The 72,089-nt window shown below is 44.1% G+C and overlaps 1 protein-coding gene and 1 long non-coding RNA gene across 2 annotated transcripts; one reads left to right on the forward strand and one right to left on the reverse strand.

Moving 5' to 3' along the window:
• The first annotated feature begins 9,141 nt into the window (after positions 1 to 9,141).
• LOC142590773 (uncharacterized) lies at positions 9,142 to 55,141 on the forward strand. Its single transcript, XM_075703193.1, has 3 exons — positions 9,142 to 9,340; positions 17,469 to 18,219; positions 53,922 to 55,141. The coding sequence occupies exons 1-3, from the start codon at positions 9,142 to 9,144 to the stop codon at positions 54,019 to 54,021; spliced, it is 1,050 nt and encodes a 349-aa protein (XP_075559308.1). The 3' UTR covers positions 54,022 to 55,141.
• On the reverse strand, positions 34,700 to 44,714 carry LOC142590568 (uncharacterized). Its single transcript, XR_012830186.1, has 3 exons — positions 44,545 to 44,714; positions 43,049 to 43,320; positions 34,700 to 34,868 (listed from the first exon to the last, which is right to left on the reverse strand). It is a non-coding gene; the product is annotated as an uncharacterized LOC142590568 (long non-coding RNA).
• Positions 55,142 to 72,089: the final 16,948 nt, after the last annotated feature.

Here is a 72,089-nt window from a genome sequence, read left to right on the forward strand (position 1 = left end):
ATTCAACATAGCATAGCCCTAAGAGCAAACTTAGTATAATGGTCGTGTTAAATAAACAGGGTAGTTTAGTGATATCACATGAATGTTTATTTATTATTGGCGTTAAAGGCACTTGTTGTGACAGATATTCATCCTCAACTTAAATTAAGAGCTAAATGTAAGGATCGGTGTGTCCATCCCTTGCATATTCAAATTATAGAATCAAACCCATTTTTAACAATACCGTTTTGAAATGTACATCGAGTATAACAATAAGCGACCATAGCACCATGAATTTTTGTGTGCTCTACAGTAAAATAAACTGCTTACTACTGTGTTGCCATGCCGTGTTATTGCTTATAACAAATCCGACTACTACTGGGTGTCTGCGTTGAAAGAAAAAGGAACGTCCATCCCTCGAAAAATAGAAACCGACCTGTGGCACCCATACGTGTGCCATGCTTGCCGCGTTACTTTGTTGCATTGCTAGCCTCTCGTACTTCTCTGCGTCTCTCTTCTGGCTTTTCCGAACATGAGTCGACTGCGCAGAAGTGTATTGGTGAGTGTGGTCACTGGCGCAGTCATCTTAACATTGCCAGTCAACCTTTCCTCGCTTTACCATTTCTCATAAATGAATCATTGCTTTCTGCATCAAAATATGTGGGGGTTTTACAAACCTTATTTTCAAGCAATTGCATATCACGTTATTAAGGGGTTCTGCGAATATTCGAAAACTTTAGAAGAATAAATGTGATACTATTGGTTGTATTCCATTTTTGCTGTTCGAATAGATTTGTCACTTTCCTGTTTGACCGTCGAATTGAATCGTCGCCATTAACCCTTTCAGGGTCAATTACGTAAATATACGGTGCCGCGAACAAGTCCAAAATGGTCGATGCCGTATATTTACGGAGCCGTCTGCACATTTAAAATGCGCGCCGATTTCCTAACTTTTTATTTCCTTACACGTGCTGCAGCTACGTGGAAACACAGGGAATTTTTTCTCAGGCCTCCCTCTCTCGGTTTTTGTTGCATGGTTTGTTTTAAAACTAATTTACTTTAGCGCATCTATATAATACCGCTCGTGCATTGGCGCGTGGGCAGGCGGCGGATTGGGTTTTGTTTTGTGGGTGGTTTTGGTTTCTTGCACTCCCAAAATTGATGGCTATCTCATTACTAATCGCTCAAAGGGCGACCGCCTGTTTCTCGCTCGTTTAGTGCTCACAGGGGTGCATAGGAAGGATGCCGCTGCGCATGCGTTTCATTTTCTTCTCTCTTTTTTTTTTGAGACTCGTGAAAACTAATTGCCTCTGGTTGGCGATAAGATCAAGGTTAATGGAAGTTTGTCGCACGTTTTGCCGTTTTGATGGGCACACAACTACACAGTTTTCTTAAGTGCGCTCACCTACGCAGTTCGACTACACTATGGACGTAAATATTAGTGTAAGAGCAGGAACATTTGAGTCTTGCAAAATATTCTCGTGTGCGCATTTTCAAAGCCTTGAACTATGTGTATAACAGTGCATCAAATCTTTAAATCTTATATGTTTATTTCCTTTCTTTTATTGTTGTTATTCAAGAATAAACAGTACATATATACCAGCGCAATATTTTTTCTTACTTTACGGCCACCCTAGAAAAATTACCGTAAATGTTTTTCGAAATAGCTCCCTCAAAAGAATTGAAATCTGCAATAAAAAAAAAATGATCCTGGGCGGTCGCAAATGGTGAAAGAAATCGACCCTTAAAGGGTTAAAAAAATGAATATTTTTCTTATTGGTTTTGAATAGTTCACATCATCGATTGTACATGAAAAACAAACAAAAGTTGCAGCAAGAATGCAATAACTTTCATTCCATCCATGGTGGACATAACATACTAGACAATGAAGCATCACTCAGGCGGGCACACTTTCCTGTCTGGGTACAATTCTTCGCAATAAAATGTTGTTGATACATGGTATTCGGCAGTTGGTATTGTTTGCTACTATTCATAAATGCACTGTCGGAATCAGTGTAACCGAAGCTTTGCGTGGCATGGGCTTTGATAGACAATATTTAGCGGTGATGTTGATGGCAAATGTTTAATTTCTTCAACATTTACTCCTACACTAGAGTAGTGAATTGATGACAAACGTTACCTTGCATGCACCGCTGCTGTTTGTCTGCGTGGTATACAGAACACAGAGGGGTAGGTGCTTGCTTGAGACGTTGTTTTGTGCCATTGTTTGTCACTTCTGAGAGGGTTGAAAAAATTGATTGCCTCACATGGCACATCATATCTTAAGAGAAGTGTTAAACTGTAATTGAATTTTGGGACTGTCTATGCCAAAACGACATTTGGATTACGAGGTATGCGGTAACGGCAGACTCCGGATTAATTTTGACAGCCGTGGTGCTCTTTAATGTTTCCCTAAATCTGAGTGCATGAGCATTTATTGTTTCTCCCCCATTGAAATGTAGCTGCAATGGTTGGGATCAAGCCCACAACCTCGAGCAATGCCATAGGCACAAAACTACCACGGCGGGTAAAGGAATGTTGATTTGACATGCAACTGCTTCTGTAGTGCAGTCTAGACCTTACGGTGCGCTTTGAGGGTTGATTTCTTTCGCCATATGCGACCACCCAGGGTAGATTTTTTTATTGCAGATTCCCATTCTTCTGCGAGACTTACTTCGAAAAAAATTTACCGGAATTTTTCTATGGTGACCGTAAAGTGAGAGAAAATATTTTGCCCTGGTGTAGATGTACTCTTCATTCATGATTAACAACAATAAAAAAGGAAATAAACTAATAAGAAATAAAAATTTGATGAATTGTTATACACATAGTTCAAGGCTATGAAAATGTGCACACGAGAATATTTCGCAAGGCTCAAATGCTCCTGCTCTTACACTAATATGTACGTCCACAGTGTAATCAAACGGCATAGATGCGCACACTCAAGAAAACTGTGCGGTTGTGTGCCCGTCAAAAAAGCAAAACGTGTGACAAACTTCTGCTAATCTTCAACTTATCACCAACCAGAGGCAATTAGTTTTCGCGAGTCTCAAAAAAAAAAAAAGAACAGAAACACATGCACAGCGGCATCCTTCTTATGTGCACCCCTGCAAGCGCTAAACGACCGAGAAACTAGCGGTCGCCCTTTGAGGAATTAGTAATGAGATAGCCATCAGTTTTGCGAGCGCAAGAAGCTGATACTGCCAGTGGAACAAAACCCTAGCCGCCACCCACCCGTGCGCGCGGCAATGTGCAATCAGTAGCATATAGATGTGTGGGAGCAAACTAGCTCTAAAACAAACCATGCAACGTAAGCCGAGAGAGGGAGGCGTGCAAAAAAATGCCCTGTACTGTATTCCCACATAGCGGCAGCACATGACAGAAAATAAAAAGTTGGGAAATTGGCGTGCGTTTTAAACATACAGATGGCGCCGTAAATATGCGGCATCGACCATTTCTGGACTTGTTTGCGGAGCCGTATATTTACGTCATTGACGGTTAAAGGGTTAATGTGGCTCTGCTTCTGCATGACCTGCATAAGTTGTCCGCGTGACAAATTTGCATGGCACTTCATCAGTAATAGCAGAAAGTACTGTACCATACCTCGAACCTAAATTTATCCTGTTTGCATGTAACCACTGTCGTTTCTATAGTATATTAGCATTTCCTTGCCTTCTCACATCTCCTTTTGTCATACAGAGGTAAGCAGTGCAATTTCTGAAATGCTTTTGTGGGTGGTCACGGACAGTTACAGCTGTCAAATAGCTGATGTGACTATGACGCCCAGGCAGCTTCAGAGGGCATTGTTCGCATGCGAGGAGGTGCAAAGATCCAAACGGGTCACTGTTCTCTGCCACAGTCCTGTCATGTATATACACACTCTGAACCACTCCCTGACGTGGTCTGCCAGACAGAAGCAGCAGTGGGAATGTCCAAGAAATAGGGAAGGAAAGCTTCCCTTTAAAGCACTTTCTACCCTGCCACCAACGCAGAATGCAAATATTTCTGAAATGTTACACATATATAATTGGCCAACACCGCTGTCTACATATATATTATATGATAATACATGGCCAGATATGCCCCGACGAGCTTTTGAGTTTGTTAACAAATTGCTTAGTTATTGTTAATGCTCCCTTTGTGCTTTTAACAAGCATGCTTGATACTGTGCAGTGTAATGACAGAAGCATTATGATGTTCTGAATGCCAAAGCTTGAAAATTGTTTTCTAATTATAGTGAAAAGCTTGTCCTTTATAAATTGAAAACTATTTGAAAATATTCTATTGCTATCTGGCAATATTTGATTCATTTTCGATTCATACTCAATTTGGTTTCCAAGGCTGCTGTTGAGAAAATGAAGAAATGTCACCAGCTGTTTGTGCAGTTGTGGCTTTGACGTTTCCCTTGTAAGCCCAAGGACGTGGGATTGAATCCCGACCGTGGTGTCTGTATTTCGATGGGGGCAAATTGCAAAACTGCCTGTGTCCCATACATTGGGTGCACGTTAAAGAACCCCAGGTGGTCCAAAATAATTCATTGGCTACCTAATAATATGTGCGCTACGAGGCCCTCCGAACAGATTAGTTTTGTCACGTACAGATGCTACTGAAGTTTAATTACTCGATCCTGAATATTGAATAATTTTATCTGTGCTGTAGTGGACAAGTAATTCAGCTATCAATATTTTTAAATGAATATAGAATATATTGCCGCTCACACCGTCTATGAAGAGCTTTCTAAGTGAGCTATACCTCCCACTAGAAGACTGAAACACTAAATAAAACTTGTCGCTGGGATATTTGGTGCATGATAACGGGAGTGAAATAGATCCACAAGAACCACTGAACGAAAACGAGAAATAAAAGGGCATCATGACTGAAATACTGCTGGAGTTGAAAGTGCACAGCAGTGTCCGCACAGGAGGATCTCTGCTTAAATGCAATTTGTGCCCTAAAACATTTTTGCCAATGCCCAAGCTGAAGGATCACCTGTGCGTTCACACGGCGTTCACACGTTACCATATCGCTGCAAGAAGTCCATTGTGCAGACCGCTCACTTGAGTAGAAATATAAGAATGCAGCACTGTGATACTGCTGGAGTAGGTCACTGGCCATGACGGTGTACTATGTGTGTTAAATGCAGTCCAGTTATCTAATCTATGTAGTATGGTGTGGTTCTTATGGAAGTATGTCACCATATCCTCTATTGTATTGAACTCTTGATTAACTTCAACGCATAATTCAGCATAGTCTAGCATGTTGTAGGGACAGTGCAGTGTATTACTTTAAACGTCTTAATGTAGCATTCCTTTATGTAAAGGCACAACAAAGCTAATCCATGACCTTCAGAAGACGTGTATGCAGCAAATTGCTCAGTCATGTTAAGTTCTGATAAGTATCACTGAAACATATCAGTGCTCTCCTAATGAACTGCTGCCAGTTTAAATATTCTTCTGAATTTGTTAATGTTTAGAGTGCACTAGGAAAGCTAATTGCATGTTGTCTTTCTAAGCTCTTGGTGGCTTCATTTGTGGGAAACCCCTGTTTGTTTAGGTACATGATTAGGTGAATGCCTTGTGTTTAACATAACAGGATTTTTAACCCTTTCACTACCATTTCTTTTTTTTTCCAGAGGCCACGAACCTGCTACGTCGGGGTTTTTTGTCTTGGACATTGGAAAATAAACATAAGTTTATTTTAGGTTATGTAGAAGGACAGAAATGACACAGACAAATGCTCACCAGTTATTGTGCTCCCATTCCTAATGTCAGTGACACGACGAGAAAGAAAGACGAAAAAGTTTCTGTACGTCACTTTCACTGAAAGAGTTGAGTGGTGAACATGAACAGCGTAGGTGCACTCGAACAAGCCCTTTAGTCATTGTCTTCTTGGCATCTTTTAATGCATTAGCATTCTTGCAGCACTTCAGGCCTTTTTCGGAGGCCAGCCATTTGTCTATGTATGTTTGTATACAAATGTTTTCCCTCCTACCTGGGCCACTGGGCAGTTTGTCGACCAATGGATAGTGAATTGGCCTGATGCGCTGAGGGAGTAGGGTTCGAAACCATTCATGAAAAATTCTTTTGCTGCGCTATAGTATGTGTATGGTTGTATGTTATAGGTATTCAAAGTAATGAAAATTTTGTCTTCACCATGACAACTTGTTGAAAACTTTGCTATTTTATTTGCGTAAAGTGGAAGCCCGTGCAATCTCTACACTCCACGCCATCTTGCCTAAATAAATTTTATAGTTAGAAACTTTTATTTGTCAAATTATGTTCGGATTTTATAAAACTGGTCATTGGGCAGTCATGTATGTTAACATTGAAGAAATGGACAGGTCGACCAGCTGTGTTTATTTGATTTTTCTGAGATCCCCCTCAATATGTCGGACAAGCAAAATGCTCATTATTAGCTGTAGCATCTGTGTGTTCTGATTTTGGCTTTCATAATTGCATTTTGGTTTTCATTATGCAGGATCAAGGCATTCATCCTCTCCAACAGCTACCTAAGTTGCAGCAGAGCTGCGTCCAATACTGTTACTTCTGTCAATTTAAAACTGGAAAACTGTTCTGTCTGTAAATGTGCATCAGGGTGCAAACAGGCAAGAAGCCATTTTAGTGCCCCTCATGCCCTCAGACTTTTGTGAGAAGCAGCTACCTCAAGAGAGACTTCTGCATCCACACCGCCAAGCCACGATATCACTGCCCCATCTGCTCCAAGTCCTTTGTACAGATTGACAACTTGAGGACATATGAAAACGCAGCACTATGGTGCTGCAGAATAGGCAGCGATTACTTTGGTGTGCCTTTTGTATAAATGTAGTCTTAATGTAGAATCTGCATGGTACAGTGTACGTCATCCTTGTGTCGAGCATGCGAATGGCGGCTGCTGGGGCTCTTCAGAGGCAGCCAGCAAGGACTGATGGTAGTTAGACAACTTGAGGACATATGAAAACGCAGCACTATGGTGCTGCAGAATAGGCAGCGATTACTTTGGTGTGCCTTTTGTATAAATGTAGTCTTAATGTAGAATCTGCATGGTACAGTGTACGTCATCCTTGTGTCGAGCATGCGAATGGCGGCCGCTGGGGCTCTTCAGAGGCAGCCAGCAAGGACTGATGGTAGTTACTGGGTTCGAGATTAGATGCATCTGGGAATGTATGGCCACAAACAATTACAGACAAGCCTTGCTCTTTCACTGCCTGCAGAAGCTGACGATTAGCTGAGCGTCAGTAAGAAGGCGCTTATCTTGAAACTGATGCTGGTCTCTGCTCGTGCTGGTTCGCTCCATGTGAAAGTGAAGCTGCTGTAGAGGCAAGTAACAGTTGCAAGACGAAGGTGCTGCGTAAGTGTCCACTCCCGCAGATGGATGGAGAGCAAGGTTTCTCTGTTTGGTCAAACGTGCCCAGACGCACCTAATCTCGGGCCCAGCAACTACCGTTAGACGTTTCTGGCTTGCTTTGAAGCGCCGTGGCGGCCAGTGTTCGCTCGCTCTACACAAGGGTGATGTGCATTGAACATGTGCCATATGCTGAGTCATGTTCTTTTGCATAGGGAAGGGGGCACAAGTTCTGCTGTGTTTGGGCATATGCTGAACTGCTAATTAATGTTTATTTGAGCGTGATCTAACTAGTTGCTAATGCATACATTCTACTGACACTGCTTGCATTACGCTAACAATATTTATGCACTTTGACTGCTTGGGAAAGTTCAACAAAGTTTAAAGCAATCGTCTATCAACTATGCCTTGAGAATACTCATGTTTACAATAAAAATATTCATGATAAATTCTGAATATATGACCAATCATCGAAACTTGGCCTCCTCTAAATTTACTCCTGCCCAAACGAACATTTTTCCGAGTTAAGAGCATTTTGCGAGGTTTTGGTGTTAACAGACAAGCATGGCGCATGGGTCACATGATGACAATTATTCAGCAAATCTTGAGAGAACCCCGTTCCTTGCTGGAAAACCAAGGTTGCAAGCATAAACGCCTTTATGTGGGATGCTCTGTCTGCAGCATCATCAATTAAATCTTGTGACTGGTAAAGCCTCAAACTCAGAACTTGTTAAGCCACCACGGGAAGTGTATCGTGCTGTGAAAGGTGAAGAATAAAAATAGCATAGGCTAGGCTACCGAGATACATGTGATGCAATCCTGCGTCTCCAGTATGCAGGGAAGAATGTCACTTAAGGACAATAAGCGATGCAAAATGGGTGTTTGTGCTGGCACTGAAGCTTGCTTCCTTGCATCACAGTAACTTGACTTTTTCATTCCTTCTATCTCCCCTAATAGCGAACCAATTCCATAAATTCTTGCAGCATAACAAAGTCCGTGTGACACTTGTGTATAACCGAAGTCTCCAATTGAGCCTGGTAAAGGACCCTTTGAAATATGTTTACATGCATGTTGTCACGACTAAAGGCTAGCAAGAGAACAGAAGAAAATAAATTGAAGGACACGAACAGCGATCGCGTTTCCTTTGAAACAAGACGAAGTTGCCGCATCAGCTGTTGTGGTCTCTGAATACAGAGCTGGTTATTGTTTCTCGCATCCTGGTCCTGCATCTTGTTTTTTTGATGTCGTGACACTGGTGGAGCTGCTGGACTTCAACACCTGATGCTCGGGACTCTTCTGCTGAACGGCACTTCCAGTCCGAACCCACACCAAGTTCCGGCCGTGGATACTCCTGTCCACCGCTACAGTCGCGGACAGTGAGGTCTTCGCCCTGAGTTAGTTCCCTTGGAACTCCACCAGCCATGGTGTCCTACATCTGAAGAAACGGCAATGACAGGCACTGCACAGGTAACTGTTGAGCACCCTCAGATTCCCGAGACCTTCAACCATGATGTTTTTGAAGGCTTTGAGGGTTGGCTTGAACAGTATGAGAGAGTTGCCAAGGCGAATCGTTGGACCTGGGAACAGAAACTCTTGTATGTGTACTTCGCCCTGGCAGACAGCGCTTGTACATGCTACGGGAACCGGGACGGCACACTGTCTTACTGGTACGAATTTTGGCAGCAACTTTTGGATACCTTTGTCAACGATCATCGCAATTTGGCTCAGCAACTCATCGAATCACGTATACAAAAACCGAATGAGAGCGTTGCCATGTTTGTGGAGGACATGACCCGCCTCTTTTGCTGAGCTCATCCCGTGATGTCTGAAACAAAGGAAATCCGACATTTGATGCGAGGCATGAAGGAGCAGCTGTTTGCCAGTCTTCGGAACTTGCCGACAACTGTTGTGGAGATCATCAAGGAGGCTACTATGATCGAGCGCGCACTTCAGCAACAGTGCCGCGAATACAATCGATCAAGCAACGTCTCGATCAGTGCCGCTGCACTGACTGCCAGCAGTGAGTGTTCCCTGCGTAAGCTCATCCGTGAGGTTATTTAGGAGGAGTGGGAGGTAGTACGGCAGGAAATCAGGCAAGCTTTTCTTTGCCTGAATCGCTACCAGACCAGCGGTCTATAAACTACACGTCGGCCGTCCGTCATCCAACTCCAGCGCCGCACAGCTCACGGTCCCTACCTCGTCCTTACTACGAGTCGTTAACCCCTCCATACCACCCGCCGCCATCGCCGACCACACAGCCTAATGCGCCCGTGGAAACGCCGTCCTACTACCCTGCGCTGACTACTCCAACTTGGTCGCAAAGGCCGCCCATCAGTCAACCACTTGTTCGCAACATGGACTTGTTGCGCTCCATCGACCTAAGTCCACCTTGCTTTCATTGCAGGGAAGCCGAGCATGTTTATCGTTATTGCTCGTATCGTGACCCTGGATACCAGACCTTTGCAACCACCTGCCCTCGTGCTCGTTGGGACAACTGACACAACACCAGCACATCCACTCCAGCACAGCCATTCGCTCCACCATATTGTCGACCCCGCTCTCCGTCACCTGCACCGAGAACTTCACCGCACCGTCGCAGTTGCACCGATGTATTCCGGGGCAGGTCCCCTAGTTTTCGTCAGGGAAGCTAAAAGCAGCAACCTTTGGGGGAAAGGTTGCCGCCCGTTGAGATGGTACAACACCCCCAACGCCATCAGTACGACTGAACCATAGGACGTCACTGACCCTAGTAGAAATCGTTAGCGGCAACCTCACCATTTACATAGACGGACACCCAGTGACAGCGTTAGTAGATACTGGCACGGACTTGTCTATAAAAGTCATAGGTCGCTGATCGCCTTTAGAAGGTCTAGACTTCATGGACGGGCACCCCACATAAGAACTGTAGGAGGCCAGCTGATGGACGCCCACAGGACCACTAGGATTAATATCGGTGCCTCGGCCTTCGTTGCTACTTTTGTCATTTTGCCGGAGTGCTGCAAAGACCTGATCTTGGGAATGTATTTTCTGCATGAAGACGTTGCCATTATATACATTCCAGACAGGTTGGTCACATTTAGGATGGGCCCAGGTTCGCTTGTACTCTGTACAGAGCAGCGATATAGACATCTACCCGTCGCCGGTGATGACATGACCATCCCACCGCGCTCTTGCTCCCTTTTGTTGGTGACATGCAACATCTAGAACAACTCCAACACTGTCGCCGAACAAATTCCGGCACTGCTGTTCAGCCATGGCATATCCGTTGCAAGAGGCAACATCAACATTAACTGTGGACACACAGAAGTTCTTGTAACAAACTTTAGTCATGAGTGCAGGCACCTTACAAGAGGTATGACACTCGCGCACGTTGAAAAGTTCAGTAAGGTCACAGACTGCTTCGCTGTAAGGCAAGGTGGTTCCACCAGCCTGTGTCCTGTACCTCCAGATCTATCCATCAATGTTGGCCCAAGCTTGCTGCCCGTGCAGAAACAAAGCCTCCTGGCATTTGTACATCAATCAGTTTCAGGACTGCTTCTCGTCGACATCAAGAGTTGGTGAAACACCGTTGACCAAACATCGAATTACCATTGATACAGCCAAGCCCATACGGCAGAACCTGTATCAGGTGGCCCCACAGGAATGCAAAGCCGTAGAAAGTCCGGAAAAGATAATCCTTCAAGACTACGTTATTCAGACATCAAAGAGTCCTTGGGCGGCGCCAGTGGTGTCAGTAAAGAAAAAATAAAAAAATGGTGGCAGCTTACGCTTTGCATTGATTACCGCAAGCTCAATCAGATCACCACGAAAGACGTTCACCCACTACCTTGTATAGACGATTCCCTCGATGGACTTCGACATGCACGTTACTTCTCGTCGATGGATTTAAGGCGCGGTCACTGGCAAATAGAAGTTGACGAGAGAGACTGAGAAAAAACTGCATTGGTGACACCTGACGGCCTCTATGAATTTAACGTGCTTCCCTTCGGCTTGTGCTCTGCGCCGGCAACATTTCAGCAGCTAACAGACACAGTACTCGCAGGCCTCCAGTGGCAAACTTGTTTACTATACTTGGACGATGTGATTGTATTTTCTGCAACTTGACGAGCACCTCAGGAGACTACATGGGGTTTTTCAAGCCATCTGATCTGCCAGTCTCACGCTGAAGCCGGGAAAATGCCGCTTTGGCTTTGAAGAGCTTCTTTTCCTCGGTCATGTTCAGCAATGAAGGTGTACGGTCTGATCCCAACAAAATAGATGCCGTTGCAATTTTTCTAGCGTCATCTGACAAAAAAAAGGCAATTAGGCGATTTTTAGGACTGTGCGCCTATTACCAATGCTTCATTCAAAACTTTTCACGAATTGCGTCACTATTGACACGCCTCACCAGGGAAGGTGTTGCATTCGTATGGGGTGAAGAACAGCAACAAGAGTTCAACGAGCTGCGCCAATGCCTCCAAAACCCCCAGTCCTCGGACACTTTGACGAAGACGCCCTGACAGCGGTTCACACAGACGCCAGCAATATCTGCTTAGGAGCAGTACTCGTGCAATAGCAAGACGGCGCTGAACGAGTAATAGCTTATGCAAGCAGAACCCTCTCCTGTACGGAAGCGAATTATTCCACCATGGAAAAAGAGTGCCTCGTGGTAGTGTAGGCAGTTTTGAAATTTCGCCCGTATTTGTATGGCCGCTCCTTTAATGTTGTCAGTGACCACCACTGCCTTTGTCGGCTGATGAGCTTAAATGATCCATCAGGACGATTGGCGCGCTGGAATCTTAAGCTTCAAGAATTTGACATGGTTATTGTCTATAAATCGGGAAAGCAGCATACGGATACCGATTGCCTTTCTCACGCCCTATACGAATCTGCCAATGCACAAGGTGATGATGATGCAACCTTTGTAGTTGTCAACACAGCTACAATCGCACGGCAACAAAGCGACGACCTGGAATGGCAACCCACTGTTAGTTCCTTAGAGGGTCGCACTTCCGTTGTCCCAAGGCTTTTTGCAAGAGGACTGCTATCATTTTGCTTGCGTAACGACATCCTGTATAAGGCGAACTTCTCTCTGAACTGAAGCACCTACTTAGTCGTTGTCCCAACACCCCTCAGCAGTGAAGTATTACAGGTATGCCATGATGAAGCAACATCCAGTCACTTGGGCTGCACACGAACGCTGTGTAGGGTGAGGCAAAGATACTATTGGCCAAGACTCACGGCAACCGTTCAACAATAGGTCCAGAGATGCCTTGAATGTCAGCGGCGAAACGTGCCAGCAGTCACACCAGCAGGCTTCCACATTCTGTTGAAGTACCCGAAATTCCATTTGCTCAACACGGAATGGATCTTCTGCTGTGGGTCACAAATGGATTATCGTAGCCACAGACTACCTCACTTGCTGCACCGAAACCAAGGCTCTGAAGCGGAGCACAGCAAGTGAAGCAGTCCGATTTTTTATGGAGAATGTTGTACTGACGCACGGCACTCCAACTGTAATATTAGCTGACAGGGGAACCCATTTACAGCGGAGCTATTGGACACAGTATTAAGACTCAGTGGAACAGCTCACCAGGGAACAATGGCGTACCATCTGCAAATGAACTGATTGACAGAACGCCTGAATAAGACGTTCATGGTTATGCTCTCCGTGTACGTGGATGTGGAGCACAAGAACTGGGATAAAATCTTGCGGTATGTCACCTTCGCATACAAGACGGCTCAGCAAGAGACAACACAAATGACACCATTCCGTCTCCTACATGGTCGCGAAGTCACAATCATGCTAGATGCGATGCAGCCACTTGAATGCAATGGCATCAAAATGGATGCTGAAGACTTCACTTAGCGTGCTGAATAAGCGCGACAACTTGCTCACTTACGTGTTCATAGGCAGCAGGATTATGACTCCAGATGCTATAATCTTCGTCACCGACCAGTCTCCTACGAGCCTGGAAAGAGAGTTTGGGTTTGGACTACCATTCGTGGCATAGCCTTTCGGAGAAACTGTTAAGGCGCTACTTCGGGCCGTATGAAGTTTTTCAGTGGCTCATTGATGTCAACTATGAGGCTGCTCCCAATAGTCCGCATTGCTCAAGGCATCTATGGCATCTGCTGGAAGTTGTACACATGGTCCGGACGAAGTCCAATTTGTCTGAGTGAATTCACTGCACTGCAAGCTTGTCCTGGTCCTATTGCCGTGACGGTAAAGCATGGGGACGATGCTTTCTAGGAAGAGAAGCCAATGTCGCAACTAAAGGCCAGCAAGAGATCAGAGGAAGACGAATTGAGGGACACGACCAGCAACCATGCTCCCTTTAAAAAAGAAGACGAAGTTTGCGTGTCGGCTCTTGTGGTCTCTGAATGCAGAGATGGTTATTGTTTCTTACATCCTGGTCATTTGTCCCATTTTTTTAATGTCACAATATTACAAAAACTAACTGCATATCCTTACTTGTTAATACCATCTGTAATAGGAAAGGCCTGTGTGCTGAGGTTTGGCCACTATGCCGGTGCGTTGCTTTGCAGATAAACAGTATTTCCAAGTTCTCAGGACTTAATGTAACTGCACTCATAGAAGAACTTATTTTATTGTCTCATTATCATGTTTTTCACTGTGGCAATCACTCCTTTACTGCACTCAATACATTTTGAATGAAAGGTGGAAGTAATCAGAAATCTTGTCAAAAGTTTACATTATTTTGTCAGTAGCAAATCTTATAAATAAAGGAGACCTTGAAACGCTCAATCATAGCTTCTGCATGACTACGGATTGGTCTTTTTTCCCCATCTTGAAACAGAAAGTAGTTTGTGTCAGCCTGCACTATGCCATCAGATGCAACCTAGTGAAGCTAGACTGACAGGAAAAATCGATTGAAATTGTGGGCCTCTGGTTCCATACTGTATGGCAACATTGTGCTGTGGCAGGATGAATACAAGTACCGCTTAAGATGTCCGTCAAAACGATGATTGTTGGCCATCGTCTTGTTGAAAAGGAGCCACCTTCGTCGTTCCTGTGCGAGGTCACGGTGTAGCCAACGACGTCACATGCACATGGTGGCCAGTAAAACATTGTACATTCTTTGGCGTGAGTCAAGAACATGTGAAAGATCTTTAAAATTCATTTTCAGGAAAAATAAGTGACTTGCAGTCAATCGTTTGGCATAGATAATCAGTGTAAATGAGAACATATCTTCAAAATTTTATTAAGGTCAGTGGGCATCAAAAAATCACCTGAGGTGCTCTTTAAAGATCCCCAGCTGGCCAATATTCATCCGCAGTCCCCTACTATGGCCTGCCTCATAATCGGATCATAGTTTTGGCACATAAAACCCAAGAACTATCATTTTTTTCATTTTTATTGCCTGCTTACTCTACTTGCTGTAGTCCTTCATCGAGCCTTCTTTCTTGTGGCTCTTCTTAAGCCGTGCCATTGTCATCTTGCACATTAGCATTCCTTTACAGTAATTGAGTGATCTGTACTCATTATGAATTGAGTGTTTGTTTTTGAGCACTATATAAATCAATGAGCTTAGTGAGCGTAATTGTCTGTTTTCCTGTTGCTTATGCTTATATATAAATAACCTTCTTTGCAATTGTTTGTTAAAAAGCCAATTATTTTCTCTCCTAATGCCACTACATTTTGCATTTCATTGTTTTGAGTGTACCAGAGAAGTTGAGTGATAACACTTGGAATTCCATTTATATTTGCCATTGAATGTACTTTTTATGAGGCATTCAACAGCAATTAAAATTTTTAGCAGAGTGCTGCGATCCACATTGTTACTTCATTCGTCCAACTAGGGTACCAGAAGTCCTGCTTTCACCGGTGGGCCATGTTTCTCTAGTTATGTTTTTGTAAGATCGTGTTTTGACAGCCATGCAATAAATACGCTGTGCACAATGCCATTGTACAAGTGGTTAGAGTATGGGCCAGTCCCGTTTTCTATCTCTCGAAAAGATTCTCCAGAATCGCCTTTGTGCCAGCCTCTGATTGGAGAGTTCTTAAACACTAAAATCTTATTTCATAGCATGTGTTCTTTTGTTCTAATCTCCAAGAATTAGGTGTGCTTTGCTTACTATGTTCATAAATATGCAATAATGCACCTATTTTTGTAAAATACACATCGGAATATATGATTGCTTTAAGCACAGTGGCTGGCCATTAAGGTATTGTATGGAGTACTAGATGGTTACTGTACACAATTTATTTTATGCTGTGCAATGCTAATTTTCTTATGTGTGGTAAAAGCAGTGGTTTACTATGGTACATCGTTAGTTGTGTTCTCTACAATAGACATGACCATAAGCTGCATTCATTGGCTGTGTTTCTTGTTCTTTATTGAAGTGCTTCTGGCATTGCTAGACAATGCTATTTATATTCTTCAGTGTGATTTATTCATCTAGTAATTTTTTTATTGATATTGATGTCTCATGCTAAAAGAAAGGAGTAATTCAAAACAACTCGAGCGATGAAATAAGTGTAAATACTGAAGCAGCAGCTGACCACACACTGCAGAGGTCATTCTGCATTGCTGTTTGTTATGGTTATTATGTATGTGGTAAATGCCTCAGATGGTGCAATACCAGCATAAGACCACGAAACACCTTTACTAATGAAGCGTGGTCGAAAAAGGGCATCTGGTCTCATTTCAGAACTTCATTGCTTACGTGTGTTTCTTGTTATCTTGGGAACCATGTGTCATTGCATTAATTAAATAAAAAGGTGGGGTGGGGGGGCAGTAGAGAGAGAAAATAATGCAGAGAAAGGCAGGGAGGTTAACCAGAGGTAGTTCCGGTTGGCTACCCTGCGCAGGGGGGAGGGTTAAGGGGAATAAGAAGAGAAACAGAGCAAAAGGGGGAGATAGAGAGAGAGAGACAAGCAGGAACAAAGCGCTTACACTACAAAGCGGAAGGAGGAAGGGCAGTATTACTTCTGTACTGTCAGTGCAACGGGGTGACCTCACATTCCTAGGTTTGTGTTGCTACAGACTTTTGATTGAGGATGAAGTGCTTGTCCAAGAGAAGGGTCATCTTGCCATTCCACTATTAATGCCAGATGATCATCATTTCTACTGTTTTGGTATTTGCATGTTCACTTGTGTTGCACGTGTTGCTGGTACATAGGCTGTGGTAAAGTGCACAAACGTTAATAAGAGGACACAATGGTTAACACAGGCTAATACTACGATGTAGAAATGGTTGTGCTCGAAGTGATTCAATTAAACAGAAAGCATCCTAAATAGCCGACAGTTACGTAATTATTTATCTGCACTGTTACACATCCAGTACTGTATCAATGTGATAAGCATTAAGGATAGCATTAAGTTTTGAAGATAGCTTGAAAACTTTGCTACTTCATTTGACTAAAGTGGCAGCACATACAAGGGCTGGACTCTAGCTCCTCTCAGTTGAATAATTTTTATAATGCGAAGCTTTCTTCGTGTGTATGTGAAAGTATGTGTGCATTTCACAAACCTGGTCAATAAAAAATCGCATATTCTCTTATTCTGCTGTCTGGACAATTGTGCACACCAAAGTAGTGCATGAAAAGAAATAGCAGTGATGAAAATAATGTTCAAAACATCTTGCATACAACATGAAATGCTTCTGGTTGGCTCTGTGCTGAAAATTTGAACATTAGGTAAAGTGTACATTGTTTCTAGTATAAAGTGTGTTAGTCAAATGAGTAAGGTGCTTGCTGTCATGACAGTATGTCATATAGCAGCTGCCTGCATTTTTAATTGTTTTTGACAATCTCTTACATCAGGCATATTTTTAGGGTAGCTATGTAGGTGCTTTCCAATTATGTTGTACATGAAATAGCTGATGTTCGTATACCTGACATGCCTGTCGAAAATTTACATGTGCGCATAGTCGTGTTGAACTCGCTGAATTCAAAATTCTGAAACGATTCTCTACCTTTACATTTTTTCATCATTGCGAAGATGCAGTATATGTGCTGAAACTCAATCTTAAATGGAGAAAATTTATTGTTGCCTGAAGGAAACATAAATATTCAGCAAATCAGAACAGTGCATTGTTAGACATCTTTTGAGATAGCCCTAAAAAGTACTGAACTAACAAAAGGCTCATCATTAGAACTAGCATCTGTGTGTTCTGATTTGGCATCTTGTAATTGCAATTTGTTTTTCATTGTGCAGGATCAAAGCATTCATCCCGCCCTACAACTACTGAGGATGACAAGTCTCAGCAAGCACACCTCCACCGTTGTGATAGCTGTGACTATGAAATTGGAAAAGTGTCCAATCTGAAAACGCACATCAGGGTCCACACAAAGGAGCGGCGATTTCATTGCCAATTGTGCTCTCTGAGATTCTCGCAGAAATCCTTTCTAATTAGTCATTTGCGCACTCACTCAGGCGAGAAGCCATTTCAGTGTGCTTCATGCTCACTGAGCTTCTCGAGAAAGGCCGATCTTAAAAGACACCTGCGTGTTCACACGGGCGAGCAGCCCTTTCAGTGTCATTTGTGCCCTCAGACCTTCTCACAGAGGTACAACCTGAATGCTCATTTACGTATCCACACAGGTGAGAAGCCATTTCATTGCCCTTCTTGCTCGCTGAGCTTCTCGCAAAAGACCACTCTTAACAAACACCTGCGTGTCCACTCTGGCAAGCGACCGTTTCAGTGTCATTTGTGCCCTCGGAGCTTCTCGCAGAAGAGCATTCTCAAGGATCACCTGCGTGTCCACACTGGCGAGCGGCCATGTCAGTGTCATTTGTGCCTTCGGAGCTTCTCACGGAGATCCAGTCTGAATGTTCATTTACTCATCCACGCGGGCGAGCGACCATACTGCTGCACCATCTGCTCCAAGTCCTTTGTTGTGGCCAGTCACTTGAAGAGACATATGAAAACAAAGCACCACGACAACCCTGAGTAAGTCAACAGCTATTTAGGTGTGCAGTATGTATTAGGCCGACTGTAATACATGAATCTACGTATCCACACAGTAGGCTGCAGGGGTTGTGGTTCATCGAGACGTATGGATATGTTCTAATATGTTAAGCTGCCAGCTTACTTCACAAAGTGTTTCAGCATAATCTTCCTTTTTGAACTAACCATATTCCTACAGTATTCCTTCATGTGCGGGCATAGCAGATTTATAAGCAATCGTCACTCAACCTTGCCCTCAAGACAAGGCTGTTTTGAATGAGATAGTCAGGATAAAGTCTGAACGTTAGGGCAGTCATCAGGAGTTGTTAGTCTCCTCCAAATATACTGCTGCCTAAATGAACATTCTTGTAAGTTAAATGGCTCGTCACCAGGTTTGGGCGCTGCCGACAGGCAAGGTGCATTGGTCCCGCAATGACAAATATTCAGCAAAGTATGAAACCATTCCACGGCACGAAAACCTGAAATATAAAATGAAAGACCGTGTGTCCTTTCTATGAAGGGGGCCTTGCTTTAAGCTGGGGAATGGGGGTCAGACACATAAATGCCTTTCCAATTACATTCAGTGTCCGATTTTTTTAACTTCTTAGGGACAGCGAAAACGTCCAAAAAGCTGGGCATTCCGAATCCATGACTTTTACTGCCCTTATTTGGTGCTTGGGTGACCGTACCGTGACAGGAAATGGTGGGTGTGCAGATGGGCATACATTTATCCTATGACACTGGCCCCTTGGTGTGCTCTTGGTGTGCTTCACCGCAATACATTGTGTATGTTTGATCGCATAATGGTGCTTTACTGTGGTGAAGCTGGCTTTCGGGAATGGGAATCATGCAACAAGACTTTTGCCATGCTTTGCACGCTACGAAGCCACCAGCAAGCATGGTCAAGTTGAAGTTAGTGCCATTGCTGATAGCGGTGGAGGCTTTCAATAAAAATATGGCAAAGAAGGAAAAAAAGCAAGCAAGCAAGCTGGGGGCTCATGATATACATGTGTTGTGGTTTCTCGTCTCTGGTATCAAAGAAAGCAGGAAAGAAACCTTACTTGCAGGCATTGGTAGAGGTAAAAAGGGTGTCCTTGTTAGTGAAGCTTGCCACCTGGCAACATTATAACCTCACATTTCAATTCCCGCTATCTCCTCTACTCATGAACCAGTTTTAAATTGTGAACCAGATATAGAAATTATTGCAGTGAAACACTCCCCAGACAGGTCTTTCAAGTTTCAGTGTCTAAGCAAAATTTCCAATAGAATTTTATTGGAGGCATGTTAAGAGGATAGGTGCTTAACAGGCCCCTGAAACGGTTCGGACAAATTTTGTAGATGCGTAGGGTACAGCTTAAGTAGAACATTCGCACCACAATTTAAGTGAAGCGTTATGTATTGATGGAGCTACAAGCGATTATAAGTTACCCTCCTCCCTAGCCATGCTTTTCCTCCTCAACTCATTCGCCGAGCGATCAGGGCTAAGCTCCGCCTTCACTGGTTGTGCGTCACAATGCGACGTCACATCGTCTACTTCCGGTTGTTTTGGAGCCCGCCCCCGCCCGTGCGAAACGTCTCCGCTAGTGGCTTGGCCATCAACTCCTAGCGAGAGCTATCGAAACAGCGTGCATGGCGAGCATTCTGTTATAGCGCCGAACATGTCTGGTATTCTGGTAATCACACGCTAGCAGAACGTTTTGGCAACGGTGAAGGCATAAACTCAAGCTGATGAAGGAATTTTAACGTAGACGTACGCGAGCTGCCTGATCGGTCCCCGCGGTCCAGCCACCCGCTGGCGCAGAGCTTAACCAGCCAAAGAAGAGCTAATATTGCTCTAACCAAGGGTAAAACATTTTAAATATTTACAAAAACAACATGTTAACGATTACACTCCTGCGAAAAATTTACACCAGCAGCAAAGAATAGATTTTGTTACTGCTACTGTGTGTGATTGAGCTCTATGCCACCAGGTAGCTGCACCGTGCAGGCCATTCACATTTGCGCTTCTATTCATCCCCTGAAACGACACACAAGGGGACATGGCCAGGCCCTGTCCCCTTGCACTTGCGTTTACCCTAATACCGGACTCGCGAAACGCTATTTTAGTAATCTTCTCGTGTAAAGTGACAGCTGCAATCGCGCAAATCCTGGCACCCATTGGATAGCGGCAGTCCGATGCGCTTCATCCAGTCTGCTCGTCTACTGGCTTGCAGAAGGACACGATGTTGCAGCTTGACATATTGCCAGTTGCTACATTTGCAGTCCACAACGCAACAAAGTCAAATCATAGCGCTCGCGAAAAGACAGACCGACACTGACGGCGGAGCTCTCGTCAAAGTCTGAGCACGTTGTAACACAAGCAGACGGCACTTGCTGTGTGCCGGAAGTGCTTAAGTGTACTGAAAAATTGTTCTTGTGCATTCTCTTTATGTTACTTTCTTTTTTTAAAAACAAATTAAATAACGTTCCAACTATTACAAACATGGTAGCTTTTGTTTGTTTACCATAAAATTGGAAAAATTATTGATCACGCGCCCTGGTCAGCGAATCGGATAGCTCGCCCCATATGGGCGATTTCCATCATATGGGTAGGGGCAGCTTAATATTCCGCCGAGAAGTGGGCAGCGATCGGCAGCGATGTGCATTTTTAAAACCTTACAATAAATTGCACGCTTTATGCGGAGCACATAGATGTGTCAATTAATGATCAGAAGGACCTACTCTAACGACTCAGTACGTTTGTAGAAAATCGTCAAAATCGTTGCAGGGTCCCTTTAAAGTTTTTATATCAGACCAGGACTAATTTTTCTTCAGCTGCGAAGGTTTCTTTGAGCTTTGTCCTGCAGTCAAGTGCATCAAAAACTTTCCCTGTCATATTTTTAAGTGTTAAAACAACCCTCAAACACTTTTAGAACGTAGAAATCTTTGCCGATCTGTAGAAGCTCCTGTGAACATATGAATCAAATATTAGCGCACTACATGTAGCAGGGAATTTACAGTCTCTTGCCAAAATGTGTGAAAAATAATTTGCTCTTGCCTCCGCAATGCTGTCATGCAGTGTCATCACCCGCCGTGGTTGCTCAGTGGCTATGGTGTTGGGCTGCTGAGCACAAGGTCACGGGATCGAATCCCGGCGCGGCGGCCGCATTACGATGGGGGCGAAATGCGAAAGCACTTGTGTACTTACATTTAGGTGCACGTTAAAGAACCCCAGGTGGTCGAAATTTCTGGAGTCCTGCACTACGGCGTGCCTCATAATCAGAAAGTGGTTTTGGCACGTTAAACCCCATAATTTAATTTTTAATGTTTTAAAGCAGTGTCATCGCAAGCAGTTGTACCCACCAACAGCTATCAGCTGCTTTTGTGATCACGAGAGCATTCTTAGTAATAGTACTTTAATTGCCAATATTGAGGTAAACAAATGACATATAGTTCTGTGATGTCAAAAAAGACAGAAAAATGATTTCATCTTTCCACTGCTGGTCTGGACACAACAGTTGCATAGCTGTGCCTGCTGCATGTGGACTCGTAGATAGTGACTGCATGATTTTTAGTGTTGTCTGCGGTGGATGCCTCGGGGTACTGCAATGAGCGCTCTTGCCACCTAGACGCTCCACTTTTGAGCATGGCACTAGTGGAGACGAAACGAGAGATAAAGCCACGGTGCAATAACTTCGTCCAACCACACTTATACTTCAAGGATATGGGGGAAAAAAATGTGGCAGGAGGTTCATAAGCCAACATAATTTAACAATGAGCTCATTCTGTGTTTACTTAGAAAAGTCTTTCTGGGCTCCTTTAATACTCTGAGCTATAGGAAGGACTTGTGTGCTCAGGTACAACCACTATATGGGTGCCTTGCTGTTTTGGAGCTAAACAGCATGTCCAAGTTATCAAGAACATTTATAGATTCACTTATAGAAGAACCTGTTTTGATCACTTTGTCATTTTCTAATCTAGAGAAGGCACCTTGCAGTATTCGTTTATTACTTCAGCTTGACTATGTTCTTGTTTTTTCTATCTTTCTTGAAACATCAGGTAGTCTACATAAGATTTCACTATGCTATGGGATTCACCTGAGTGAAGATGGGTTGATAGAAAAGCATGTTTAATTATGGTCCTCTGTATCAAAGCAGGTAGCATCTGGTTCATAGCGATGATTTTTCCATACAATCCATTCTTATATATATCTAAGTGGATTAAGATGCAGTCAAGCTGAAAAACGATCCATTGATTCATACTGTCATTGTATCTTGTCCCGACTTGTTTTTATGGTGTGGATTGTGTGAGCAGATTGGGCCAGCATGTGAACCTTTATTCAGTCATACTGTGCAAAGTTACGCATGCTGCCTTATGTACAGCCTTTGGTTCAGTTTTTTTAAAGTTCAGTTTCAGTTTATTACTCTTTAAATACAATGAATGGGTAAAAGACACTGTTCAGGTGAGGGTCCCAAAGTCAAAGACTGCAACGGGACCCTCGGTTAATAATAACATTGGAGAGATGTATTAAAGAAGAGCAAGCTAACTAACCCTTTGTGGGTCGAATTATTTGGAAAAAAAACTTTGCCAGGTGGTCAAATTTTTTTATTGCGGATCTTGAATGTAGAAGATGTATAAAGTCGGCAATAAATAGTAAAGAAAATTAGGAACAGTATTTTGGTGTTGGCATCACTCAGAACTGCAAAATGTTCAATAGTATTTCAGAGTGTGGTAGTTCTCAAACACGGGTCTCCGCACAGTGCCTTATCGCAGTCTGCACACCTAAAATGCGTGTATGTTCTTCTCTTGGAGCGACGAATTGTGTTGGCGCACACATGACGTCTTCTCTGCATGCGGCTGCCTTGGGCAGAGGTCTGAGGCACCCTCTCGCGTAAGTGCGTTGCCTTGTGAGCGGCAGTGATAAACAAGCTAAGAGCAGCGCCAATCAAGATAGAAATCAACTTCCGCTGCCCCTGCGATTGTGTGCCGATAAAGCGAAAAATCACGTTTCACGCGCCTCTGTTGCGATCATGCGGAGGAACCGAAACCGCGAAAGCGCGTTGCCGCTGAGAGCGAGAATACCTCGCGAGCGGTGATTATAAACAAGCTAAGAGCAGCGCCAATCAAGATAAAAATCAACTTCCACCGCCTCTGCAAGAGAGTGCCGACAAAGAGGAAAATGACGTTTCGCATGCCTCCGTTGCGATCCCGCGGCGAAACCGAAACCGCAAAAGGGGTGTTGCCGCAGTCTGCGCGACGCGCGGAAGCTAGAAATTAGTTCTGTTTATCTCCCCAAGAAGGTAGCACAAATTTCAAACGCTTCTTGTAAGTCCTAAGAGGTGGCAGCATCTCCCAGTGAGCACGCATCATCATGATGGCGCGAAATTTCAAACGGAGGGTCGAAACCGTACCCGTACGGCAAAGACCTTGTGGGACAGAAAACCGCCGCCGTACATGTACGGAAAAAACCTTAAGAGGGCTAAAAGAAACAAACACAGTCATGAAAATACAACATAGAAAAATTATATGAATGAAAACAAATTGTCTGTATACAAGCCTACAGTGCAAAAAAAAGAACTGTCAATACATACAAATGGCAAATGCAGGGTAATGAATGACTTAAACTTAGTTATAAATACAAAAAGCTTAAGGGCATGACTAAATGTATGAAAGAATGAAGATTTAATGCTGATGGGTAAACCATCTCACAGTTTTATAGCAGCGAATGATGATGTCATTCTTCCATAGTTATAATGAACCATAGGCAGAAGAAAATTGGAATTACGTGCGAACCTGTTATTATTATTATTATTGGTGGGGTACCTGAAATCAATGAATTGGTATGAAAGCTGTTTAGTAATTTATAAAACATAATTATTAGATGATAGTTGAACAAGCTCATTACAACAAGGATGTTGTTTTCACAAAGTAATAAAGTAGCACTCTTGAAAAACCCACTGTTAGTGATAATGCATATTGCTTGGTTTTGTAAATGTTGAATAGATAAGATATGACAGTGATATGTGTTTGCCCACAAAATCATGCCGTAAATAAGGTGACTGTGAATGAAGGAAATAATACGCTAATAATACGTCTTTGGAGAAATATTCTCTTGATTTAATTAATGCTCTAATACAGAAGGTACACTTTTGCCTAATGAAGGCAATGTGTTGAGAAAACTTAGGTTAGAATCTAATTTGATACCTAAAAATGATACAGTCAGAGACGGGAATGTGATGACCATCTAGAGTTATCTCAGTCAAGCCAGGTACTATTCTTTGGCTAGAACAGAAAATAATGAATTGAGTTTTCGAAGGATTGATAATCAAATGAGTGGAAGAACACCATGCAATAATATGGTCAAGCTCATTGTTTAGTTTGATTAAGATTGTTAATTGTCACTCAAGGAGATAGTAGTGTCGTCTGCATATAGGACACAACCTGCCAATTTAAGACACGTGGGTAAATCATTAATATAAATGGAGAATAGTAAGGGACGTAGTATGGAGCCTTGTGGTACACCTTGGTTAATAACTTAAGTATCAGAATAAGCACCTTCAAAACAAACTGTTTATTCTCTATCATGCAGGTAACTTTTTAGGAGTTTTTGTACTGGACCAGTAATGCCCAGGGCTTCTAGCATCCTTCAAAGTATGTTATGATTAATTGTATCAAAAGCTTTAGTGAAGTCCAAAAATGTAGAACCAACAAAGTTCCTCGTATCAATCGAGTGACAAATGTAGTCGGTTAGGGATATTAAACCTAAGTTAGTCGAACTGCCAATGTGAAAACCAAATTGGAAAGATTGCAACAAATTAAATTTTTTAAAGTAAATATTGCCGCGCTAGTACTCCACGAAGAAGATGACAACGTGGGTAGGCATGAGTGTTTTTGTCAAGGTGCAGTGAAGAAGAAGTCGCAGTTGCGCTTGGTATTAAAAAGGCGACCGTTCGAAGCGGCATTAATACTCAGCGGGACAGGAGTGGTGAAATCTTGTTTAACGTAATAGAAAATGCAGGGCTCATTGATATAGGAGTGTTGGGACAGGGAGCTCGCTCTTATACCTGAATTCAAGGTCGCTCTTACGTCCACCTTGATCGGATTTATGTTTCTTCATCACTCCTCTCCTGAGGACTGTCCTGTATTACTATGCCAGTTTCGTTCTCTGATCATTGCATGGTTATCGCAAAGATTGGCGAGAAATCTTTAACGAATTTCCGACCACAGTGGGCACTCTGGAAGCTTAACTCTGAGCTCCTAAATGATCAGGAATTTAGTAATCATGTGTGCATGGCCCTAAAAAATTCTCGTTCTACTGACTTGCCTTTATTTGCAGCTTGGGAACTCTTAAAACAAGAGGTTCGTACAGTGGCTATAGAAATTGGCTCGGTGAAATCATTCTATAGAAAGAATGAAGAAACAATACTTCTGTAGGGCCTACACAACCTTTATCAGATGGAATGCGAAATGCCAGGCACTTACATTGTTGACATAGAAAATCTTAAATGTGAGTTGCAAAAGTATGATGCACTGTGTTACAGAGGTGCGCGAGTTCGATCTTGAAATAGGCGAGCTCTGCCGTCTGAGCAGCCAACACGTCAAGCTGTACTTGACGAGCGACGTCACGCTGCTTCCAAAGTAATTTCGGAAATATACTCCGAAAGTAGTCTTCTAACAAATACGAATGACATAATTTCTAAGTTCGAAACTTACTACAGTGTGTTGTTTAGTGCCCTACCTGATGATCACGATGCAAAAGTCTTAGACAGTTTTGTGTCTCTTGTAAAACCTTTACAGGATGATGACTGTGCATTCATTAGTGATACCCTTAGGATTCAAGAAAGTGAGCTAGCTATTGATCAGCTGCCTCTGTCGAAAACGCCCGGCCCTGATGGACTTTCCTGTGAATTTTACAAAGCTTTCAAATCAATTATCAGTTCCATATTATTGGACATTTTTATTACAAGTTTAGAGGTAGACGCCCTTCTGCAATCTTTTTGCAAAACCCACACAGTTTTAATTCCCATAAGTTCAGATAAGGAGAAACTGCGTTCTGTTGAAAGCTACCGACCAATCACATTTTCAAATGTGCATTATAAAATTTTTGCAATAGTTTTATCGAATAGATTGCAATTTGCGATGTCAATTCTCACTGGTTCCCACCAGATGTGCGGAATTAGGGGCCGATCCATTCAAACCAACACACGTATCGCCCGTGCAAGTCTTCAGTACTGTTACGGTTCCACTGAGCAGCTTGCAATGCTCCAGGTAGACCTTGCTAAAGCTTTTGATTGTGTCAGTCACTCCTATTTATTTTGTCTTCTGGAGCATGTCACTGTTGGCTCCATTGTGCTTAAAGGCGTTAAGCTTTGCTATACGTGTTGTACTACTCGTTTAGTTATTAATGGCCAACCCTCTGAACCCATTTCATTTGCTCTTCAGTAAAACAAAGATGCCCGATGTCCCCATTACTATTTGCCCTTTAATTGGAACCGCTATGCTTAAGCGTAATTCAGTCGAGTTACATCCATCGCTTCAATATACTAGGTAATGAAGTAAAAGTCTTGGCTTATGCAGATGATTTAACATCCTTCTGCACGGAGAAGTCCAGTGTTGAAAAGATAGTATCAACAATAGAGGAATTTGGCAGCGCGTCAGCAGCACGAATGAACTCCTCAAAAAGTTTAGGCTTATGCTGTGGCTCATGGTGCTATACACCAGAACAGTTCGCAGGCGTTAAGTGGACCGGTGTCCCGCCAGAGTATCTTGGCGTGCCGCTAGACACATATAGATTAAGTGCACACTATTGGAAAGAACGGGTTTCGACTCTACAAAGTTACGCCCAGACATTCGTTTCACACCGACTTTCCATTTTTGGGAAAGCTGAAGCCTGCAATAAGTTCTTGGCAACAAGAATTTACTATGTATTGCAAGTTATTCGCCTACAATACTGCTTGACAGGAAACTACTGGAATGACACTGTTCAGCTTGGTCCACGGTCGTGAAGCCACGGCAATGCTGGATGCCATGCTGCTGCACGAGTTTGACGACCTACCTACCTACTGACGTTGACGAATTTACTCAGCGCGCCGAAGAAGCCAGACTGCTTGCCCACATACGTCTCTGCATTCAGCAAGACCAAGATGTGAAACGGTACGATCTTCGACACAGGTCTGTTTTCTACACTCCCTGCGACAAAGTATGGGTCTGGATACCCATACGCCTTCGTGGACTCTCCGAAAAGCTCCTCAGACGGTACTTTGGGCCATACAGAGTGATCTGCCACCTGACCGACGTCAATTATGAGGTAGTTCCAGACAAGGACAATAGCTCCAGTCGTCACAAGCACTTATCCGAAGTGGTTCATGTGGTATAGACGAAGCCGTCCCTGTCGACTTAACTTTTGCTTTTTTTGTTCTTGTTTTTTTTGTATGCGTGTGTGTGTGAGACTCTGTTCTGTGGTACCCTGTCCGATTGTCCCATTGTCCCGATTGAATTGTGCATCGGGGCGATGCTTCCTTCGGAGGGACACAAAATTCGCGCCAGTACTCCATGAAGAACATGACAATGCGGGTAGGCATGAGCATTTTTGTCAAGGCGCAGTGAAGCAGAATTCACAGTTGTGCTCCGTATTAAAAAGCCGACCCGCCGCTGTGCCTCCTGAATAGCGCTCTACGACCTGTTTTTGACGTTGCGACAATATTTAGGTGCTTACAAAATAATTTCTCAACAACTTTACTAATCAACGAGAGGATAGAAATAGGACAATAGCTAAACACCTCCGTTTTATCACCTTTCTTTTGTACAGGAATAACCTTAGCCTTTTTAAGTGAAGTGGGAAAAATACCACACTTAGAAATATTGTCGCAGCACTGTGCGGCTGAGGCAGAGAAAGAAGTAGAGTGTGCACGTGATCTCTGGGTACTCTGCGCCGGCTGGGCCTGGCCTGTAGCTTCCCTCTTGGACCTCGTTTCACCCTGTAAATAAACATCATTCGTACCATCTTTGGTGGACATGCAGGGTAAATCTTGGACGATCCTGGATGACCCAGCTCTACCAACTGTCCGACAGAGTAGACGCTTGGCTAGTTTACGACCACAAGCAGCGGACATGGCGGATTCCGAAGAAGACAACGATGACCCCACCTGTGGCGGACCAGACCGCAATCACGCAGGTCAGGCTGGCTACTGAACACCGCTGTGACAGACACCCACTTTTTCGGGGAAGGCGAACGAAGACCTCGACGACTGGCTTAAATACTACAACAGAGTGAGTCGCCACAACCACTGGAGCACTGCGAAGCAGTTCGATAACATATTTTTTTTTTCTCGCTGGAACCGCGCTCCTCTGGTTTGAAAACCACGAGAGCATTCTGACAAGCTGGGATAATCTTGTAGAAGAATTCACCAAGTGCTTGGGGGCCCGATCTCTAAGAAAAAGAAGGCTGAGCAGACGCTTTCCTGACGAGCTCAATTACCTGGCGAAACGTGTACAATGTACATAGAGGCTGTTCTGAAATTATGCGGAATCGTCAGCGCTACCATGACAGACGAAGACATAGTAGGACATCTGCTTAAAGGAATCGCTGAAGATGTTTATAATTTTCTTATAACAAAGGAAAGTCTTAGTACTCCGTCTGATCTGAAGAAACACTGCCAAGCGTTTGAAGCGCTGAAAATGAGAAGGATTGGGCCAAAGTTTGGACGCTTGGACAATGTTAGTACTATTGCAAGTGTGTCCGGCCCAACCCACGACGACATCTCGGTGATTCGGCAAGTGGTTAAAGAAGAGCTTGAATGCCTTAAAGTTGTTGACGACGCTCATGTGTGCCACCAGTGTGCATTTGATCATCGCTCTCGTGTGGCACCGGCCACCTGGGCACCTCAGAGTTACCGAGAACCTCGCAGGACCTATGCTGATCATACGGAGAGCAGCAACTTGCCACCACAACCGACAAGTCTGGGATGCCGACAAGATGCACCACAACGATTTGTTCTGCGGGCTCTTCCCTCCTACAACCAGCCTGAGAGTACGTTTCTACCCATGACACCCATGTCACCGGTGTCACCCGTGACAAGCCGCGACCCCCACACTTGCTACAGCTGTGGTGTGCCTGGACACATTGTTAGATACTGCCACCGCCGCCAGCGGCATGCTCCACAGTTTAATTTCTACACACCCCGCGTGCCCGCTGACAAGCCCTGGCCGTATCCCAGTTCCTTCCAGCGGCTGCAGCAGGGACGCGCGAACCGCAGTGACTCCTCCGTTTCCGATCGCAGCCTCACACCACCACCGACACGACAACGACGCTCTCCATCACCTCGTTGTCGCTCGTTATCACCGCCGCCGCCGGGAAACTAGCTGGTGCGACTGACGGGGGTGAGGCCGCAATATGTTCATCTTCATCAAGACCCCCTTTGTAAAATTGTTTAAAAACAAAGTGTGCATTTTAGTTGGCAATGTGAGTGCTTTTGCTTTAGTTGACACCGGGGCGGCAGTTTCTGTTATGAGCCTGTCCTTCAAAAATCGTCTTGGACAAAACGTTATGTTTTCTTGGGATCGGAACGCTACCTTTCGTGGAGTTGGCGGGGAAATGTTACGCCCACTTGGGGTCTGTTCTGTTTCAGTTACGATAGGGGACCAGACATTTCAAAGTGAATTTACTGTGCTTGCACGTACAATGCATGACATTATTTTAGGAATTGATTTCTTGCGTGAGGGGGGGGCAACTTTGGATTAAGGAAGTGGCGCGATTTCTCTTCGCTGTGACGCGCGAACTTTAATCACACTTTAATCAGCACCAGTGATGCTGCCGACGTTCTCGCCATGTCAAAAGATGTGTGTTTGCCCCCTCAGACTGCAGTTTTTGTACCTGTCAATACTACTCGCCCTCATACAGGTTCTTGTTGTGGCTTAGCCGAGCCCGATTATAACAATGTGCTCAAGAAAAATGTGATAGTCCCTCACTCCCTCGTTGTCACCACTGATGGTTGTACTCGTTTTTGGACAGTGAATGTTTCAACCCAATCCATAACATTGCCGCTAGGACTTAAACTGGCAAGTTTTGATGAACAAGCCATTGTCAGCATCGGAACGGTCGAAATGTCAACTGCCGAAAAATAATCCAACCCTGATTCCAACCATGATAATTATGCTGACTTTAAGCGCATGATTAAGAAGTCGCTGTCTTCTAGTGAGCAGTGTCTGCTGGAAGCTGTGCTCGCTCGCTACGCCACAGTGTATGATTTTGCTCATGGCCAACGAGCGTCCCATACACCACCGGCGTCTCGTATGCAACACCGCATCCATACAGGGCAAGCAACGCCAATTCTTCAGAAGCCCTACCGCGTTTCTCCTTCAGAGAGAAAAGTCATCGCCGAGCAGGTCGAAGAAATGTTAAAGGAGTGATCCAGGAATCGTGTAGCCCTTGGGCTGCTCCTGTGATCCTAGTGAAGAAAAAAGACAACTCATGGAGATTCTGTGCGGATTATCGCTACCTAAACACCGTCACAAAGAGAGATGTGTACCCCCTACCACGAATAGATGACGCCGTCGACTGCCTCCACTCCGCGTCATATTTCTCTTCTGTTGATATGGATAGAATTGAACATGCTCTCAGGAACGGAAGAAGCCTAAAAACAGTGAAGAAGAAACTAGGAATTGGCAAGAATCAGATGTATGCGTTAAGAGACAAAGCCGACAATATCATTACTAATATGGATGAGATAGTTCAAGTGGCTGAGGATTTCTGTAGAGATTTATACAGTACCAGTGGCAACCTCAACGATAATGGAAGAGAAATTAGTCCAGAGGAATTCGAAATCCCAAAGGTAACGCCGGAAGAAGTAAAGAAAGCCTTGGGAGATATGCAAAGGGGGAAGGCAGCTGGGGAGGATCAGGTAACAACAGATTTGTTGAAGGATAGTGGACAGATTGTTCTAGAGAAACTGGCCACCCTGTATACGCAATGCCTCATGACCTCGAGCGTACCGGAATCTTGGAAGAACGCTAACATAATCCTAATCCATAAAAAAGGGGACGCCAAAGACTTGAAAAATTATAGACCGATCAGCTTACTGTCCGTTGCCTACAAACTATTTACTAAGGTAATCGCAAATAGAATCAGGAACACCTTAGACTTCTGTCAAGCAAAGGACCAGGCAGGCTTCCGTAAAGGCTACTCAACAATAGATCATATTCACACAATCAATCAGGTGATAGAGAAATGTGCGGAATATAACCAACCCTTATATATTGCTTTCATTGATTACGAGAAAGCGTTTGATTCTGTCGAAACCTCAGCAGTCATAGAGGCATTACGGAATCAGGGTGTAGACGAGCCGTATGTAAAAATACTGAAAGATATCTATAGCAGCTCCACAGCCACCATAGTCCTCCATAAAGCAAGCAACAAAATCCCAATAAAGAAATGCGTCAGGCAGGGAGATACGATATCTCCAATGCTATTCACAGCGTGTTTACAGGAGGTATTCAGAGACCTGGATTGGGAAGAATTGGGGATAAAAGTTAATGGAGAATACCTTAGTAACTTGCGATTCGCTGATGATATTGCCTTGCTTAGTAACTCAGGGGACCAATTGCAATGCATGCTCACTGACCTGGAGAGGCAAAGCAGAAAAGTGGGTCTAAAAATTAATCTGCAGAAAACTAAAGTAATGCTTAACAGTCTCGGAAGAGAACAGCAATTTACAATAGGCAGCGAGGCACTGGAAGTCGTAAGGGAATACATCTACTTAGGGCAGGTAGCGACGGCGGATCCGGATCATGAGACGGAAATAATCAGAAGAATAAGAATGGGCTGGAGTGCGTTTGGCAGGCATTCTCAAATCATGAACAGCAGGTTGCCATTATCCCTCAAGAGAAAAGTATATAATAGCTGTGCCTTACTAGTACTCACCTACGGGGCAGAAACCTGGAGGCTTACGAAAAGGGTTCTACTCAAATTGAGAACGACGCAACGAGCTATGGAAAGAAGAATGATAGGTGTAACGTTAAGGGATAAGAAAAGAGCAGATTGGGTGAGGGAACAAACGCAAGTTAATGACATCTTAGTTGAAATCAAGAAAAAGAAATGGGCATGGGCAGGACATGTAATGAGGAGGGAAGATAACCGATGGTCATTAAGGGTTACGGACTGGATTCCAAGGGAAGGGAAGCATAGCAAGGGGCGGCAGAAAGTTAGGTGGGCGGATGAGATTAAGAAGTTTGCAGGGACGACATGGCCACAATTAGTACATGACCGGGGTTGTTGGAGAAGTATGGGAGAGGCCTTTGCCCTGCAGTGGGCGTAACCAGGCTGATGATGATGATGATGATGATGATGATGATTTACGGTCAGGATATTGGCAAATTCCCATGCACCCCTCAGACAAGGAGAAGACAGCCTTCGTGACACCTGACGGTCTCTTTGAATTCAATGTTATGCCTTTTGGCTTATGCAACGCTCCAGCGACATTCGAGCGATTTATGGATACCGTGCTCCACGGACTCAAATGGGAAATTTGCATGTGCTATTTAGACGACGTCATTATCTACGGCCGGACATTGCACGAGCACAATCAGCGCCTGTCGATCATTCTTGACTGTATCCAGCAAGCTGGCCTTATTTTAAACTGGAAGAAATGTCATTTTGGTGAGCGTCAAGCCCTCGTACTAGGCTTTCTGGTCGAGAAAGACGGCATACGACCAGACCCTGAAAAGATAGCAGCGGTTCGCGACTTCCAACAGCCACAAACGGTGAAAGATCTGCGAAGCTTTTTGGGCCTTTGCTCATATTTCCGGCGCTTTATCAAGAATTTCGCACAGCTTGCCTCTCCCCTCACGTCTCTCCTTCACAAAAACACCCCATACTTGTGAACTGCTGACTGTGAGTCGGCGTTTCAACAGCTTAAATTTTTGTTGACTTCTGGACCGGTACTGTGGCGTTTTGATCCGCAGCGGTGCAAATGTTGGCGCTGTGCTTGTTCAGCGCCAACAGACACTTACAAAAGCGGAGACAAACTACACCATTACTGAACTCGAGTGCCTAGCAATCATCTTCGCCATTCAGAAGTTCCGTCCTTATCTACATGGCCGTGCATTCACGATAGTGACTGACCATCATTCACTCTGTTGGCTGGTTGGGCGGCATGACCCGTCTGGCCGGTTGGCCTGCTGGGCTTTGCGCCTTCAAGAATACAGCTTTTCCGTTAACTACAAGAGCGGACGCTGTCACACGGATGCTGATTGCCTATCCCGTCTCCCTTCGCCGCACACTAAAGCTGAGGATGATGACTTCGATGACTACCTAGTTTCCATCTCTTCCGACTTTCCAGACCTGTGTACCTTCGAGAGCGAGCAACGTTGCGACCCTACCTTGAAATCCCTACAGGCTGCTGCCGTGAGCCAGCAGTAACAACACCGTTTACTTTTCATAATGGTTTGCTGTACAAAAAAAAAAAAAAAGATACTCAGCTGATGGCCCCTCATTGCTTCTAGTTGTGCCCGAAAACCTGCGCCCTGCTGTCCTTCGTTCCATGCATGACGATATCATGTCCGGGCACCTTGGCTTTGCACGCACACTGCACCGATTTAGAGAAAGATTCTTCTGGCCCAAGCTCTGGAAAACAACGAAATAGTATGTCGCCAGCTGTACTGTTTGCCAGCGCCACAAGCAAACGACGACGGCCCCAGCAGGCTATTTAAAACCAGTTAGGCCACCGACGTTACTCTTTGAAAAAGTCAGCATCGACTTGCTTGGCCCGCTCCCAAAGACGTCAGCTGGCTACCGCTGGATTATAGTATGCGTAGATTATCTTACTCGCTACACGGAAATGGCGGCACTTCCATCTGCCACTGCAGCAGATGTCTCTTCATTTTTGTTGCATTACGTCATACTCCGTCGCGGCGCTCCCCGTATTGTCATCAGTGACCGTGGACGGCAATTCACCGCCGACGTCGTTCAATAACTTTTACGGCTTTGTAGTTCTGCATATCGTCATTCCACTCCTTACCACCCGCAAACCAATGGCCTCACGGAGCGGACGAACCCTTACCAACATGTTATCAATGTATGTCGCTGCTGACCACAAGAATTGGGACGCCGTCTTACCTTTTGTAATGTACGCTTACAATAGTGCCAAGCACGAAGTTACTGGATATGCGCCATTCTTTTCGCTGTACGCACGCGCTCCCCAGAGCTTTCAGGACACTATTCTACCTTTATCATGCCAAGAAGATCCTTCCATCGCCCAAACTCTATGTCGTGCTAAGGAAGCACGTCGACTGGCGCATCTTAGGACGTTGTCCTCACAAGGCAACAGCAAGATTCGCTATGATGCGCGGCATATCCCCGTCAGCTTTACTCCCGGTGATTATGTTTGGTTGTGGACACCTGTTCGCAAAAAAGGGATTGTACCGCAAGTTTCTCGCCACTTACACTGGACCATTCGTTGTACTCAGCCGCTTGAGTGATGTGAACTATGTAGTCACCAAAGTTGCCATCACAGGTCTCTTTAATTCGCTCAGCGAGCTTCGTCTGCCCCCGGGGAAAATGTCGCAGCACTGCGCAGCTGAGGCAGGGAAAGAAGTAGTAGTGTGTGCGAGCAGGATCTCTGGGTACTCTGCGCCGGCTGGGCCTGGCCTGTAGCTTTCCTCTCGGACCTCGTTTCACCCTGTAAATAAACATAATTTGTAACAAGATTATTAATTACAATACAAAGTCTATCAGAAATAAGTGGTGCAACAAGTTTTAGCTGAAGTACAGAAATGGTATCTAAGCCAGGGCAAGTATTTTTAGAGCTAATACCATGCAGTTACGACGAGAGAAAAAAAAAAAGAATGATTGCAGCGATAAATGGGATATGACGACTGCTGTATATGTTACAGAAGTAGTCACTGAAACTATTTGCTATGCTAGAAGAATCAGTATAAGTTTTATTGTGGTAGTTTATTTTATCAGCAGTATTACTGGACTTTTGTCATCATTCTTGCGTTTTGCAAATTCATTTTTGTAATACTGTCATTTAGACTTCTTTAGCAAGGTATTAAGAATGTTACAATAATTTTTATAGCGTGCTGCTAAGCGTACATTAAAAGATTTCTTTTTAGTCTTTTTGTATAGGTTTTTTTTTTCTCGTACTATTCAGTAAACCTTTCGTTACCCAAGAGGAAGAAGAAGCACGTGCTTGCTGCGGACGCGTCCGCGCCAGCTCCCGCTTTCTCACCAATTTAAATGTGCCTTTTGCCCAGTTTTGTGCCTTTTCTAGCTGGAATCGGATTCTTGAAATACTTTTCTACCTAAGGAGACCACATTTCGGCAAGTGCGTGACCTCTGTACTTTTTTACGAGTGATTTCATTTCTTGCCACCCCGCCTCGGGCTCTAAGCCTAACGGCGAGCATGGCCGCCGCCATTAACGCCCGTCTCGACTCCGACCAAGCCGCCACCGAGCCCAGACCTCCCCGCGCCCACCCCGACGGTGGGGGCCTTCAGCGATCACAACAAACGAGCCTTCCACCCAAGAACGACCCTACAGCGATGGCATACGAAGTCAATGGCCAAGACATGAGCCCGGAAGACTTCACCGCAGACGCTGGGTGGACTATCGTGGCGACGCGCCCGTCAGTAATCAAGACTGTGTTGAGCCAGCCTAACCTCGTTAACCACCAGTGAAAGGGAAGAAATACGAACGCAATCGTCTCAACAGCGAGAAACGCCTTGATCAAAGCAAGCAGAATGCCTGCGCTGCCCCAAGATGATATCAAGATCGGGATTTGCATACGTGGCGATATCAACATAGCCAAGGTAGGCCAACTTACGGTCACCAAAGCAATTTGCATGGCTGCTTGCATCGAACCTAACGAGCGAAGCGAGGACATGATATGCCCCAATTTTAAGCAGAACATCATGGTGGTAAGCACACCGTCCAAAGCGAACGCAGCAAAATACCTCAGGATCCGCAGCATTTCCATAGGAGAGCAAACGTTTGAAACCACTGCATATAGGACGGTGCCGCACGAACCGTGCAAAGGCGTTATAAGAGGGGTTCCGCTAGATGAGACGCAGGACACCATAAACCGCAAGATCGTCAACCCACGCAACCCGCTCGCTCTGGCGGCAAAGAGAATCAAGGAAACTGGCACGATCATCATCACCTTCGACGGCTTTCGAGTCCCGAACTATGTCGGATACGACAATGCCCTGATTAAGTGTTTTTACTGCAAGCAGATCGCCATGTGCCATGTGTGCGGCAGACTCGGCCATCGTGCGGACGTATGCCCCTCGCCCGATGACGCAATTTGCAAAGGCTGTGGACTAGCTAACCCTAACGCAGATCATGTGTGCACCTCAATCAAGTGTGCGCTCTGCGAGGGAAATCACGGCAAGCAAGGAATGCGCGAACCCCTTCCAACTCCCCTACGTTGTCCAAAGAAGATGAGTTGAAAGAAGAATCGCAGCAAACGCAAGCAAAAGCACCACGAGATCAGGACCAATCGCCCTGAGTCAGCACGACTTCCCGCCGCTCAAGAACGACAAGTGTAGCACCATCAACGACAATGTGGCCGTAAACGCACATGCTCGCTTGTCCGGCGAGCGGGGCCGCTCGAGATCGAGGAACCGCGGTCGCTTGTCGTCACGATCGTGAGGACGCTCCAGGAACCCGAGCCAGAGATCCTCGTCAAGGATACGATTCGCCTCCAGCCCATGAGTTGGCGGTGATGATCAGTTGACATGGGCCCAACGAGTTCAGCAGCACCAACAACAGGAGCGACAAGAACAGCAACACCAACAGCAGGTCGCCAGCCAGGTGTGTCCGATGGCACGGCCACAGCAAGTAGAAATAGCAAATACGATTAAAAGACTAGAACACGAAAACAAAGAGTTAAGACAAACAATTACACAACTCATAGAGGAAATCAGACAACTGAAAACGCCACCACCCTCCGACTCTAATCAAACCGAAGCCACATCAGAACCCATGGTAGTAGAAGTACCGGTCGCAGAATCCACCCGCAATCTGCATAAGAGAAAAGCCGTGACAAACACACATCCATCGAGCACGGACAGTGACATTAAGGAAATCAAGGAACAGCTCGGCGGGCTTGCAACTACCATCGTGTCACTGAAGGAAGGGCAAGACAAACTTGCGACGACTGTAGGGACCCTCAAGGAAGGTTACGACAGGATAGTGTTACAAATCAATCACATGATGGAGATGATCAACATCCATGGGGCTAGGCTCAACGCGCTAGAAATGGCAGACCACCCACCCGTCTGTGACGTCACAGTCTACTCGGGCGTTGTCACTCGATAGACAAAGCAACAACGTGGCCTCACAAAGGCCGCCCCACGCGAACAACAAAGATGGCTGTGCAAACTGAAATGTTTCACCTTTGGCAATGGAATTGTAGGGGCTACGTCCGCAAAAAGGCCCCCCTGCAACAATACATTCGAGCTGAAAAAGACAAACCCCAAGTCATTCCCCTACGAGAGACAAATACCGCTACACCCTCGCTATCCGGCTATGATGTGACCGCAACGACACCGCAACACAAATGTAGAGGTATTGCCACGTTAGTCAGCAACAAGCTAGCCCACACGACACACAAAATTAATCACGACCACAGCAATTGCGAATTCATTCCCACGGAAGTCTTCCCTAGAGCCAAGAACGCCAAGAGCATATTCATCCTAAACTTTTACAGCAGCCCCAAGCACAGAGCACAAAAATTTAGGCAAATACTCCAGCTCGCCCGCAACCGTGCCGGCGACAACCCCATGATCGTGGCCGGGGACTTCAACGCCCCTAACACGGCCTGGGGATACGTCACCAGCAGAGCCAAGGGCAAGTACTTACTAAACGACGCCGATGAACTTGACCGAACGCTCACCACGAACGCCGAATACCCCACAAGAACGGGTAACTCGGTCAACCGCGACACAACGCCAGATCTCACTTTCGTCCGCAATGTTCCAAACTATCAGTGGAACAACCCCTTCGAGGATCTGGGCAGCGATCATTACATTGTTGAGACAGCGATTGACTCCCCATCCAGAGAACCCATAAAAATGACTTACGTCGACTGGGACAAGTTCCGCGAGTTCAGACACGAACGCCGAACAGGCAAAGAATCAATTGAACAATGGACGTCGCAACTAAAGGCCGACATTAAGGCAGCCACGAAGGAAATAGAGACAGATCTCCCCGTTCAAAGCATGGACAGCCGACTGGCTCACATGCTCGAAGCCAAACAATCGCTCACCAGGAGATGGAAAGAACAGACACAACCGACGGCTGAGGAAAAGAATTGCTTCCCTCAACCGGCTGATTGCAGAATATTGCACGCAACTATCTAACCAGCAACGGAACGAGGTGTGCGATGCCGCGGACGGCTACATCAACAGCAGGACGATGTGGCACCTGCTCAAACATCTTTTAGACAGAACCAGAACCAAAGCAGACCAGGGTCGTACGCTGAACAGGATCATGTACAAAGAACTCAAAATTACCACAGAAAATGAGCTCATTGACCGTCTCGCCGACAAGCACCTCCCGCTGGCCAAAAATGCTAGAGGCACGACCGCCGAAGCATATCGCGGCAAAGCCAACCCAGAGCTAGATTGGGACTTCTCAACCGAAGAGATACGCACGGCGCTTCAGAACCTAAACAGCAAGTCAGCGCCGGGGCCGGACGGCGAAAAGAACAAGGCACTTAGAAACCTTGATGAAACCTCAATCGAAACCCTCACAGAGGAAATCAACAAAATCTGGAGGAACGGAGCTCTACCCGAAGACTGGAAAACGGCCCTCATCGTGCTCATCCCAAAGCCTGGCAAGGCGCCCAACATCAATAACCTCAGACCTATCTTGCTGACATCTTGCGTCGGCAAGGTAGCCGAGCACGCGGTCCTAAACAGGCTCTCGAGGCATCTCGAAGAAAAAGATATCTACCCCGCAGCAATGATCGGCTTTAGACCCGGGCTATCCACTCAAGACGCCATGAAGCTCCTCATGCAATGAGATCATTGACGCAGAAACGAGAGATGCGAGAGTAATCCTAGGGCTAGACCTCGAAAAGGCATTCGATTACTTATCACATGACTACATACTCGACACGATCTCCAACCTCGACCTCGGCACGAGACTCTACGCTTATACTAAATCGTTCCTGAGCGACAGAACGGCCACCCTCCTTCTAGGGGAAATCAAGTCCCAGAAATACAAACTCGGTGGCAAGGGCACACCGCAAGGTTCTGTCATCTCTCCGACGCTTTTTAACCTTGCGCTAGCCGGCCTGGCAAGAAACTGGATCGAATCGAGAAGGTCAAATACACGATACACGCAGATGACGTAACGCTTTGGGTCCCCGGAGGTAGCCTGGGATCAATTGAAAGCCCTCTGCAGCAAGCGATCGACGCGATCGAGGAATACCTCGCTCCCATCGGCCTGCGATGTTCGCCTGCGAAGTCGGGGCTCCTCATCTACAAACCATCGAGAAGCGGTCCCAAGCCAAAGAATGAAATCAGAGACACACACTCCATTACTCTCAGAACAAAAGAAGGAGGAACCATTCCACATGTCAGCAAAATCAGAGTCCTTGGGATGTTGATTGAGAGCAACGGCTCTAACGCTTCAACAGTGGAGAAGATCGTGACAAAGTCGAATAATGCCTTGAATCTCATACGACGCATAGCAAACAGACAACACGGCCTTAAGGAAGAAAATCTCCTCAAGCTAACACACGCCTTTGCGCTATGCCACTTCACCTACGAGGCGGCCATGCACAGATGGAAGGTAGCGGAGAAGGACAAACTCAATGTACAACTGAGGAAGCTAGTCAAACTAGCACTGGGAATCCCCAAGAACACCGAGACAGAGCTCCTGCTGCAACTGGGGGTGCACAATACACTTGAAGAAATCGCCGAAGCTCAAGAACGGGCTCAATGGACAAGACTCTCTGGAACCAAACCAGGTAGAGAAATCCTAGCCAAACTAGGTCATTACACCACAGTAATGGAGAATCTATATCAAAGCGTTCCGACAGACACACGCAACTCGCAACTCGTTCGCCCACTCCCGCGGAATGTGAACCCCGCGCACCATCAACCCAGAAGGCTGGCACGCGGATCGTTCATCCTGCGCGAAATGCGTTATAAGAAGATCTTAGCCTGTTTCGTAGAAGCGGCACAGTACCCGACCAGGAAGGCCTTCGTTGCCACCACGATCAATAAGCAAGGTCAAGTCACAAACGCTGTCACAGTCAAGACCCACAAGACCGAGATAGCAGAACAGGTCGCCATCGCACTCGCGCTCACAGACCCGACCAGCACCCATGTCTGCAGCGTTTCACGCTCGGCCGTCAAAGCCTTTCAGAAAGGAGCAATTGCAAGCCAAGCTCTACAAATAATCAATAGATCCGCACCGCTGCAGCATCACACCATCTGCTGGTTCCCAGCACACCTCGGAGATATCGAAGACGCCCCTCGCAATCTCTATAAGATGGCTCACAGGAGCGCGCGAGACCTAACCCTTCGCGACGCCACCTATTCTGGTCGTGACCATCCCAGTGAGAATTGGGACCCTCCCTCCACATATAACGAGATAACGAAGCACTTTTATCTAGACCGCAGAATATACAGCACACCTCACAATAAGCTCACCAGGCCTCAAGCCCTCACGTTCAGAATGCTTCAAACAAACACGTACCCCACGCAGAACAGACTACATCACTACATGACTGACCTATACAAAACATCATATTGCGAAAATTGCCATAGCACACTAGACGTACATCACTTGCTCTGGCCGTGTGGTCGGACCCACGCAAACAAGGATCAAGACTCCGCCAGGCTAGATGAAGCATTACGCAGCATGGACCTGGCGGAGCAGCTCTGGGCCGTCCAGCGAGCCCACAATGCGGCCAGGGAGTTACAACTCCTGGTCCCAACGTGGGAGTAGCCTGCTCTATGGGACCTTGCGTCCCATAGCTCGCAGGACCTTTCATTAAAGTTATTCAATCCAATCAATCCAAATCGTTACCCAAGGGTTACCAGGAAACTTAATGTTTCCTGCATCTGACGGTAGTTGTGTTAGCGCAAATGGCTTCTAGAAAGATGGAACGAAAATATTCAATAGCTTGATCGGGATCATGCAGGGAGTTAATTACAGACCAATCAGTATTTGTTATAGTGTTAACAAAACTATCTCAGTCAAAATTGGAGGAAAAGTAGCAAGGCTTGGACTGAGGTATTTCGGCCTGAAAGGAGATGAATATTCGAAAGTGGTCTGTGATCTGAGTATCTATGACACCAGAGTTTGGAGTTGGCGCGATGTCAGTTAGAGCATGGTCATGAAGTGTGTTGTTACTATGAGTAGAACGCCTAGTAGGAGAGATAATTCATGATTCCAGTCCGAAACCAGCAAAACAGTCTGTATAAGCTGTTACACTTCCATTGTCGACGTCAAGTAAGTTGATGTTAATATCACCGACAATTAGGACTTATTATGTTCAAGAGAAATGTTTTTTTTAAACCATGGAGAGTTCACTCAGAAAATCAGGGATAGATGAATAAGGGGAACGGTATACACAACCAAGAATAAAACTGTTACGATTATGAGAATTCAGCTGTAAGTCAGTTTCAATCCATACCTACTCACAGTGATGTACATTAAAAAAAGGTCAAGCCTTCACTTATACTTAATATGAGGTGAAACAAGTATAGCGGAACCACCGTATCGATCCAAAATACGATGGCAGTATACTGCTTGGTATGGAGAAAAACTGTATAAATTGCTAACCGCATTATCAAGCCATGTTTCCGAAACAAATGAAAACGAATGACTAAGTGAGTCAGTAAATGCAGAAATGGTATCATGGTTCTTGCGCAAACTTCTCGCATTGATGTGAACAACAGAGATATTAGAAGATGTAAGCAATGGTTTGACTTCAGCTGGTGATAGCAAAGACATGGTGAAAAGTATTCAGGGACGAGTGTGCAATCAGTCTGCAGAACAGGAAATGTAGCAGTAAGCTACGCCTGCGCGAAGATGTGAAAATCAACCTCCAAGTTTATTCGGAAGACCCTGCTATCGATTGATTTAGGGGCTTTAATCTGGCAGTTTTCAGTCCATAAAAACTGCTATCTGTTCTCTTTTTTTTAGTGCAGGAGCCTTGCTAAATAAACCTTTGTTGTCGACTGCGAGGTGTTCGTTAATGTAAATGGGACTATCTGTACTACCAGAAAAGCCAATTTGGAAGCATCGCAGACGAGCTTTGCGACCCTTGCAAAGAAATTCATTCTTCTTGTCACATGAACAAAAACTAACAATGATGTTCCTGTAAGACATATTGCTGGCCACACGATGAATTATGTCAATGTCTCCAGAAGAAATTGGGCATTCAATTTCATCAGCAACCTTCTTCAACATTGCAGAGCATTCCTCTCCTTGCGATGATGGAATGCCTTTAATTTCTAAGTTATTCATCCTGCTGTACTCTTCCATGCCGGCAATTCTCTTTGTTAATGCTTAATTCTGAGGAGTTAACGCTTTGTTGGTAGTTACCAGTTCATTAAATATCGTTTTGAAGGTGTCATACTGTTCGCTGATAAAACGCACGCTTTCAGCTAGAGAAGCAAATTTGCCAATTCCCTGATCATCAAACTTCTTCCCAATCTCGGCAGCCAGACTGTCGACAACTGAATAAACCTTATTGTTAAGCAGTGATTCGAGATGCTCAATCTTTTTGGTGAGTTCAGTGTTGGTGGGCATTGCAGAAAACAGACCAAAAACAAGAGACACACTTCTGAGCTGAACAATATCATAGGATGCAGTGAAAAGTATAAAAACTAACCTGCAGTAGAAATAGCACATGGTTAGACTGTGTCCTCTTCAGTTGCAGCTGCCGCTCAGAACTGAAGCCAGTGCCAGTATGGTCCCCTATATATTGCTGGCCTCTCCAGCCCAGCAAGCGCAGGCGCCTTAGGTCTCCAGGAAAGCCGCAGAGTCAGCCTGCAGTATGTGCGCAGCACCCTGCTAGGCAGCAGGCAGGATGAAGCCATATGCTGGTGTCAGAGGGGAGGCACGGAGATATGGTCTGCCGTAGGTGACAGCAGGAATCACGAGCTGCGGTAGAAATAGCAGATGGGTAGACTGCGTCCTGTTCAGTTGCAGCTGCTGCTGAGAAGTGTTAACAGAAATGGTGCCCGCAGGAGCACAAATGCTGCTTTCTCAATGAGTAGTATGCAGTACTGGAGGACTTAGGAGCTAGTTCTTAAAGGGACACTAAAGTGAAAAATGATTTATTCTGCATCAGTAAATGACCATTCTACAACACCAAAAACACCACTGTTACAACGATAAGACGTTTGGTAAGCCAGAAAAAGCGCAAGAACGAAATACGGGTGGCAAAGCCTGCTTAAGTTCCCGCACCTGGGGGCTGTGACGTCTTGGATTTTGATGGCATTTTCTAGGGCCTACTAACTATATATACTGGTACAGATTGACTACATTGTGTTCTAAAGGAACAAAGTATTAAACATGGCAAGTTTCGGGAACCTTTATTCAGCCAACGCGGCCCAAATGCGAAAACATACTTTGGAATCCCTGACGTCACACGGACGTAGCGACGCTGGGGTTTCGGCGCGAAATTCAAATACTGATACTTGGGCCTTCATTTTCTCATCTAATAATCAAACTATTTTTTTTAAATGACTGCCTGCAGGCTTCTCAGACAATGCTTCATTAGTCTAAACTGATGCATTGTTTCGCTTTAGCGTCCCCTTAACGACCTTCTGATGACTGCAGCAGGAGGTGAAAATACATTTCATATTCAGCTCCCACCAATAACGTGGTAACTGTATTCTTTTTGAAAGAGGCTGTGCATTTACTATTTTCCCTTGAGGCTGATGTAAGAGGTTCATGCTTGGCTATGCTTTTGTTCTGTACTTTCTCTGCCTGCATGTACATTATTAGTAAATAATGAATTCTCTATTTGCATACCTACTATATAGAATTTGTAGATGTGTGATAAATTTTGTTAATGGCTGTACCGATGGAAATTTTCCTTCATGAGTGTGACTGCTACTTCCAGTTTATGTTAGAGTGCAACTCCTAGGCAGCCGTTCCTGTGGTGAGCGTGGGCATTGACTCTTGTAACTGAGTGAAAGAGCACAGTGAAGGATGAAAGTGAATGTGGAGCACTTTGGGGAGATGAAAGATGGCGATAGCGAAGAGAGCACGAGGAGGACAGTGGAGGAGGAGAATGCAGCAGAACCATGAGGCAGAAAGCGGAGGAAGAATGTATGGTGAAAGCATGAGATGGAAAGCATAGTGCCGTACAATACTTACTTTGCGGCAACGATGGCTATGAGATGGCGCCAGAGTAACGTGCATCATCTGTATGGAAACAAAGCGCTGCATGAGTGGAGGTTTGTCTGCAGTGGCTGCTGTGAATCACGCCCACGCGTCAACGACACGCTGCCTTTCGTGCTTGCTTATTAGCAAGGCAGAAGCGCCATACTTTGCTCCATTTGCATTGTGCCACGCGAGGCAGACTGTTGGCACCAGCCAAATATATCGTGAAATGAAAACATGTATAGAGCTGTGCCCAAATTCCGCATTAATGAGTATCATAAACCTCAGTGAATCTTTTTGTCGCCTTTTGGATGTAGTAGTCTTTATCAAAATTGTTTTTCCTACAAACTCCCCATAGCGGTGTCTGTTTCAGTAGATGTTTGATGTGTCGCAACACCACAGACAAAAGCACATGGAGTTTGGACTTTCCCGCACTTAAGCATGCGAGGCTTATCCATGGGGATGCGCCAAAGCCGGGTCTTTGGATTGTTATGGCCCCTCGGAGGAGGCAGCACACCTCTCTGACCTCTGCTTTGACCTCTGCAGACAGTACCCCCAGACTGACCCACTTGAGGGAATTTGGTTGTTGCATTTTCCTGTTCTGCTCTTCAATCTTTGCTTTTCTCTCTCACTTTGCGTCTTACCTGTCCTCTCTTCCCTTACTTTTACTTCTGATCTTCTGGCCCTAAGGGTTAACCTTGTGTGGAACAGTCAGTCTTGGCTCTACATACTTGGTTATAGCTGAAACTTATGGTTGGGATCCGCAGGAGCTGTTTCTTACAAGTCCTGCGACTTCCTTGTTTTAGGTTCCATGGTGGCTGGCTGGCATGACTGCCAAAATTTGATTCTGCTTATGGAGAGTTATTTCCCTAAACTTCCTGATTGTCCTCATAACTGAAGGCGCATCAAAGAAATCTAACTTTGTGGCTACCAAAAGCAAAACTTTCCCTGATTACATCTTATTAATTCTGATAAACTTGAATAAAGTGTGAGAATGGTCCTTCCTTTCCAAGTTCCAAATGTAAAAAAAATTAAATTATGTGGTTTTACGTGCCAAAACCACTTTGTGATCATGAGGTGGAGGACTCCAGAGATTTCTACCACCTGAGGTTCTTTAGCATGCACCTAAATCTAAGTACACGGGTGTTTTCACATTTCGCCTCCATCGAAATGCGGCCGCCGTGGCCGGGATTTGATCACGAGACCTCGTGCTCAGCAGCCCAACACCATAGCCACTGAGCAACCACGGTGGGTCCTGAAAGGGTTTCTTCCGTTTCTCAAGGGTTTCTCAACCATTTCGAAGTTTTGATTCATCTTGCATGTGTCATTTGCAAGGGTCCTGTACATGGCTGCTATTGGCCAATAGCTTGTGTCGACCACGAAGGGTGTGTGGATCAGTGTGCTTCATACAGCGGTTACTGTGTGTATTAATTGATGCACTTAATAAGCAGGCTGAAGTAATTGGAAATCTTTGTTCCATATTTCTTTAAGAACAATGCACCAGGCCACATCAGCGGCAGTTGAATGATCATTCGAACTGATCATTCAGGTGTAGTTCGAATGATCATTTGAACTACACATATATTTTCTCGTTCAGAGTACATTGGCCTATCCGCGATGCTATCACTCCTTCATTTCATGTCTCTATATCTGCACAAAATCAGACCTCTAGTGTTGTTGACTGCAGCTCTGACCCGGACGTGTTTAGAGAAAACTAGAGTCATGACTGTGCATGGCATTGACCAAGGCATTGCCTACATTTTAATGTCCAGAATATTGCGATGTGTCATTCCAGAATCACTGCCAATGGTCGAACCACACACAAGCACACAAGGAGCTTCTGTGTCCCTAAAGCCATCGGTTGATTTGGCCGACAGGAATGAACCCTCCCAAATGCAGATAGTGTTGCAGTTTCTTATGCGGGATTCAAGGAATGCAGCAAAGACACCTCATTACCTTGAGAGGAAACCAGACAGGGTTCCTCAGAAGCCCTGACATCTTCAGAGTTAGCTTGATTGTGGTGCAAATCCTCCGATGCTCCAACGTACTATCTTTAGCTTCGAGGAAATACTCAGTTCTAACTTTAGCTTCCTCAACCAGGCTTATGCACGGTAGGTTGGAACCATGTACAAGCTGGTCCGAGAGCTGGGCTCGCGCGACGCTGGTTGAGATGCGGAGGCAATATGCTCCTGGTTTCGTGAGCAAACATATTCTTTCGATAACACAGTATGTTTTCCTACAGTTGCATCAATAGAAATTGTCTTTACACAAGACACTTTCTGCTCACCAAAGTTTGATGCTATGTCAGAGAGCTTTCCGCTTCCATTTGCACTGCTATATTGCATCCCCAAAAATGGAGCTTGTTTCTTCGCACAAAGCATCCGCGAGTGCTGGATCTATTCGTTTGACGCGTAGGCTTGTTGGAAAGCTCTTCTTCTAGACGTGTTTTCTCAGCTGCTTGTTCAGGTGCTCGCATCTCGCGCTCCTTGTCAGCTTTCTAGCACATTATTGACCATCACTCTTGAACCCACTTGTCCAAGTCTGCCCCATGCCAACCTAACCACTGGGCCACAGTGACTAAGCCCGTGAAATTCATTTTCTGCTGTTTCTTTTACTTATATGACACAATGAACGGCTTTGTCCTGTCGCAGATGCTATTTATGATGAGGTTCTTTCAAGTATTTAATCCTTCCTGAGGCACAGCCTCAGCACATGAAGTGACGAAGTTGTTTGGTACCAGACTGCAACTCATTGATTAAAGAACATCCAGCACAAAGAGAAACAAAGTCTACAAACTAATAAAGCACACACAAAAAAAGAATTAAATCTCCAAAGAAAGTGTTAGTCAGAAAGGGCCTACAGTTTCATGGTCTGCAGTGGAACTGCAAGATGAACTCGAGGTGGCGACGGAGGCAGCTCTCGGAGCGTAGAAGCGGTGCTGAAGGCATCCGCTGTTGAAGAAAAATGCTGGTTTGAAGTAAAGAATTGCTGTTTTTTTTTCTTGCAATTCTTTACTATTCAACATAGCATAGCTCTAAGAGCCCACTTAGGATGATGGTCATGTTAAATACATAGAGTGGTTTATTGATATCACATGAATGTTTGTTTGTTTACTTATTGATTTACTTAAATATACCTTACAGGCGCGTAGTGGCATTGTGTAAGGGGGACGTGTACACTGAAGGATTGTAATATACAACAATTAAAATACATATGTGAATACATATACAAAATATACAATGTCAGAAATGCCCTGATATACGGTAAAGTTGTGTTAAAATTGTACAATAGACAAACCGAATGCTTTGGAATGGGAGAGGTTACTGAACAAGGAACTTTCACAAAGTAAAATATAATCCGTAGTATTACAGAGCAAGTGGGACATATTTGGCTATAACAAGTATTCAAGGGTTAGTAGCACATTAATAATGGGAAAGGCAAGAAAAAATAACAGGTTATGTGGAGTTTGAAAAGTGCATTGTCAGAAGACGTCAGAAATTTGTCACTCTCGTAAGGGATGGCGCTAGGAAGATCGTTCCAAAGTCAAGTGGCTCTTGGAAGAGTGGAGTAGTTAAAGGAATTACTCTTTTCGTAGATGCACATGAAATTGAACTGATTGTACAACTGGTGTGACCTGTATGTCGAGTTTCAAGAGGCAGAACTGATGGCGCTGTAATATGGATGTACTTATGAAATAATGATGGCAGGGCTATATCATGACAATCATGCACGGGCTGTAGTGAGAGGTCAAGTTTAATTTTTGGTACGCTTTTGTTATAGTCATAACAATGCGAAATAAAATGCGCAGCCCCATTCTGAATAGGTTCGAGTTCTTGTATCAAGTATTTCAAGTAACCCACAACCTTCGCATTTCGCGTGCGATGCTCTACCAATTGAGCTACCGCGGCGCCATTTTCCCATCCACTTTCTTGGGTATTTATGTGTCCTAGTAGAACCCTGGGAGTGTTAGCCAGCGCCACCACTCACAGACCTTGGCGGCGGATGAGCAACGTCCTTTTTGCCGCAGGCGTCACGAGAATGTGATCTTTTTTGGGTGAAGGCATCTGGTCAATAAACCCACATATGCTACCTGAAGGCATCAATGTTGCCGGATTTGAGACCCTCATTATGTAATCAACGAGAAGAAAGGGGGTTAACGGAGGCGCCCGATTTTTATTAGTTATATCATAAGAAGCCAACAAACACTGACACCAAGGACAACATAGGGGAAATTACTTATGCTTAATAAATGAAATAAATAAATGATAAATTAATGGAAAAACCCAAAAGACCACATTCTTGTGACGCCTGCGGCAAAAAGGACGTTCCACGTCCGCCGCCAAGGTCTGTGAGTGGTGGCGCTGGATAACACTCCCAGGGTTCTACTAGGACACATAAATACCCAAGAAAGTGGATGGGAAAATGGCGCTGCGGTAGCTCAATTGGTAGAGCATCGCACGCTAAATGCGAAGGTTGTGGGTTCGGTTCCCACCTGCAGCAAGTTGTTTTTTCATCCACTTTAATTTCCATTAATTTATCGTTTCATTATTTCATTTTTTAAGCACAAGTAATTTCCCCTATGTTGTCCTTGGTGTCAGTGTTTGTTGGCTTCTTACGATATGACTAATAAAAATCGGGCCCCTCATTTAGCCCCCTTTCTTCTCGTTAGGAGGATTATGTAACTTGTGTCTTATGTACCCTAATAATCTTGAAGCATTGGCGCATATGTATGCAATGTGTGTACACCACGAAGAGTTGGAAGTTAGGTTAACACCAAGACATTTATATTGAGTATCATGCAAAATAGTGATGTTATTTATAGGATAAATGTAGATTTAGTATGCTTGCAGCTAAAAGAGATTATTTTACATTTAGAAATGTTAAGCCTCATTGACTAAGTGTTACACCATAGAGAAATGAGCTCTAGATCTTTTTGGAGGATTGTATGATCATTGGCACACTTGATGGAAGGATAAAGAATGCAGTCGTCTGCAGAAATGCGCACGTGTGAGGAAATGGTATTCGGTAAGTCATTAATGTATATTAGAAATAGTAATGGCCCAAGAACGCTGCCTTGTTGTACAACTGAAGTAATGTGTAAAAGAGGAGACGAAAAATTATTAACTGCTGTGAATTGCTGATGATTAGAATGGAAATTATGAATCCATGTTAGTGTAAGAGAATCTAGTTTGAGAGCAGATAATTTCAAAATCGAACGGCACTGTGCTACGAGGTCAAACGCTTTTGAAAAGTCTAAAAAAGCACAATCAGTTTGTACGTCCTCTTCCATGGTAGTGTGCAAATCAGTTGTTAATGCGAATTGCATCTCACAAGAGAAGTTTCTCCGAAATCCATGTTGATTAGAAAAAAAAAAATTTGTTGGCTTACAGGTGACTAGACATTTGATGCAATTAATGTTCTAGCATTTTGCAGCATATAAATGTTAATGATATTGGATGGTAGTTTTCCGGTGCATGTTTATTACCTGACTTAAAGATGGTCATGACCTTTGCTATCTCCCAGTGTGGAGGCAGCACACCAGTCTCTAAAGATTGCCTGAAGATGCCTGAATGGTGGCAGCTGCCATGCGGAGATAATGGTGTGAGTGGAGAGGTCGGAGGGCACTGCACGTGTGTAATAGTGACTAGACAAGTGGGCATGGTCCTTTCCTGGGCTACACAAATAAAGTGGCTGCTAATTTCCAAGAATTGTACATTTTATTGAAATCAAGAGCAACAACTGCATGGCACACCTCACTGTCAAATCAATTTTGCCATCCAAGAGGGGAAGGGAAATAGTTATCATCATTGCCGGTTTCTCTGCCTTGTTGTCCTACTAAACATCGCATGCAACAGCCGCTTGAGATAAAGGAGGAGCTTTGCACCAATCCTCACTCTTTTGCATGCATAATGAAGCGAACAGCAAATAAAAATAGGAGTCGGATATCTCGGAGCACAGACACGCTAGAAGAACGCACCCACTTTTACACGGACAGTTCTGTCTCCTCTGAAAGTTCAGCTGGAGCTGTGGTAATTCCTGCAAAATCTTTGACCATCACATTCAAGATATCTCACATGACATCATCGACGACTGCAGAACTTGCAACTATCTGTGCTGCTCTAGATTTATTGGTCACAAAGCATCGCAGTCCTGGTCTGTTTTTCGTGACTCGAAGGCAGCTCTTCAGTGTCTGCTGTCCCCTTTCAACCACGGACCTAACATGCAATTAGTCGCAGACATCCTACTACTCCACCATCATCCAATCGACAAGGGGCACAACATCATCTACCTGTGAATACCGGGTCACTGCGGAATTTCGGGAAATCGCAGTGGGGATATGCTGCCCAATCGGCCCATCGTGGTGCCCATATTATAACCATACTGCTGTCAAGAACAGATGCAGCCACATGTCTTTGCGTCCTCGCACACGACCTTACGCAGACTCTGTGGAACACCAGTGAATGCATGAACGCGCATGTCCACAGGATCCACATTTGGATCCACGTTTGCAGCTCCATCTTTCACCAGGGTTACCACGAGCGGAAGCCACACTTTTGTGCTGCCTGTGGCTCGGCGTGGCATTCACAAACGCCCGTTCCTTCTGCATTGGAATGGCCGACAGCCCTACTTGCGACACCTGCGACTGCGAGGAGATGATTGATGACCTCTGCTGTGGCTGTCCCCGTTACAGTGTGTCAAGAAAAGTGCTGGTGACTGCGATCGAAAAGGTTTTTTTCTTCTTTCTCCTTTAATTCAAACATACATTTATCAATAGACACCAGAATTCACGTAGATGCCATAATCCTAGATTTTTCAAAAGCATTTGAACGTTTCCCTCATTGTCGACTTATTCACAAGCTCACACAGCTGAACATCGCCTCTACTGTTTTCACATGGATAAAAGACTTTCTAACAGGATGCAATTTACATCGGTTAGCAATTGCAACTCATCTCTAGTACCCATAACATCTGGTGTACCACAGGGAATTGTGCTTGGGCATCTACTTTTCTTAATTTACATTAATGATCTACCTGGCGGCATCAAATCCAATGTCTGACTATTTGCTGATGACTGCATCATATATCGTAATATTCACTCTAGCTGTGATCGTGGGATTCTTCAATCTGACCCAAAGGCTATTAATGCAAGATGTTCAACCTGGTTAATGCCTCTAAATCGTGCTAAAACTAAATTCATGTCTTTTACTAATCAGGCACCCCGAACTTCAACATCTTACATCTTAAACAACAGCCTTGTTAAACAAGCTTCCAGCTACAAATATCTTGGCATACACCTAACCCCCCCTAACTTGAAGTGGAATAATCACATTAACCATATTCTTGCATCTGCAAACTGTTCACTTGGTTTCCTTAAACATAATCCCAAACATGCTCCTGTACATGTACGCAAATTGGCATATGCTACGCTGATACGCCCTAAAGTAGAGTACGCTTCAGCCATATGGGATCCCCATCAGACATACCTAATAACTGACTTGGAAGCCCTGCAGAACCGTGCTGTATGCTTCATCTTTTCAGATTATTCATGACAAACCAGTGTAACAGCATTAAAAAATGCCAAGCTTGATGCCTTATCCCTTCGTCGTAATATATCTTGTTTAACACTATTCCACAAACTTTACTATCACACATCTCTTCATAACGAGTTCATGTGTGGACTCGCAGCCATTTTTCCGCATCGTTATCATTCTTGCAAAGTCAAATGCATCATGTGACGTTCCCTCGCATTTGGTCAGTCATTTATACCTCGCACCGGGATAGAGTGGAATAATCTGCCATTGCACATTGTCACGGAAACAAGTGCCTCGAAATTTACAGACACTCTGCACAGTAACATGCATACCTAATATATAACGTTCCACTCTCTGATATGGAAACCAAATTTTTTTTCATGCACCGATTACCAAAGTTTCTGTGACGTTGCCATAGTTTGTGCAAATCATTTAAAGTTGCTGTACTGACAACCATTTTTATTTGGTTTCTTCTGTGTGTTTTGTTTTGTGTGTGTAGGTTTTGTGTATACACGCAGTGAACGTTGTTTCCAGTTACACTTTTTTGCCTTTTATCAATCTGTATCTTCACGTTTGTATATTTCATTGTATCTTCACATTTCTAATGTATATTTTGCAGAACTCTTGGTTTTTATATGTGATCTCTGTTGTGACTATAATTTCGGTGCAATTAGAATACACGACCGGAGAAACCTGCTCCTGCGCAATACATGGAACGAAAGGCAGCGTCATGAAGATTTTTCTCTGGCCGTTGCATATACGCAGAATGTAAACAAGGTTCTTGAATGACAGTTTCATTGAAATATTTGTCCTCAACTCGTTCATTTCACGACCTTTACGTTTTTCATATCAGGAGCATGCATTGCATTGCTGGTATCGAACTGATCTTGTCTTATAGTTCATGTGATATTTTCTTTAGTTATTAAATAGACAAAAACCATGGAAGCATTGACACCAGTTATTTCTGACAGAAATTTTGGCACATACGAATAGGTATATTTTTTTCTGAAAAACGCATACTTTACTTGTATTGACAGTGCATAGCGTTCAATAATTCGTTAATAGCATCTTTGGCAATGGCAATGGCAATTCATGTGTTTGATCCCTTGACAAATTCTGTAAGCAGGAGGCCTATCTAACGTCAGTGACACGGAGAGACAGAAAGACGAAAACGTGTCGGTACGTCACTGGCACTGAAAGAAGTGGGGAACATGAACAGTGTGCGTGCACTCGAACAAGCTCTTTCACCATTGTCTTGGTGGCATCTCTTAATGCGTTAGCATTCCTACAGTACTTCTCGCACTTTTTGGGGGCCAACCATCTGTCCATGTTTGTATCGAACTGTTTTTCCTCCTATCCTGAGCCACTGGCTAGTTCGTCAACCAATGGATAGTGCATTGGCCTGCTGCCCTGAGGGAACATTGTTCGAAACCATTCGTTCCAATTTTTTTTTTTTGTTGCGCTGTAGTATGTATCTGGTTGCATGTTATTTTCAAAGTTATGAAAATTTTTTCATCATGACAATTTGTTAAAAACATTGGTATTTAATTTGGCTGAAGTGGAAGGCCATGCAATCTCTACACTCCATGCTGTATCGCTATAATAAATTTTATAAATGCAAGCTTTTATTTGTCAAAGTATGTTCGAATTTTAGAAAACTGGTCATTAGGCAGCCATGTTAGTGTTGAGGATATGCAACAGGTCAACCAGCTTTGCTTTGTTTGATTTTTCTGAGATCCCCCTCAATATGTTAAACAAGCAAAATGCTCATTATTAGCTGTAGCATCTGTGTGTTCTGATTTTGGCTTTCATAACTGCACTTTTGTTTTCATTATGCAGGATCAAACCATCCATCCTCTCCAACAGCCACCCAAGTCGCAACAGCAACTTCTCATCCACTGTGGCTTCTGGGACTGTTCTGGAAGACTGTTCTGTCTGAAAACACGCATGAGGGTCCAAACAGGCGAGGAGTCCTTTCAGTGCTCCTCATTCCCTCAGACTTTTGTGAGAAGCAGCTACCTCAAGAGAGACTTCCGCATCCACATAGCCAAGTCACGATATCACTGCAGCATTTGCTCCAAGTCCTTTGTACAGACCAATAACTTGGTAGACACATATGAAAACACAGCACTGTGATGCTGCAGAATAGGCAGCGGTTACGTTGGTGTACTTTTTTTTGATAAATTGAGTCTGAATGTGGAATACACCTTGCACAGTTCACGTCACCTTTGTGTAGAGCGTATGATCGGTGGCCGCCAGCGTGCTTCCAGAACCAGCCAGCGACGTCCGACGGTAGTTGCTGGGCCCTGGATTAGATGCGTCTGGGAATGTATGGCCACACTTTCAGACAAGCCTTGCTCTTTCACTGCCCGCGGAAGCAGACGATTAGCTGAGCGTCAGTAAGAAGGCGCTTATCTTGAAACTAATGCTGGTCTCTGCTCGTGCTGGTTTGCTCCACGTGAAAGTGAAACTACCCTGGATGCATGTAGCAGTGGCAAGACAAAGCCACTGTGTAAACGTCTACTCTCGCAGGTAGTCAAAAGAGCAAGATTTTTCTTTGTTTGGCAAAACGCACCTAGACGTATCTAGCCTAGGGCCCAGTAACTACTGTTGAGCGCCTCTGGCTTGCTCCTGAGCACCTCCGGTGGCCGCCATTCGCTCGCTCTACAGAAGGGTGACGTGCACTGTACAAGCGCCGTGTCCTGAGTCATGTTCTTTTGCATTGGGAAACGGGCACAAGTTTTGCTGTGTTTGAGCATATGCTGAACTGCCTAGTAACGTTTATTTGAGTATGGCTTAACTAGTTGCTAGGAAATTTGTTGTACTGACACTGCTTTCGTTACATTAACCATATTTATTTGTTGCAACTATGGGAAAGTTCAACAAAGTTAAAAGCAATCATCCATCAACTGTGCCTTGAGAACAGTCGTGTTTGCAATAAAAATAGGCATGATAAATTCTGTATGTGTGGCTAATCATCAAAACTTCTTGGTCTCCTCCAAGTTTACTCCTGCCTAAACAAACATTTTTGTGAGTTAAAGGGCCTTTCACCAGAGCATCATCAGCGCACTTGCACTGACAGCATTGTGCGCAAGCTGTTGTGATTGTCTCATTTCGCACAGCACATGATCTTGCGCACTGTGCATGAGGATACCTGACTAGCAGTATAATATAGTGCTACATGAATACTGAGGCAGACCCAAGCAGATCACAGAGCATGATTCTGCGCTGGAACACAGTAGAGAATGACATAGTTTTGGTGTTTGCGCATGCAACTGCATGACATGGGAACTATCAGATGAAACTTAAAGCTTAGTGATTGTAATTATTGCTGTGTTTTCCTTTTGCTTGTGCTTATATAGAAATAACCTTCTTTGCAATTACTTGTTAAGAAGCCGATCTCTCTCTCTCCTAATACCACTGTATTTTGCATTTCATTGTTTTGGATGCTCCAGAGGAGTTGAGTGACAGCACTTGGAATTCCAACTATATTTGTGATTGAATGCATTTTGAATGAATTAAAATTCTGAGTAGAGTGTTATGATCTAAGTCCTTAGTTCATTCCTCCATTCGTCCAACTACAGTACCAGAAATCCTGCTTTCACCGGTGGGCCACGTTTCTCCAGTTATGTTTGTATAAGGTCGTATTTTGACAGCCATGCAATGATAAATGCACTGCGCAATGCCATTGTACAAGTGGTTAGAGTACGGGCCACACAGAGTTCCCCACTACAACACCTAGAGGGAAATCTGGCACCACCGTCTATGGGAGTTTCTTAAGAGGCGCTGTGCTGTCGTGGGAAGGACGGTATATGTGTCTGCGAGGCCTGTGTTGGCTGGTGTTGTAAAAGGCTTCGTCTAAAACGTGGATATGGCTACACAAATAATGCGTTCTCAAAGTAAGATCTTCATAAAATGTTTCCATTCATGCATATTACATCTTTACTCACCTACAATGCATGATCAAGCAAAAAAAAAAGCAAGAACAGACGACAAACTGTTTATGAGAGCAGCATTCCGGGCAAGTTGGTAATCCATTGCTTAAATGATATTGCGCGACATAAAAAACGACACGGACGTGAAAGAAGACGACACACCAAGCGCTTGGTGTGTCGTCTTCTTTCATGTCCGTGTCGTTTTTTATGTCGCGCAATATCATTTTAGACAAACTGTTTCAACGCGAGCGCGAACCTTGTCGTCTGTCCTCAAACTTTAGTGGCCCGCTCATACTTTTTACATATCATATAGTTGTACATGCATTAACAAGTTCTCATAGTTAAAGAAAACATGTCTTTGTGTAATAATAAAGCTAAAATATCATTTTACGTGCTGTTTTAGTAGAAAATCATTGTGACAGACGGAATGGTGCTTGCCAGGCGCGAGTTCAAGGTGTCCTGGCTCTTCGAGAATGATGCCAATCCAAAGTCGCAATATGCTGGCATTCCCATGCATACCACAGTTCAGCAGCGCCAGATTTCCCCCTATATAATATAGTGAGAAACTATAATGGGCCAGCCTCATTTTCTATCTTTCAAAAAGATTCAGAATCGCCTTTGTACCAGCCTTTGATTGTAGAGTTCCTAAACTCTAAAATCGCCCATCATTTCATAGCATGTGTTCTTTTGTTCTAATCTTCAAGAATTAGCTGTGTTTTGCTTACTATGTTTATAAAGATGCAGTAATGCACCTGTCTTAGCAAAATAAATATGGGAGTATATGATCGCTTTAAGCTCATTGGCCAATTGAGATATAGTACGGAGTACTGGACGGTTACCGCACACAATTTATTTTATTCTGTGCAATGCTGGTTGTTTTCTATTCTTTTGTGTGGGGAAAGCAATGGTTTATCATGGTGCATTGTTTATTGCATTCTTTGCAATGGACGTGACCATAAACTACATTGATGGACTGCATTACTCGTTTTTTGTTGAGGTAGCTCTTCGATTGCATGACGCAGTACCTGGTTTACCTTTCTGCAACATGTGCACCATTTATATTCTTCAGTGTTATTTCTTCATCTATGTAATTGTTTCTTGGTATTGATGTCTCATGCTAAGAAAAACAGAGTGACACATAAAAACAATTCGAGCGATAAAATGAACAAGTGTAAATGCTGAAGCAGCAGCTGACCACACTGGGCAGAAATAGTTATTCTGCATTGCTGTCTGTTGTGGGTAGTATGTATGTAGTAAATGTCTCGGATGATGCGATACAAGCATAAGACCACAAAACATGTTTAATAATGGAGTGTGCTCAACAATGGCCATCTGGTCTCATTTCAGCACTTCATTGCTCAAGCGTGTTTCTTGTTATTTCAAGAACCATGTGGTAGTGCATTCATTAAAGAAAAGGATGGGGAGGGGCTGTATTACTTTTGTACCACCACTGCAAAGGGGTGACCTCACGTACCTAGGTTTGTGTTGCTACAGACTATTTGATGACGTGCTTGTCCAAGAGAAGGGTTATTTTGGCATTCCACTATTAATACCAGATGCTCATCATTTTTACTGTTTTGGTAATTGTATGTTCACTTGTATTGCATTTGTTACTGGTACATAGGCTGTGGTAAAAGGCACAAACTTTAATGAGAGGGCCAGCATGGTCAAAATGGTTGACACAGGCAAATACTATCATGGACAAATGGCTGTGTGCCAAGTTTGTCACTTAAACAGAAAGCATCCTAAATAGCCAACAATCACATAATTACTTTTGTGCACTGTTGCGCATGTAGTACTGTTTCTACGTGATAAACATTGAGGATAGCTTAAACATTTAAAATAGCATGAAAACTTTTCTATTTCATTTGACTGAAGCAGCAGCACATAGAAGGGTTGCACTCTAGCGTCTCAGTTCAATATTTTTTATAGTGCAAAACTTTCTTTTTGTGTGTGTGTGTAAAAGTACCTATGTTTGAATTTCACAAACCTGGTCAATAAAGAAGCACATATTCCCTTCTGGTGCTGTGTGCACGATTTTGAACGCCAAGATATTTCATGAAAAATAAAAGCATTGATGAAAATATTTATAACACATTACATACAGCATGATGTGCTTCTGATTGGCCCTGTGCTGAAAATTTGAATGTTAGGTAGAATGTACAGGCATGGCCGCTGCTAGTGGAAACACAGGAGTTGTGGCATCGCTTCACAGAGAGCCACACCATCGGCCCCTCACGAACTCTTGCGGTGCAGTCACAATGAAAGCAATTGATGAAAAGCTCAGCAAGTTGTTTGCTATGATGAATCGTCGGCCAAGACTTCGCGAGGTGCTGGTTGTGGTGCCCCACGGAGCGATGCTCCAGTGTTCCCGCTAGCAGTGGCCATGCCCGTGCATTGATTCAAGTGTGAAGTGTTTCAGCAAAATGAGTAAGGCTGGGTCCTGCTTTCAGTGAGGTTAGTCAACTGTTTTTGGCAATCCTTTACATCAGGCATATTTTTTAAGTAGCTAGGTAGGTGCTTCCCAATTTTGCTATATATGAAATTGGCGATGTCCTTATACCTGACGTGCCTATGGCGAGTTCTCACGTGTAGTCCACATTTCATAAACTTGATAAAAACTTGCTGAATTGGAAATTATCAGTGCATCCCCTAGCTTCACGTTTTTCATTATTGTGAAGATGCAGTAAATGTGCTGAAACTCAATTTTCAGTGGAAAGAATTCATTGGCACCTGAAGGGGATATAAATATTGGGCAAATCAGAACCTTGCTTTGTTTGATATGTTTTGAGCTGACCCTCAAGAACTACTGAGTAAAGCGCTCATCATTGGCACTAGCATCTGTGCGTTCTGATTTTGGCATTCCTTAAGGGCAATTTGGTTTTCATTATGCAGGATCAAAGCATTCATCCTGCCCAGCAACCAGCGAGGATGACGAGTCACGACAAGGGCACCACCACAATGATGACTGTGACTGTGAAACTGGAAAACTGTCCAATCTGAAAACATGCATCAGGGACAACACAAAGGAGCGGCCATTTAAATGCCATTTGTGCCCTCAGAGCTTCTCACACAGATCCTTACTGATCAGGCATTTGCGCGTTCACTCGGGCGAGAAGCCATTTCAGTGTGCTTCATGCTCGCTGAGCTTCTCGCAGAAGGCCCATCTTGACAGACACCTGCTTGTCCACACTGGCGAGCGGCCATTTCACTGTCATTTGTGCCCTCGGAGCTTCTCGCAGAACAGCATTCTTAAGGATCACCTGCGTGTCCACACTGGCGAGCAGCTGGGTCAGTGTCATTTATGCCTTCAGAGCTTCTCGCAGAGATCCAGCCTGAGTGTTCATTTACGGATGCACTCAGGCAAGCAACCATACTGCTGCACCATCTGCTCCAAGTCCTTTGTTCTGGCCAGTCGCTTGAAAAGACATATGAAAACAAAGCATCAGGACAACCCTGAGTAAGTCAACAGCTTTTTAGGGGTGCAGTGCATATTAGGCCAGGTCTAAAATATGAATCTACATACCTGCGCAGTAGGCTGCTGGCGTTGTGATTGATCAAGAAGCAAGTGTTGGTATGTTTCTATATGTTAAGCTGCCAGGCGACTTCACGAGGCGTTCCGGCATAACCTAACAATTTGCAGCTAGAGTGGGCTGATATTCCTTTCATTACACTAACCATATTGCTGCAGTATGTCTTCACGTGCAGCCAAACAAATTTAGAAGGAATCATCGCTCAACTTCACCCTCAAGACACTGCTGTTTGCAGGGACATAGTAGAGATAAATTCTAAATGTTAGGGTAGTCATCGGGACTTGTTGGTCTCCTCCAAATATACTGCTGCCTAAATATTTATTTTATTTTATTTATTTATTGCATACTGCGGACCACAACAGGGTCCAAGCAGGACAGGCACAACATAGTATATGTACAAGAATAAAAATAGGAATACGGAACACAATACAGTACAGATAGGAGAAAAAAAAAGTATTATTAAAATTACGACGAAGTGGTAAGATTGTTCCATTCGGATATGGTGCATGGGAAAAAAGAAAATTTATAGCTGTTAGTTTTCGCAGAATATGCCGTTAGTGACTACATGTGATGTTGTCGGGTATGTCGGGTAGATAGAGGAGATAAATATAAGGAGGAATCTATTGTGAGTTCAAGATTCAGTAGCAACTGAAGGAACTAAAGGTGAGATTTACTTCTTCAGTCTTCAAGTGTTTCAATATTGTTTGTCACCATAAGATTGGTAGGAGAATCCGTTATTTTAAATTTGGAATAAACAAACCTGACAGCCTTTCTTTGAATTCTTTGAAGTTTATTGTTTTCTTTAGTAAAGGGTCCCACACTATAGATGCATATTCTAGTTCCAGTCTGATGCAGGTGTAATATGTTAGGAGTTTAATATATGGGGGGAGGGGCATTTCTAAGTTTATGCTTTATAAAACATAGCTTACGGAATGCAGACGAGCATATTTTTTCTATATGCAAGTTCCAGGTAAGATCAATAGTTGACGTTACGTCTAAATACTTGTAAATATGAACTTGTTTTAGTGTTGATGACCATAGTTGATAAGTATGGTTTAGCAGATTCTTTTTATGGGTTATCTGAATAAAAACAGTTTTTTTTTCTGTGTTAACAGTCATAGCTAATTCACTGCACCAGTCAAGCACATTGTCTAGACTCGCATTAAGTTCGTTTTGATCTTCCGTGCACGTAATTTGACGAAATAACGCGCAGTCATCTGCAAACAATCGAATTTGTGTTCCAGGTGTAATGGCGGTAACAATATCATTAGTATACAGCTGAAATAGCAATGGCCCCAGGATATTTCCCTGGGGCACTCCTGAGGTCACTGGAGGACAATTCGAGTTGTTGCCATCCACTGAAACAAACTGCACTTTGTTGGTTAGATAATGGGCAATCCAGGAAATGAAAATATCGGAAAGGTTAATGTCTTTTAGTTTTGTATTAGTTTTAGATGACTAACTCTATCAAACGCTTCACTAAAAATCATAACTACGACGTCGATTTGACCATTATTATCTAAAGTTTTTGCAAAAGTATGGACTAATGTAACTAATTGTGTTACTGTCGATTAGCCTTTTCTAAAACCATGCTGAAAGTTACTTATTACGGAGTGTTGTTCAAAGAACTCATTTATGTATTTTGCAGTGATGTGCTCCAGCATTTTACAGCATGCAGAAGTTAAAGATATGGGGCGGTAGTTTTATATTAGTAAGTTGTCACCTTTCTTAAAGTTGGGAATAACTTGAGCGGTCCTTCAGTCTGATGGACGTTTTAATGACAACATGGATTTACGAAAGATCACTACAAGATACTTCACAATGATTTCAGCATGGCACCTAAGAAAGACATTTGGTAAGTTCTCAGGCCCAGGTGATTTTTTAGTCTTCAATTCCAGAAGCAGAGAGAACACACCACTGTAGCTAATAAAGTTAGTGTCTGAGGGTTGAAAATGTGCCGTGTTTCTTGTTACTGCTAAATTTGATTCAGAGAATACACTGTGGAAATAGTCATCGAATTTCTGCGCATAAACTTCCGAACCTGTAACTATGTTCCCATCTACCGATATTTCTGTAACAGATTTTTTTGCCATCGCTCATGTAATGCCAAAACTTACTGGGGTCACTTCTAAAGAAACTCAGCATCATCATCATCATCAGCCTGGTTACGCCCACTGCAGGGCAAAGGCCTCTCCCATACTTCTCCAACAACCCCGGTCATGTACTAATTGTGGCCATGCCGTCCCTGCAAACTTCTTAATCTCATCCGGCCACCTAACTTTCTGCCGCCCCCTGCTACGCATCCCTTCCCTTGGAATCCAGTCCGTAACCCTTAGTGACCATCGGTTATCTTCCCTCCTCATTACATGTCCTGCCCATGCCCATTTCTTTTTCTTGATTTCAACTAAGATGTCATTAACTCGCCTTTGTTCCCTCACCCAATGTGCTCTTTTCTTATCCCTTAACGTTACACCTATCATTCTTCTTTCCATAGCTCGTTGTGTCGTCCTAATTTTGAGTAGAACCCTTTTAGTAAGCCTCCAGGTTTCTGCCCCGTAGGTGAGTACTGGTAAGACACAGCTATTATATACTTTTCTCTTGAGGGATAATGGCAACCTGCTGTTCATGATTTGGGAATGCCTGCCAAACGCACCCCAACCCATTCTTATTCTTCGGATTATTTCCGTCTCATGATCCGGATCCGCCGTCACTACCTGCCCTAAGTAGATGTATTCCCTTACGACTTCCAGTGCCTCGCTGCCTATTGTAAATTGCTGTTCTCTCCCGAGACTGTTAAGCATTACTTTAGTTTTCTGCAGATTAATTTTTAGACCCACTCTTCTGCTTTGCCTCTCCAGGTCAGTGAGCATGCATTGCAATTGGTCCCCTGAGTTACTAAGCAAGGCAATATCATCAGCGAATCGCAAGTTACTAAGGTATTCTCCATTAACTTTTATCCCCAATTCTTCCCAATCCAGGTCTCTGAATACCTCCTGTAAACACGCTGTGAATAGCATTGCAGATATCGTATCTCCCTGCCTGACGCCTTTCTTTATTGGGATTTTGTTGCTTGCTTTATGGAGGACTACGGTGGCTGTGGAGCCGCTATAGATATCTTCCAGTATTTTTACATATGGCTCATCTACACCCTGATTCCGTAATGCCTCCATGACTGCTGAGGTTTCGACTGAATCAAACGCTTTCTCGTAATCAATGAAAGCTATATATAAGGGTTGGTTATATTCTGCACATTTCTCTATCACTTGATTAATAGTGTGAATATGGTCTATTGTTGAGTAGCCTTTACGGAATCCTGCCTGGTCCTTTGGTTGACAGAAGTCTAAGGTGTTCCTGATTCTATTTGCAATTACCTTAGTAAATACTTTGTAGGCAACGGACAGTAAGCTGATCGGTCTATAATTTTTCAAGTCTTTGGCGTCCCCTTTCTTATGGATTAGGATTATGTTAGCGTTCTTCCAAGATTCCGGTACGCTCGAGGTCATGAGGCATTGCGTATACAGGGTGGCCAGTTTCTCTAGAACAATCTCTCCACCATCCTTCAACAAATCTGCTGTTACCTGATCCTCCCCAGCTGCCTTCCCCCTTTGCATATCTCCCAAGGCTTTCTTTACTTCTTCCGGCGTTACCTTCGGGATTTCGAATTCCTCTAGACTATTTTCTCTTCCATTATCGTCGTGGATGCCACTGGTACTGTATAAATCTCTATAGAACTCCTCAGCCACTTGAACTATCTCATCCATATTAGTAATGATATTGCCGGCTTTGTCTCTTAACGCATACATCTGATTCTTGCCAATTCCTAGTTTCTTCTTCACTGTTTTTAGGCTTCCTCCATTCCTGAGAGCATGTTCAATTCTATCCATATTATACTTCCTCATGTCAGCTGTCTTACGCTTGCTGATTAACTTCGAAAGTTCTGCAAGTTCTATTCTAGCTGTAGGGTTAGATGCTTTCATACATTGGCAATTGGCATTGGCAACTCAGCAATGTCGTGTTAAAGTAGTATTTTGATTCATGTACCGCACATTCCAGTTCCTTTTTTAGCGTTTGGATAAGACAAGACTGCGGTTAGCTTTTCTCGCACGTTTTATTTTTAGTTTGAGATTAATTATCTTGCACATCTTCCAAGGAGTGTGTTTATGCAGTTTTCTGTGCTTTTTTTGGCATGAAGGCATGTATGCAATATAGGCACATCTGAGTGAAGTGCGTCCACAGGTCGCTGACCTCATTGCTTTCATCAAAATCGAATAAACGTGTTTTCATGTAATGTGTAATCGAAGTATCAGCAGTTCGAGAATAATCTTTAAAAGAATGTGAGTGGCTGGCTTTTTTGTTACGAGAAGCATTCCTGGCAAGAGGTAGTGGAACACTAACTAGGTGATGATCTGGGAGGCCTTCCTCAATAAATATGTTATACGCAGGGTAATCACGGTTTATGAAGTCGAATAGTCCAATACAGAGGATGAACAGCCTTACACATGAGTGGGTTTGCTGGCAATTTTAATGGGATCATGCGTGAGCATGATATTAAACATGATATCCGGGCTTCTGTTGGATTTATTACATCTTTGGCAACGATCCCAGTTCATACCTGGCAGATAAGAAATCTCCAGCCAAACAAATCTTTTTTTTCGAAATTGGCAGATATGGCTCTTTAGTTGAATTAAGTAGTCAAGTGAAGCGCCCGGTGGCCTATAGGATGCATAAAGTATAAAGTAATGACCCCAGCAAGATATTTTGATGCAAACACATTGGAGATCTGGGACATCATGAACGAGAACACAATCAGTAGAGTCTTTCAAGAGAAATGCTACACCTCCGCCCCATGTAGCCCTGTCCTTGCGAACAATGTTATGATGAGAGGGAAATACCAATTGCAATGTCGACCAAGAGCGCGTCGCTTTTGTCTACTACAAGTAAGGTTCAATAAAAGTGGCAGTTTTTCCTGGAAATATTTTTTTTGGCAACTCGATCACACAGGACACTTTAGATTGCAATCGATCCCGATCGCGATCAAAGGTACCCGGAGTGACGAGCGTTTCCATGCAGTTCATGCAATTACGATTGTTGACACAACACAAACGAATAAAAATAATTTTTTTTTTGCTGCTGCAAGAGTAAAAGCTCTTCGTTCTGATACAAATACCACCTAGGGCTAAATAGATACAAAAGATGTCTTGATGCAAGTGGGAAGCTCCACTTTCCAGTCGATAGATTCTACTTCCGGCTGGAAAATGCTCCATCCAGTTGTTTCCAGTTGGAAGCGCTGTTTCCAGCTAAAAAATGCTGTATCCAGCTGTTTCCAGCTGAAGCTGGAAAACTTCCAGCTGGCAGTGCTGCTTCTAGTTGAAAAACCAGCTGAGGTGGATTCCACTTCAAGGTGGAAAGTGCCATTTCCAGCTGGCTCTGGAAAATTTCTAGCTGGAAGGGCTGATTCCAGTTGGAAACCTGGCTGGAAAGACCATTTCCAGCTAGAAATTCAGAGCCCATTTTCATGTGGGAAGTCATTGCTTATATTGTAACCAAATTTCAGTGAGGACTGTTATGTGCGGGTCATACTCCAATCATTTAATTCCAAGTAAATCTTTTTTGTTCAGAACACTATGTGCATTAATATTATCACAGTCGGTAATGTGGGATGAAGAGGATGCTGATGGTGGCCTTGGAGACGACGAAGAAGAGTTTAGTGTTATCGCTGCTCTACGCTTGCTGGCTCAGCCATTAAAAGCCATCTGCGAATAGTCATCTGTCAATATTAATAATTCTTAAGCATTGTTCATTACGTTTCACTACAATATTTTTGCTAGCGAGCTTAACGTATCGCTGCACAATGAAGTCAAAGTTAAGATCTGTTTGCTCAGGCTTACAAAGGTCTGGCTGCGTCTGGCTTCACGTTACTCGCCAGCTTGCTATCGAGTCATTGTCTTTCTTAAGTGGAACTTTATCTTTTTGTTCGCTGCACCAAACATAGGCCACATTATTCATGCATAGCTTATCAAATGTCGGAGAAACTCTTTCTTTATTATCACGATTTTCTTTTGCGCTTGCCCACAGTTTCCTCCTAACATCACGCACTCTTCTAGAAAAGTGCTCACCTATTGAATAATCTTCGCCGTTCAGTTTAGATCCTCCTTTTAGTATTGCAGTTTTGTTTCTTGTGTTTAAAAGATTTAGAATAACCGGTTGCGTGTCATCTCTCTGCTTGCCTAGCCTATGAATGCGCTCAATATGTATAGGATTGAGTTCTAGAATGTCTTGGAAAATTTCTTTGTTCACAAACTTTTCCTGTGACACTTTCTTCTTTGTCACCTTCTGGAATGCCATAAATTATGAGATTTGACCTTCTGCTATGATTTTCTAGGTCATCTATACTTGCCTCAAATGTCTGAATTGTAGCACTCATGTGGTCAGTGTGATCCTGGTAGGATGCTACTGTGTTCTCTAGGTTTGCTCATACACCTAATTTCTTGTTTATATCCACCAATTGGTTCTCTTTTATGTCTTTTATGTCAGCTGCAATGTCCTTGAGCTGTTCTGAAATTTGTGTCATATCGGACATAGGGCCATGGTTCGATTCAGTGTCTCCCCCCAGCAATAACAATTTCCTCATGTAAAATGTGACAGCATGAAGCACGTGATGTGAAACACGCAACAATGAACATTCTTGTAAGTTAAATGGTTCGTCGCCAGGTTTGGACGCTGCCAACAGACAGGCATGGTGCATTGGATCTGCAATGACAAATATTCAGCAAACTATGAAACCATTCGATGGCACGAAAACCTGAAATATAATATGAAAGCCTGTGTGCCCTTCCTATGAAGGGGGCCCCACTTTAAGCTGGGGAATGAAGGTCAGACACATAAACGCCTCACCGTGTTACAGTCTACATTAGATATTTTTTTAACTTCCTGGGGGCCACGAAAATGTCCAAGAAGCAGGGTATTCTGAATCCATGACCTTTACTGTGCTTATTTGGTGTTTGAGTGATCTTACTGTGACAGGAAATGGCGGGTGTGCAGATATATTGTTAAGGAACACATACATCCATCCTATGACACTGGCCCCTTTCTGCTCTTTGTATGCTTCACCGCAATACATTTCGTATGAATGATCACATAATGGTGCTGTACTGCGGCGAAGCTGGCTTTCGGGAATGGGAATTATGCAAGGAGACTTTTGCCATCCTTTCCACGCTACGAAGCCACCGGCAAGGATGGTCGAGTGGAAGTTAGTGCCATTGCTGACAGCGGTGGAGTCTCAATAAAAATATCGCAAACAAGGGAATAAAAAGCAGACAAGCTGGGGCCTCATGATATGCATGTGATGTGGTTTCTCGTCTGTGGTATCAAAGAAGGCAGGGGAGAAATGTTACTTGCAGATGTTAGTAGAGGTAAAGGTTGTGTCCCTGTTAGCAGTGAAGCTTCCCTCCTGGTAACATGATAACCTCATATTTCAATTCCTGCTATTTCCTCTACTCATGAACCAGTTTTAAATCATGAACCAGATTTAAAAATTATTGCAGTGAAATGCTCCCCAGACAGGTCTTGCAGTTTTCAGGGTCTAAGCAAAATTTCCAGTAGGGTCTTTTGGGAGGCGTTTTAAGAGGTGTACATGTGCTCCGGGAAAGCCAGCTGCCTATAGTTTTTATATCGGACTGGGACAATTTTTTCTTCAACTGCAAAGGTTTCTTTGAGCTTTGTCCTGCAGTCAAGTGGATAAAAAATTTTCCCTTTCATACGTTTATTAAGAGTTAAAGTGACCCATAAAGAACATAGAAATCTTTCCAGATCTGTAGAGGCTCCTGTGAACATATGAGTCAAATAATATAAGTGCACTACATCTAGCAAGGAGATTACAATCTCTTGCCAAAATAAAATCTGAAAAATCATTTGCTCTCACCTCCGCAATGTCGTCGTGCAATGTCATTGCAAGCAGCTGTACCCACCAACAGCTATCGGCTGCTTTTGTGATCATGAGAGTATTTATTCAAGTACCCTTAAGGCTCATATGGGTACTACAATAAATCGGCAATATTTACAGTACACGCATTTAAACGGATAATCCATGTTAAAACAAAAACAAGAACACAAGCGGAGAAACGGAGGAAAAAACCTTAATAGCGCTGCAACAACGCATCCTTAAACGTTAAAGATACCTACAGCTTTAAAATTTGTGTTACACGATATCAACGTTACTTGGTTACTTCAGACAAGGAAAATGCTTGCTAAAATAGGTATACATACCAGCAGATTCTGCATGTAACAATGAAAGAACACGACCAGAGAAAATTTTATGCAGTACAAGGAACTCGGTGCTTACCTAAAACAAAGTCATTTGCACAAGAAACATCAAAATATGGTGAGGGAAAAAAAAGAAATTAGAAAAAAAAGCACGAGAACTCGGTGATGCCTATAGTGAACAAGCGAAAGAATCCTATGTGGGTACGTTAAATATTGTTTTAGTTTTGCTAGGAAATCGTCATGACTTAGAGTGGATATGATTTCATTTGGTAACATATTGCAGGTATGTATTGTGAAAAAGAGGGGCTTGTTACTCAAGAAGTTAATGCATGCAAGAACGGGCTGCACTTTAAAGGGATGATTGAGGCGTAGGAAGATACGATAGGCAGGCCTGATGCTGCATGCACTGAAAGACGACCTGCAGTGATAAAGCTTGTCAAAATGGGAAAGTCATATCACTAGAGGTACTAGTACTAATAGTATTCTAAGAATTCTTAGTACTAATACTTTAATTGCCATTATTGAAATAAACAAATCAAGTAAATGTATATGTCTGCGATCTCAATAAGACAGGAAAATGATTTCATCTTTCCACTGCCGGTCTTGACATAACAGTTGCATAGCTGCGCCTGCTGCATGTGGACTCCTAGATAGAAACAGTGTGCTTTGTAGTGTTGTCTACCACCCGCCATGGTTGCTTAATGGGTATCATGGCGGGCTGCTAAGCACAAGGTCGCGAGATCGAATCCTGGCAATGGCGGCCGCATTTCGATGCGGGCGAAATGTGAAATCATTTTTCCTGCAAACTTCGCACAGGGGTCTGTGTCAGCAGACGTTCATGTGTTGCGACACCACAGACTCAAGCATCTGGAGGTTGGATCCTCCTGTGTGTAGCCCTGCATGGCTTAGCTGTGTCTGGGAAAAGGGGATCCTGGGGGTTAAGCCAAAATTGGGCGTTTGGACACTTATCGCCCCTAGGAGAAGGCAACACACCTCTTTGACCTCTGCTTCACGTAAACAACACCTCCGGACTCACCCACCTGACTGAAATCGGTAGTTGCCTTTTCCTGTCCATCTCTTCAGTCTGCCTTTTTCTCTCACTTTGCAGCTTACCTGTCCTGTCTTGCCTTACTTTTACTTCCGATCTTCTGGCACCGAGGGTGAACCTTGTGTGGAACAGCCAGTCTTGGCTGTACATATTTCGTTATAACATAAACGTATGGTTGACATCCACAGGAGCTGTTCCTTACGAGTTTGGGACATCCTCTTGTTGAGCTCCATGGTGGGTGGCTGGCATTACTGCTGAAATTTGCGATTTTTCTTATAGACAGTTATTTGCCTAAACTCCCTGATCTCCTTCACAACCGAAGGCACACCGAAGAAATCTTCCAATTTTTATGCGAAGCATATTAACGTAGGTTTCGGGCCTTCGCGCGACGCCCGGCGGTGGCCACCATTGACCCTGAAGTGGGGTCACATGACATGACGTCACGTGATGACGTCACACAGGCTGCAGATGGGGCCTCATATCGCGCCGTCGGTCGCCTCCCGGCGGTGGCCACCATTGACCTTCAAGTGACCTTCAAGTAGGTCACGTGACATGACGTCACGTGATGACGTCACACCGGTTGCAGATGGGGCCTCATATCGTGCCGTCGGTCGCCTCCCGGCGGTGGCCACCATTGACCCTGAAGTGAGATCACATGATGTGACGTCACGTGATGACGTCACACCGGCTGCAGATGGGGCCTCATATCGCGCCGTCGGACGTCGCCCGGCGGAGGCCTCCACGCTTCGGTTCGCGCCGTCGCGCGCGCCGCGGTGGCGGCACCACCATCGCTGCATCATGTGATATGTGACGTCACGCCAGGGATGAAGCGGCGCGCGCCCGCCGTCGCGTCAGTCTCTGTGCCCGCAACCGCGCCAGCGTCTTTGCGCCGGGCGTGTATGCGGTCAAGATGCCTCCAAACGCTAAGGATACGCTAAGGTTAAGCCCAGTGGATGCTTCGCATCCACTGGGCTTAACCTTGATAAGCCTCCAATTTTTTAGTTACCAAAAGCAAAGCTTTCCCTGATATATCTTATTAATTCTGATAAGCCTGAAAACACAGTGAGAGTGGTCTCACCTTTACCAGTTTCAAAATATTCAAAACATCTCATCATTAACCACGCAGAACCAGTGGTGATATCAATGTGGCTGAAAAAGAGTACATGTAAAGAGAAAAGTTGTGGGAAGTAACTATGCATTCCAATGAGATGTCAAAGTAACTTAATGGATGTCTTGTGTGGAGGCTTTCGCCTGCATCATTCTTAGTGCACCTAAATACTCAATTTTTCAGCAAGTTGCAGGAAAAACTCGTCACTGCGTGACCATGTGCACGTATTCCTAGTGCATGATACTCCATAATGTATTTTGCCCAATTTCATCATAAAAATGTTTGCAGTTCATAGCACGAAATCCTCATTCAATGGCTATGTTGTAGATGCCACGTCAAGCTCACTCTTGTGACAGCTCTGAAACACTTGGGGAACAATCTTCTCATATCCAGAGTGACAAATTTATAACAGCAGATGATACCAGGAAATCACCCTTGACCGTCTTTCTATCTAATATATTAAAGGGGTCATGAACCACTCCTCGAGCTTGGTGAAAAAGACACATTCAGATAGTGTCTGGTGACAGCTGCTATAGATTTAACCGGGGTCTTTGAGCAGTGCCATGGCAGGGTAGCTGGAGGCGGTAGAGCTAGCACTAGTTTGGCCATCTCCTGGTTGACCCATTCCTGGTCCGGCTCCCTGGTGCTTCTCCTTCACGTCACCAAAGCACAAGTAGAAATGTATCTACACTGATGCCGGTCTACGTCACCAATGCCAGTTCAGCAGCGTCTGCTTCCTTTTACCTGTTGTTTCCTTCTCCCTATCTCTTCATGTGCCCTCTTCCTTCTCAGATACTTTCCATTTTCTCGCTGAATCGACGCAGCTTCCGTGCATGACGGTTTCATGTTTGCCCAGATGTGGAAGGCAAAAGCCACAAATAAGTGAGCCTTTACACTCAGTGGTTCGTTCTGTCTTATCTAACTGTTGTTACAGGAAAAATCAGGAAGTCTTTGCCCCTATCTCTTGTCAGCTAAAATAAGGTACATACAGGTAATTACAAATATATGTGCTATTCTACGTACCCTACACTATTTTTCCACATAGTCTCCCCACCAGTTCAGACATTTGTCTATAACAGGGGTGCAACAGCCTGAATAAAACAAGGACATGAAGAAGCATATACCACACACAGACAAGCGCTGTTCTCTTGTGTCCTTGTTAATTCGCGCTGTTCCACCTCAGTTCTAACTATGAAGCCCATCAAGATTTTGTTAAGACATTTGTTCCATTGCAGCACTAAACTTGAGAGGCCCATCTGATAGAATTCGTCTGGCTGACTGCGGAACCACCGTCAGACTGCTGTCTTGGCTTCATTGTTGCATGTGAATCACTGTCCTGCCAGGAACTTCTTTAGCAGACCAAAAACGTGGCAGTAAGAGCGAGGTCCAGACTGTATGGTGGTTGGTCCAGAGTCTCGTAGTTAAATGACCGGAGCCTGTCGGTCTTTCTGATTGCCACATGTGGCCTCGCATTGTTGTGAAGCACAACCGCCATCTTCAAATGACTGCAGCACCGTGCCATGGAGCTACTGGCAGATACGACCGGGCCGGTCCAAGAAAGGTCCACTGCTGGAAATGGATATGTTGACTTTGCATTTACAGCCATAATTTGTCTATAAAAGATCGGGGCAAAGACTTCCTGATTTCCTGTGTTACAGCTGTAGCTGATGTGACTATGACGCCCAGGGAGTTTCGGAGGTATATTGTGCAGATGCGAGGGGTGCAAAGATCAAAACGGGTCACCTTTCCTCTCTGCCACAGTCGTGTCATGTAAACACACACTCTGAACCACTCCCCGATGTGGTCTGCCAGACAGCAGCATCAGCAGCAGTGGGAAAGCCCAAGAAATATGCAAGGAAAGCTTCACTTTAAAGTGCCTTTTTTATACCCTGCCGTGAACGCAGACTGCAAGTATTTCTGATTTCCTCGTAATGTTATACATAAATAATTGGCCAAAACTGCTATATATATATATATATATATATATATATATATATATATATATATATATATATATATATATATATATATATAATCAGATAATGCATGACCAGATATGCCCCGAAGAGCTTTTGAGGTTGTTAACGAATTCCTTAGTTATTGCTAATGCTCCCTTTGTAC

This window comes from Dermacentor variabilis, chromosome 8, assembly GCF_050947875.1.
Source record: "Dermacentor variabilis isolate Ectoservices chromosome 8, ASM5094787v1, whole genome shotgun sequence".
Lineage (NCBI taxonomy): Eukaryota > Metazoa > Arthropoda > Arachnida > Ixodida > Ixodidae > Dermacentor > Dermacentor variabilis.

Excerpts from the sequence above, each read along its gene's own strand:
- LOC142590773 (XM_075703193.1), top strand. The coding sequence starts at position 9,142 with ATGTCTGAAACAAAGGAAATCCGACATTTGATGCGAGGCATGAAGGAG. Across the intron at positions 9,341-17,468 it reads CGCTGCACTGACTGCCAGCA|TTTTTCATTGTGCAGGATCA; the intron begins GTGAGTGTTCCC and ends AATTGCAATTTG. Across the intron at positions 18,220-53,921 it reads AAGCACCACGACAACCCTGA|GATCAAACCATCCATCCTCT; the intron begins GTAAGTCAACAG and ends TTCATTATGCAG.